Source organism: Hemiscyllium ocellatum (assembly GCF_020745735.1).
Source record: "Hemiscyllium ocellatum isolate sHemOce1 chromosome 27 unlocalized genomic scaffold, sHemOce1.pat.X.cur. SUPER_27_unloc_30, whole genome shotgun sequence".
NCBI lineage: Eukaryota > Metazoa > Chordata > Chondrichthyes > Orectolobiformes > Hemiscylliidae > Hemiscyllium > Hemiscyllium ocellatum.
The window spans coordinates 111,577-174,127 of NW_026867499.1; the positions used below are offsets into that span (position 1 = coordinate 111,577).

Genomic DNA, 62,551 nt, shown 5'->3' on the forward strand with positions numbered 1-62,551 from the left:
TGAAGAAGGCTTAAGCCTCACTGGCCTTCACCAGTCAGGGCATTGGGTATAGAAGTTGACAAGTTATGTTGCAGTTAATCAGGATATTGTTGAGGCCACACTTGGAGTATTGTGATTCGTTTTGATCACCTTGCGAAACAAAGATGTTATTAAACTTGAAAAGAGTGCAGAAGACATTTACAAGAAACCAGGACTCAAGGTCTGAGTAACAGGGAGAGGTTGGACAAGCTAAGACGTTTTTATTTCGAGCATAAGAGCCTCGGGGGGTTGGGGCGGGCTTATAGAGGTGAAGAGATCCTGAGAGGCATGGAGAGGGTGAATGCACTCAATCTTTTTTCCCAGGATTGGGGAATTTCGAATATCAACATGCATTGAGAATCCCCATGAATACACGCAGCCTGCGTGGGAGTGCTCAAGGGCTCTAATTGCAGAGAGAACTTTAATTCTTTCGCGAAATGTGGACTAGTGTTCTCGCTGTAGACGAGCCTTTCATTGGATTGTTGAATCTGGCGGGTAACAACGACCCCTGCCCCGTGGGAACTCTATGGAAGCAAATTGATTTCCTCAAACTGACTGGAGTGTCACCAGGATTGGGCAGAAGCCAATCGGTTGCCGAGTGCTGGAGAGGGGATTCCTTGCAGCACCAGGGACCTGGGTTTGAACCCACCCTCATGGTGACAGTGTGGACTTTGCCCTTTCCTACCCCTCCCCCACTCCCTGTCTCCGTGGGTTTCCTCTGGGCCCTTGGTTTTCCTCCCATGTTCCAAACATGTGCAGGCTAGAATGGATTGGGAGTTCGAAATTCAGGGATAAGCTGTGGGGGTTATCGGGTGGGTCTGGGGGGGGTGTATGTTCTTCCGAGGGCCAGTATGGACTTGGTGGGCCAAACGGCCTGTATCCACAGTGATTCCCCCAACGTGTCTCCAGCCTGGCTTCCAGCTCCATCTCTCTGTGCCGAAGGTCCTCCAGTGTGTGTTTTCCCTAGTTTCCAGCGCCCAGAACGTCCCACCTTCTGCAAATCGAAAGACAAGTCCCACCCTGCCCTCTCCCATGTGTGTTGTGTAACTGCTTAATCACTTTTAGTGGCCCAGCAAAGGCTAATAGCCCGTTTGGCAAACCAGGAGGATGGCCTCAACCGCGACCTTGGGTTCATGTCACATGACAGGTAACCCCACTTCACTGTTATGCTCTCTCTCTCTCTCTCTCTCTCTCTCACACACACACACACACACACACACACACACGTACACACTCACACGCTCGTGCAGAGCCTTTCCGGTAGACATGCTCTCTCTCAGACACACAATAATACGTCCCTACACTCACACCAATGCATACATCTTCGCACATGATTATACCCCATCACACACACACTTTACCCAGCATGCACACGCACTTACACACACACTCTCTCTCTCATGCACGTACTCACGCATTTGGAGTGAATTTGCATTTGCAGGATTATATATTTGGAAGTAGAACCATTCTGACTCAAGATTGGGATACAGACAGACTCTAACCTCACAGCTTTCATGCGTTGTATGACGTGAGGTGCTACCTCCTTTTATAAAACATTAAGTTTCCTGGAAAACGTGACTTAAAAGAAGTTCTGGAATGTACAGATTAATTAGCCGAAATCTGCAATCCATTTTAAAAGATGAATGATTTAACAGAAATCTAGGTTTCTTCAATTCATCACTTATGTTGCATGACACTATAATCTTTTTGCACTATATTCTGTGCCTTGTGATCCTACTCCACAGCTACCTGATGAAGGAGCAGCACTTCGAAACCCAGTGCCTCCAAATAAACCTGTTGGACTATACCCTGGTGTTTGTGAGATTTTAAAACTTTATTTCCAGTGAATACAGCCCACACCTCCAACTGTTGCCAGTAAACTTTGCAATGCCAATGAAACAATGAACCTGTAGTCCTGAAAAATATACAATTTCTAACAAGATTAGCTACTCATTCACTGATCCTTCTGAGACATGACATTAGTGCTGGAGGCTGAAAGAAATGAACAGCTTTAAAACAAAAACCTGTTGGACCTCGCAGAGTTTGAACCTGGCGGTATGTTCAGGTAACCTTTACTACGACCTTATTTTGTTACAGCTTCAGATTTCACCAGGAAAAGAGGCATACAATAAGTGCTTTTAAAAGAAAACACCTCCAGCTCAAAGTGCACCCAGTCCCCCCACCCCACTTTCTTTGTTGGTCAGCTGAGTTGTCCGTTTGTTACTGGATCCCTGGTCCAGCCAGGTAAAGCATGCAGCTGGGATGACTGAGTGGACCCTTTCCTGCAACGGCAGTTTCCTTCACTAAAAAGGGCCAGGAGTGAATCAGATGGTGTTTTTCTCCCCCACTGTGGCTCCTGGGAGTGGAAAGGAAACAATCACCAAAACCCAGTCTTAGCTTTGTGAATCTTCAGAAAATAAGCCAACGTTCATCCCTTCAGATTTTCCATCCTGAGCTTTGTCACTCTTTTGTAGGACATTACAAGTGGAGGTTTTGCAGAAAAGCACCACAATGCAATCTGATTAATCAGGACCTGGATGTTTTCGGTCTTTGAATGTAAGTATTGTGCTCCAGCACATTGGTGTTCACAGTTTATAATACTTACCTTCCCAGTCCCCTGTATCACTTGTCGAAAATGTTTAATTTGCGTTTTGTAATCCTTTCACTGTCTGCTAATGAGGGAAGTGTTTGCGTGTTTTACCTAAGTTATGTTGACCTTGCATACCACGAGCCTCAAGCTAATTTCACGAGAAACCTTCTCCAGTTCAAAAGCCAACTGTTAATAATGGCTCTGTTTCTTGTCACGTATCCAATTTCAGATCGATGTTGTTAATGTCCCTTTTATTCCTTCAGATCCAGGTTTCGCTCACAGGGCATGAGCAGAACTGTCTCTAAATACATTTACCAATCTACATTCATCCTATCGATTGTCCAGAGACAATCCAGACAACGTCCCCTTGTTGTAGAGGCCGGGAGGTTGACTCTGATGTTCTCGGGGTATAAACTGATCTGAGACATTGAAAGAATTGTCGTTCGTGCACATCAGGAATTCAAACCCCTTCTCTCCTCCGAGCCAATTAGAGAACTCGGGAACAGGCAAAACACTGAAAGGCTGGAAGGGCGACGGCCCCGGAGTAAAAAGTTAGTTCCTCGTGACATGGATGTGTCTGCAGACTGTCCCCGGTGTCTCCACAATGAATGTCCCAGGCTTTATGAAGGAAAAGCAAAACTGTTAGACGACAATTGTAATTCTCGGCGGGGCCGGCTGAATTATGAACTCACTAACAGCCTCCCCTAAGCGATGGTGCAGCACCGCGCACCCGCTTGCCACTGTGGCGCAATTGGTTAGCGCGTTCGCCTGTTAACCGAAAGGTTGGTGATTCGAGCCCACACAGGGGCGCTGCGCTACCCTGGCTCTGAAACCGTCAATTGTTCATGGGCTCAGGAAAATGTTCCCCAAACAGAAATCCTTTCCCCAAAGGGGTTTCTGGATTGAATTAATGCCTGACGTGAGGGAATGCGGATGCTGAGAAGCCGAGACAAAAAGAGAAACTCGACAGTACCTGTCGGAGAAAACGGAATTCTGAAACGCTGTCTCTGATTCTCATTCCACCGATGTAGCCTGACCTTCTCAGTTCCTCCTGCAGTCTCGTGCTTTGTTTTTGACTGAAAGTTCATTTCATCTTTTGCGATGAAACACCTAGACTCGCCGTGTGCAGATATTTAACCCTTTCGAATCACTGTGAAATGATTGGATTCAAACAGACTCTGCGATAATTCACTCTTTCTCTGCTCCACAGGCAGACAGACCTGGGAAGTGAAGCTGTCAGTGTGGTTCTGTATTCGTGGGCGGAGTGGTTAATGCGATGGACTTGAAATCCATTGCGCTTTCCCCACGCAGGTGTGAACCCTGCCGACTACAAAATGTGAAATGTCGTCGAAAAGAAAGGGAGCTTGCTCCCCGGCTTCTTCTTTAAGATTCAAATCAGTGGAGGGGGAAAAATATTTCACTCACATTGGGAGTGGTGGGAAACTGTAACCCACTGCCTGTTCGAGTGGAACAAGCAGATACACGCAGAGCTTCTTTTGAGGCTATGAGCCAAGTGTTTGGAAATGAGACTAGAACAGTGAGGGGCTGGAAATCGTGATCGAAATGAAGCAGGCACCTGAGGACAAGGGTGTTTCCTTTGCCAGTCAAAGATACTGCTTCACAAAGTTGGGACTGTGGAAGGGAATCAGTGACGCTGATTATCTTTGGTTGTTGATCTTGTGACTGTTCCCATTGCTGCGCATGTCCGTGTTAACGTCAGAACTCTGCAGCATGGTGGCGCAAGATACGCAAAAGGCCGGGGCGCAATGGATGACGCATCTGAGCCCACCTAATTGTTTGAAATGCAGCTCACAGCTTCTTCACACACCCCAATTAATCTTTCTCATTGTCCTGAAGCCGGCAAACGGTTTGAATTCCCGATCTGCGGGAATGAGAATCTTCTCATTGTCTCGCGTCAATAAATATCTCTGAGAACATCGGAGTCAAGTCACAGCGTTGTCAGATGAGAGGAAGCTGAAATAACCCCACACGCTGCTGACGGGCACGTTTTACTTTTCCCAACCCACCGCCCCAACCACTGCGGCTCCTGGGAGTGGAAAGGAAACAATCACCAAAAACCAGTCTTGGCTTTGTGAGTCTTCAGAAAATAAGCAAACGTTCATCCCTTCGGATTTTCTATCCTGGGCTGACAGGGATGGGTTTTGTCACTCTTTTGTAGGACATTACAAGTGGAAGTTTTGCAGAAAAGTACCACAATGCAATCTGATTAATCAGGACCTGGATGTTTTCGGTCTTTGAATGTAAGTATTGTGCTCCAGAACATTGGTGTTCACAGTTTATAATACTTATCTTCCCAGTCCCCTGTATCACTTGTCGAAAATGTTTAATTTGCGTCTTGTAATCCTTTCACTGTCTGCTAAAGAGGCAAGTGTTTGCGTGTTTTACCTAAGTTATGTTGACCTTGCATACCTCGAGCCTCAAGCTAATTTCACGAGAAACCTTCTCCAGTTCAAAAGCAAACTGTTAGTGATGGCTGTTTCGTGTGAGATGTGCAGATTTACGCTGAGAATGCGAGAGAATGAAACGAATAGAGACACACCTTGACTTAAGTGTAGAACCAGCAGAGCGAAGGTGGGCAGCATGGCCTCCGTCTGCACTGCGACACATGTTGTGATTCAGTGTGAAATCACAGTTCGACCAACAGAATGTGGGAATTTAGTAAAAACGTTTCTATTTACACAGTCTCCGTACGTCTGCGAAACAGCATATCACACGACAGCAGCGGAGGTCTTTGACATCAGTCTCGAACGTGCATGCCGCGTGCCAGATGAAAACCTGAAGTGCTCTGTGGGCAGCGGTCACACAAGCAGAGTGGCACAGCGGGAGCGTGGTCGTTGGATCGAAACCATCCTCTACTATTGTTCAATGCTACCTCGAGCTGCTTTCCTTTGGATCGGCGCTCTCTTCTGAATGGCATGTAGCATATCCGTGCACTCGCCAACTCCACTCTCCATTCAAGGGGCGTGGTTTTAGAGGTCTCAGTGGCATTCTGTTCTTCAGCGGTTTTCTCTGAACTGAATCGCAATACCACTTCTCTGCGATGCCAATCAGCTGGTCAAGTTGAAACAAATGTCTTGCGTTTTCGTCCATTCCCTGCAGTGATTCTCCACCCTGGTTCAGACGTGAATGACAAGCATGGCAAATACCTCATCACGACTCAGACACAGTTCCCCAACGATTCGGACGGATCCCACCGATTGTGAGTAACCTCAGAGAGAGAGAAAGACAGGCAGTCGCCGTGGACTCGGTGGGCTGAACGGCTTGTGTCTACTCGAGAATTGTGCTCCGTGTTTATGCCGTCCCACTGCCTGTCTCTGGGACAGAGAGGCTGAGGGAGCAAAACTGGTTCATTTTTAACCGTCCCTTCCGTGTTGGACTGCCTGCAGTCCCTCAGCTCAGGGCCGTGGGGAGGACTCTCAGTGAGTGAAGGTTTCACTCGGATTCTCTTCATCTGGGACACTTGGGGCTCTCAAAAAGCACCTTGATGAAACGAGGTTGGGCTGTCTGGAGTACGAACGAGGCCGAAAACACGGAAGTGAAATGGTTGGAGATAGTGTTGAACAGGTTGACGTGAGCAGTGCGGTGTTTGAGGAATGTCAGCAATGAAGGTAGTTTGCAAAATTGGGTCAGCTCTCCTCGGAGACCCGAAGTTTTCCAAGTCATGTGGGACCGAGAAAAAGGAAGATAAAATGACATTATAAAGGACGTTTTCGTGCAGAGAGTGGTTCGGGTCAGATTTCCACTGTTGCGCTGGCTCCCTTGTGGAGCTCTGAGTTGTTTCGTGCTCTTCTGTCGGTGTGTTCTGACCTCAAGTGAAACCTCTTCTCTCAGATGGTAATGAACTGGTGAAGTTGAAACACATGACTTGCTGTTTTTGTCCATTTCCTGCGTTAAAGAAACAGACGCCCGTGTAACAAAATACTTTCTGCAGGATTGCTGTGTCAAGGCAAATTCTGAACACCAAACAGGCTGCACAAGAAGGCACTCGTATCAATTTACCTGAGGGAAGACTCTCCGGTGTCCATTTCTGTCTGTCCCGATAGCACATCACCTTTCCATTTCTCCCATAACAGACCTTTGGAACAAGTTCAAAGTTGTCATTTGATGCATTCGTGTCAATGACGTCTCCTCCCCCATGCGATAGTGAGAGAGAGCAGAAGAGCGAATGGGCTCTGCCTTCCATCAGCACAGCTTGCAAGTAGAAACAAAATGGTTCAATTATCCGCTAGTGGAGAGAGCCCGGTCCCTGCGGACGGGACAAACAGCAGTGATCTGGGAGCAGGGAGACAGATTGAGAAGCAGATGTTCTTGAAACTCGTTGCTGCTTGAAATTCTGGGAGCAATGTACAATGTATTTCATACTGAGCAAGTCTCAGCTGCTTCTGGAGCTGGCTGCGCCCATGGCATGTGGCTCGTTGGTCTCAGGATATGAACAGGTTGACGTGAATGGTGCCGTGCCTGAGGAGTGTCAACAATGAAGGTAGATTGGAAAGTTGGGACAGATCTCCTTGGATCTGTGGTTCTGTGGAGGAGGATCATAAGACACAGAATATAGAATAAAAGATTATAGTGTCATGTAACATAAATGATATATTGAAGAAACCTAGATTGCTGTTGAGTCTTTCATCTTTTAAAACGGATTGTAGATTTCGGTTCATTAATCTGTAAATCCCAGAACTTTTTAAAAGTCACATTCTCCAGGTAACCGAAGGTTCTATAAAAGGTGGTCACACCTCAGGGCAGACAATGCATGAAAGCTGTGAGGGTAGAGTCTATCTGTATCCTAATCTTGAGTGAGACTGGTTCTATTTCCAAATATATAATCCTGCAAACGCAGATTCACCCCAAAGACTTCTACATGAGAGTACATGCATGAGAGAGAGTGGGTGAGTTTGCGTGTGCATGCTGGGTATGATGTGTGTGTGTGTGTGTGTGTGTGTGATGGAGTATAAGCATGTGAGATGGTGTGTGCGTGGGTTTGAGTGTGGGGTTATGTTACTGTGTGTCTGAGAGAGAGAGCGTGTCTATCAGTGAGGGTCTGCACAAGCGTGTGAGTGTGTAAGAGAGTGTGCTTGTGTGTGTGAGAGTGTATTGTGTAGGTGGGTCTCCTGTAGTGTGACATGATCCCAGGGTCTCGGCTGAGGCCAACCTCATGTGTTCTAAACTTGGCTATCAGCCTCTGCTCGGCCACTAGATCAAAGAGGGCTGAGGCACGAGAAAGGACCGGCGGGGGCACTGGTGGTGGTGGAGAAGGGAGAGAAATGGAGAGGGGACAGAGGTTGGGGAGTAGAGAATGACCGGGGTTCAGAGGGTTGGGGAGAGAATCGGGGTGCAGTGTGAAAAGGGGAGAAAGGGCAGGGGGCAGTGGGTGGGGAGAAAATGGACAAGGGGCAGAATGTGAAGCGAGAGACAGCACAAATCCCACCTTTCCCAGGGCTGGTGTCAGTGTCCCACGAACTGGAACCCACTCGTCCCATAGCAGATTTGGGGAAATCATTTCCCAATATAAGCATGGCTAAGGCATATCATCCCTACTGGCCATTCACACCGACCTTCCCAACAGCATCCCACCCAGACCCACTCGATTACGCTGCAGCCCTGCAGTTCCCCATGGCTATTTTCTGATGAAGAGTTTTGCCCAAAACGTCGATTCTCTTGCTCCTCAGATACTGCCTGACCTGCTGTGCTTTTCCAGCACACAGTCTCGACCCTAATCTCCAGCATCTGCAGTCCTCACTTGCGCCCTGTAAGGGGTGAATGTTATATTCCTAGTCTTTTAAATCTTTTAAAATCTTTTCCCCTCACCCTAAACCTATGCCCTGTAGTTTTGGAATATCTCTACCCTGGGGAAAAGACAGAAACATTGAGCAGCCAGACAAAATGCAAAAGGAATAACATGTCAAGGCACAGGGAAAAAACATTTCGGCAAAAAATTGCTTTGGTATTTTTCTCTCGTATTCGCAGTTGGACACTTAAAATTTGTCATGATGTGGACTTGCCCGTGATGGACTGGGGTGTACGAAGTTAAAAATCACACAACACCAGGTTACAGTCCAATCGGCTTGTTTGGAAGCACTAGCTTTCGGAGCGCCGCTCCTTCATCAGGCGGTGGTGGAGTATAAGATCATAAATTCTGTGTCTTACGATGTTATACTCCACAGTCACCCGGTGAAGGAGCAGCGCTCTGAAAGCTAGTGCTTCCAAATCAGTCTGTCGGACTATAACCAGGTGTTTTGTGATTTTTAACTTTAAAATTTATAACAAATTCCTGCATACTGAGCATGCTCCGCGGTGTCAGCAAGCACTGCGCATGACCGCCGGTGTCAGCAAAACGCTGCGCATATTCCTTGGTGCCTGCAGAAACTGCGCGTCAGCTCCTTTCCATGGACCAATGAAGAACCTTGGAGGACCGGAAAGAGACTGGTCCTCCTGCCAATCAGAGCCGGCCATTGTCGCAATGTGGAGGTTGGACCGTGAGCTCTGAAGCTGCTGCTGCTCCTTCCTCTGTGAACTTTACCCCAGACTGTAACTTCCTTCCTCTGTCTAACTTTTGTGAGTACAACAGTCTGTTTATCACCACTTTTTCCATTTTTTGTTTCATTCTGGGGTTCAATTGTTAACTTGCAGCAACTGAAAGGAAAGAGTGAATTGAGGTGGGCGGTGGGGCGACAAACTCTGGAAAAGTTGATCCAGGTCTGTGTCGCAAGTTCCAAACCCATGGCAAATGAAGTGACACAATCTATAGCCTTTGATGTTAAAAAAAACGCAGAGAAGAGGCGCATTGTTCAAATGGCGATATGTTGAGATGTGGCGAAAGTGAGATGATGGAGATCAGAGTTGAAAAGTGTGGCGCTGGAAAAGCACAGGAGGTCAGTCAGCAACTGAGGAGGAGGAGAGTCAATGTTTTGGGCACGAGCCTTTCATCAGGAATGATGTGTGGATGGACAGAGGGGCCTCAGCGTCCTTCTACACCAGTCACTGTCTGTTGTCAGACAGGAGCAGCAAGCAATCAGCAAGGCAAGTGATATATTAGCAAGAGAAGTTGGGTTCACAAGTGGCGATGTCTTCCTGCAGTTAGGACAGCCATTGAATGTATTCAACGCTGAGTTCACTTGACTTTGAAGAACAAAGAAGTGGATGGGTATTGGGGAAGGTAAGAAACTGGTTTTAAGACCAGTATAGAACAGTTACAGTCATACAGCACAGAAACAGACCATTAAGTCCAACTAGTCCATGCTGACTGTGTTCTGAAACTAAACTAGTCCCACCTGCCAGTGTTTGGCCCAGACTCTCTGAACCTTTCCTATTACAATTGCAACATTTAAGGGGCATTTGGATGGGTATATGAATAGGAAGGGTTTGGAGGGATATCTGCCGGGTGCTGGCAAGTGGGACTAGATTGTGTTGGGATATCTGGTTGGCAGGGACGGGTTGGACCGAAGGGTCTGTTTCAATGCTGTACATCTGTATGACTCTATGTACTTATCCAAATGTCTTTTAAACACTGTAACTGTACCTGCATCCACCACCTCCTCTGGACATTGGTACCACATGAGAACTATTCTCTGTCTTAAAATAAAAAGGTGCCCCTCATGTCTGTTTAAAACACCATCCCATACTCCCAATTTCTTCATCTCCGCCACATCTGCTCCCAGGAGAACCAGTTCCAATACAGTAAAACCCAAATGGCCTCCTTCTTCAAAGACCGCAATATCCCCCCAGATGTGATCGATGATGCCCTCCACACCATCTCCTCCACTTCCCACTCCTCCGCCCTTGAGCCCCACCCCTCCCATCGCCACCAGGACAGAACCCCACTGGTCCTCGCCTACCACCCCACCAACCTACACCCGGACTAACCAACCCAACCACCCCGTGGCTCAACACTTCAACTCCTCCTCCCACTCCACTAAGGACATGCAGGTCCTTGGACTCCTCCATCGCCAGACTATAGCAACACAACGGCTGGAGGAAGAGCACCTCATCTTCTGCCTAGGAACCCTCCAACCACAAGGAATGAACCTAGATTTCTCCAGTTTCCTCATTTCCCCTCCCCCACCTTGTCTCAGTCAAATCTCTCGAACTCAGCACCGCCTTCCTAACCTGCAATCTTCTTCCTGACATCTCCGTCCCCACCCCCTCTCCGGCCTATCACCCTCACCTTGACCTCCTTCCACCTATCGCATTTCCAATGCCCCTCCCCCAAGTCCCTCCTCCCTACCTTTTATATTAGCCTGCTGGACACACTTTCCTCATTCCTGGAGAAGGGCTCATGCCAGAAACGTCGATTCCCCTGCTCTTTGGATGCTGCCTGACCTGCTGCGCTTTTCCAGCAACACATTTTTAGTTCTGCAAGGAAGTGTACAAACAACTGAACAGGAACACGACAGGCAACTACCAGCTGATCTGACCAAAGAGCACAACCGTGAACTGACAGCATTCATCAAGACTTCTGATCCAATCCTTCCAGAAGCTCAGCATCCACAGACTATTTGAATCTGTGGACGTGTCAGTATTCTACACCAGCATTCCTCACGATGATGGCATCACAGTAACAGCCTCAGTACTCAATACCAACAACTGCCAATCTCTGAGCACTGTCCTACAACTCATCCGCTTCATTCTCAACCACAACATTTTCACCTTTAACAACCAGTTCTTCGTCCAGACACATGGAACGGCCATGGGGACCAAATTTGCACTCCAGTATGCCAACGCTTTCATGCACAGGTTCAAACAAGGCTTCTTTTCTGCACAGGACCTCCAACCAACACTATACACCAGATATATGAATGACATTTCTTCCTCTGGACTCAAGGTGAGGAGTCACTGAAACAACGATGCTATGATATTAACAAGTTTCATCCCACCATCACACTCGTCACACTATTTAGTATCTGTCTCATTTTTGAACACATGCAGCTCTATCAAGGATGGTTATCTCAGCACTTCTTTATACCGCAAACCCACGGATAACCTGACAGTGCTACACTTCTCTAGTGAAACATATTAAAACAGCCATCCCCTCTGGACAAGCCCTTCGCAGACACAGGATCTGTTCAGGTGAGGAGGAACGTGACAGACACTTGGAAGTACACAAGCGTGCTCTCATAAGAACGGGGTACAATGCTCAACTCATCAACTGCCAGTTCCAATGTGTCACAGCAAGAAACTGTAATGACTTCCTTTAGGAGACAGACACAAGCTGCAACCAAAATGGTACCCTTTGTTGTCCAGTACTTCTCAGGAGCCGAAACACTCCGCCACGTTCTTCACAGCCTGCAACACATTATTGATGAGGATGAGCACCTCGCCAAGACCTTCCCCACGCCTCCACTTCTCACCTTCAAACAACCACCAAACTTTAAACAGATAATTGTTCACAGAAACCACCTGGCTTTCAGGACAACACGATACAACTCTGTCACGGCAGATGATGAAAGACGTATCAGAGTGTTGACACGATTACCACCGTTACACATGGGGACACCACCCACCATGAGTGCAGCAGGTACTCATGTGACTCAGCCAGCATTGTTTATCTCATACGCTGCAGGCAACGATGCCCTGAGGAATGGTATATTGGTGAGACCAAACAGAGGCTACAGCAACAGATGAATGGACACTGCACAACAATCACCAGCCAGGAGTGTTCCCTCCCAGTGGGGAACACTACAGCAGTCCGGGACATTCAGCCTTGGACCTTCGGTGACCATCCTTCAATGTAGACTTCAGGATAGGCAAAAAAAGGAAAGTGGCTGAGCAGAGACTGATAGCCAAGTTCAATACCCATGGAGATGACCTTAACCAGGACGTTGTGTTCATGTCACACTACAGGTGACCCCATTACACTATACATTCTCTCTCTCTCTCTCTCTCGCTCTCTCTCACACTCTCTCTCTCTCTCACACACACACACACTCCTTCAAGCCAACATACACATGCACTCGCTCTCTCTCACACACACACACCCTCTCACAGACTTATACCCCATTATACTGTCTCACACACACATGATCACTCGGTTTCTCCTGCGCACACACACACACACACACACACACACACAAGTTTGTGGGTTGAATTTGTACTTGCAGAACCGCATTTTATTTTGCACAAAAACGCATACACATACGATTCTGTAATACCACGATAGAAATAGAATCCGTCTGACCTAACATTGGGACACAGACAGACTTTAACTTAACACCTTCAATGCATTATCTGATTGAGATGACACCTATTGTTAAAAGCTATCTTGAGAACGTAACTTCTGAAAAGTTCTGGGATTTACAGATGTAGGAATCAAAACTAACATGGTCATTCTAAAAGATGGTAGAGGTCAGCTGAAGTTGTTTAATATTACATCCCATGACACTGCAATTCTGTTGCTATAAAGTCTGTGTGTTATGATTCTGCTCCACAACCAACCGATGAAGAAGCAGCGCTTCGAAAACTAGTGATTCCAAATAAACCTGTTGGGCGACAACGTGGCATTGTGTGATTTTTAACTTTGAAAATCTGTCAGTAATGCCAACATCTCCGTACTGCGCATGCTACTCGGTGTCAGCAACGCAGTGCGCATGTTCCACGGTGTCAGCAAAACATTACGCATACTCAAGCAAAAAGCGGAAACACTCCGTGATCTTGTTTTGATGGACCAATGAGAAGCTCTGGAGGACCGGATAGAGACTGGACCTCCTGCCAATCACAACAAATCCATTGTCTGGATGCGGAAGTAGGACCATGAACTTCTGAAGTTGCTGCTGCTGCTGCTCCTCTCTCTGAATGAAGATTGAGCTTCACCCCAGACTGCAACTTCCTTCCTCTCTCCAACATCTGTGAGTACAGCACGCTCTTTTCTCAACCCCTTTTCCATTCCGGGGTTCTGCTGTTGACTTGCAGGAACTGAAGGGAAATGGAGTGAATCCAGGGAGGGGAGAGACTCTGGGAAAGTTAGTCCAGGTCTTTTTTCAATGGAAAATACAGGAGAATTGACATTTCAGGCTCGAGCCTTTCATTAGAAATGATGTGTGGATGTACAAAGGAGCCTCTGCGTCCTTCTAATCTAGTCAGTGCAAGTTGTCAGACAAGTGCTGCAAGTAGTGAGCAAGACAAGTGGTATATTAGCAAGAAGAATTGAGTTGAGAAGTGGGGACGCCTTCCTGCAGTTTGGGAGTAATTGAATATATCCAAGGCTGAGTTCATCTGATTTTTGAACAACAAAGAAGTGATGGTTATGGGGGAGGCAAGACCAGTACAAATCAGTTACAGAAACAGACCCTTCAGTCCAAGTAATCCATGCTGACTATGTTCTCAAACTAAACTGGACCCACCAGCCTGTGTTTAACCTATATCCCTCTGAATCTTTTATATTGGAGTCATAGAGATGTACAACACAGAAACAAACCCTTCAGTCCAATTTGTCCATGCTTACCAATTATCCTAATCTAGTTTATTTGCCAGCCCTGGGCCCATATCCTTCGAACCCCTTCTATTATAGACCAATCCAAATGCCTTTTAAATTCTGTAATTATACCAGTCTCCACCACTTCCTCTGGCTGGTCATTTCATATATGCACTACTCTGTGTGAAAAGGCTCCCCTGAGAGGTTCACCTACCTCCCATCTCCTTTACTCAGTGCTGTAACCGATAAAGGAAAGCATACCTTCAAGGAACTGTGAACCTGCACTCCAAGGTCTCTTTGTTCAGCAACACTCCCAGGACCTTACCATAAACTGTATAAGTACTGCTCTGATTTGCTTTTCCAAAATCCAGTGCTTCACATTTATTTAAAATCAACTTCATCATTCATGTGCTAATCCAAATGTCTTTTAAATGTTCTAACTGTATCTGCATCCACCCCTTTGTCTGGAAATTCATTCCACACACAAACCACTCTCTTGGGGGCGGAATAAATGGCGACCCTCATGTCCTTTTAAAATCTTTCTCCTCTCTTTCTTTCAAAATTTGCTCCGTAGTCTTGAACCCCCAGCCTAGAGAAAGGATTTTGGCCATTCACCTCATCTATACCCCTCACGATTTTATAATCCTCCTCTGCTCCAGTGGAAAAATTTCCAGCCTATTAACCTGAATGTAGGTATATTCATGGCTGGTCAGGCAGCATCTGAGGAGCTGCCTGACCTGCCGTGCTTTTCCAGCACCACTCTAATCTAGACTCTGGTTTCCAGCATGTGCAGTCCTTGTTTTTACCCTTTAGATCATATCTACTTATGATCTGTTCAATGCTGGTGCAAACCCGACAGGCTAAATGGCCTATTCCTGCTCCCAATTTGCACACTCCTAGTCCAGGACAGCAAGAGACCATAAAACACAGGAGCAGAAATTAGGCCTCTCAGCCCATCAGGGCTGCTCCACTATTAAGTTCTGGCTGATCAGTTTCTCAATCCCATTCTCCACTTTCTCCCTGTAACCCTCGACCCCCTTGATACTCAAGAACCATCTACCTCCATCTTAAATCTACTCCGTGACCTGGCCTCCATAGCCTTCTGTAGCAATGAATTCCACATATTCACCACTCACCAGCTGAAAATGTTTCACCTTATCTTTGTTCTAAAAGATATTCTTCTTCCTCTGATGCTGTGCCCTCAGGTCCTAGACTCTCCTACCAATAGGAACATCTTCCCCTGAACTCTGTCCAGGCCAGTCAGAATTCTGTCTGTTTCAATTAGATCTCCACCTCCCCCGAGTGTGGGCCTGTTAATCAGGATGAACCACACCCTTCAGGATGAGTTACATCAGGAATTAGGTTCAGCAAAGTCAGAATGGAGGAAGTGTGTGTGGGATGGAGATTCTCAGCTTTTAGGGGATGAGAGAGGAAACAAAGTTCAATACAAATTAGAATTGATCGGTGGGCTGATGGGCCAAGGAGTGGCAAAATGAGTTTAATTTAGGTAAATGTGAGGTGTTTCATTTTGTAAGGCAAATCAGGGCATGACTTACATAGTTAAAGGGGAGTGTTGCTAAACAAAGTGTCCTTGCAGGTTCATAATTCCTTGAAAGTGGAATTGCAGGGAGACAGGATAATGAAGAAGGCATTTGGTACACTTTCCTTTATTGGTCAGAGCATTGAGTACAGGGGTTGGGAGGTCATGTTAGGCCACTTTTGGAATACTGTGTGCAATTCCAGTTGCCGCCCTCTGGAAGAATGTTGTGAAACTTAAAAGGGTTCAGAAAAGCTTTACAAAGATGTAGGCAGAGTTGGAGGGTTTGAGCGATAGGAAGATGCTGAATACGCCAGAGATAATTTCCCTGGAGCATTGGAGGCTGATGGGTGGCCTTAAAGAAGTTTATAATGGGTATGGATAGGTTGGATAGCCAAAATCCTTTCCCCATGGTAGGCAACACCAAACCTAGAGGGCATAGGTTTCACGTGAAAGGGGAAAGATCTAAAACGGACCTGAGGGTCAACTTTTTCACAAAGGGAGTAGTGCATGTTTGGAATGAGCTGCCAGAGGAAGTGGTGGAGGCTGCTACAATTACAATGTTTAAAAGGCATCTGGATGGGTATGCGAATAAGAAGGATTTAGAGGGATACAGGCCAAATGCTGGCAAGTGGGATTAGATCAATTTAGGATATCTGGTCGGCATGGATGAGTTGGACCGAAGGCTGTGTTTCTGTGCTGTATGACTTTAATCATCCTGTGTGAAAGCAGGAGTGTTGTTGTGAAGACTGGACTTTCAGAGCAACTTTCAAAGATGTTTTGTCTTCACTGGGAGCAGAAGTTACAATGAAATATTTCATTGGTGAGACAGCAACTGAGTACATGAGTACATCTAGGATTTTGGTGGAACGTGGGAATTCATTGCACTGTGGGGGTGAAGAGCTTTAAAGCTGACCAGCAGTAAGGACAGTGTGCTGATTGGGGTGCCCAGTGAAGGGCTAGGTGGATTTTTGAGTTAAACTGCTCATTCCTGTCAGCCTTCGATGTTTTGTTTCCAATGCTGTCCATCAGGAGCGGTGAATGAGTAACTGGTATTGTTAGAAGCCTTACGGTTTTCAGTACTGCAGGAATTGCATTGTTTCATCAGCATTGTAAAGGTTACTGGCAGCAGCGGGAGGCATGGGCTGTATTCACTAGAAATGATTTAAGCGTATGTTTAGATAACATACATACAAGAGGGCGGGGGGGACTTGTCTTTTGATTTGCAGAAGGTGGGAGATTCTGGGAGCTGTGATCGGAGGCAAACACAACTGTGGTAAATCATAGAAGTCCTACAGTGTGGAAGCAGGCCAATCAGCCCATCAAGTTCATTCTGACCCCTCCAAAGAGCATCCTGCTCCCGCCCCCACCCCTCAGGGAATCAAGGGTAGTCGGGATAATGCAAGTAAGAAGAGCTGAGATGATGGATAGATCAGCCACGATTTTAATAAATGGTGAAGCAGGCTCAACAGGCCCAATGGCCTACTCCTGCTTCTATTACGACGAAACTATCACCCTGCATTTCCCATTGGCTAAGCCACCTAACCTGTACATCCCTGGGCACTATGGGCAATTTAGCAAAGCCAATCCAAATCAAGGTAGATAAGCAATGGAGTGATGTGGAAAATGGACATCAGAGAACAATAGAAAGGAACAAGGAGAATAAACGTACCAGCAATTAAAACTGGATTCAAAAGATTACAAATAATAAAACTAAAAGGTCAGTATTTGACTGTGTGCTTGTTATGAAGGGGTAGAGGTACTGTACCTTTAAGAGAGTAAAAAAATTGAGCAGAACAAAGTGTTCTAAACAAGATGAGAATGTAATATTTGGTCAACACAAATAGAGCAACTGGGTTGCCATGAGGCACAAACAAATCCAAATTTGGCCAATCGGTTTAAATTTTGCCCCAAAATACCAAAGTCCAATCAAGTTTGAATTAAGTATTTTGATAATATTAACACCAATAAAATGATCTGATGCTTGGACTATAAAACCGGGCATTTTTGTGAGTTTTAAAATTCTCTGTTGGACATAAAGAGTAAAGTTGTTAAATTTTTACTTTAAATATTTACCTTTGGGATAGTTCTTTGCCCCTCGAACTTTTACATATTACTGCATGGGTTGAATCATCTCTATATTGCTAGTTTAGTTTAGCAGAGGGGGTTACCCTTGTCGTAATAGTGCTGCAACGTAACAAAAGTGAATGAATTGACTGCTCACATTGAAGAGAATAATTATGATCTGAGACTCCTTACAGAGACATAGCTTCAGGATGACAAGGATTGGATCCTAAATATTGAGGGGAGATGTGGCATTCAAGTCGAAGGGGAAGCTAGGTAAAGGTAGAGGGTTGACAATGCTAATCAAAGCACTGACCACAGGGCAGTCTGGTGTCAGCTCAGATTTCAGGTCCTGGTTTTTTTGCCCTTGGTTGATCTTCCTGTTCCCACACAGTTGTTGTCTGTTCTCAGCTGTGCTTCATTTCTGCTGAAGCTTTAACCTCCTTTGACACCTTCTGGAACAATAAATCATTCACTCAATCAAAGTCCAACCTACAATCTCCCAGCTTGTAAACCATCCAGACACAGAAACATAATACCAGAAAATATAACAGAAAAAGCAAAAAATTAGAATTAAATAGGTGTTTGTGTTTGTTCATTGTCAAGTAAACTAGAAATAGGGGTCTGCCAGGATTCTTATAGTGCCCTAATTGAAGAATTCTCTCTCCCTTACATCTAAGTATTAGTACCCAGCTGTGATTTATAACAATATTTGCATCAACCGAAATAAAGCATCTGTTATGCAATACAGTCTGGAAGTAGACTTTTTCTCTCTCTCATGTGCGCCCCCCGCAACACCCCCCCCCCCCCCCACGCGCACACATGTCTATGGGGTGAATTTGTATTTGCAGACACATTGTGCATTTTTTGAGCAAAATGCAAATCTGCAGGCAGACAATACATGGAATATTTTATAAATTCCACTTTGGAAATAGAACCAGTCTGACTCAAAAACTGGGATACAGACAGACTCTGGCCTCACACCTTTAATGCATTGTCTGAGTTGAGTTGTCATCTTTTCTAATAAGACCTTAAGTTATCTCAAGTAAGTGTCTTATCAGAAGTTCTGGGATTTACATATTAATGACACGGCAACTCATTCTAAAAGATGAAAGACTTTACAATCCAGGGTTCTTCAATGTATCATTTCAGTGGCATGACTCTGTAATGTTTTGCTGTAAACTCAGTGTCTTATGATCTTATACTCCACAACCACCTGAAGAAGGAGCAGCGCTCCAAAAGCTAGTGCTTCCAAATATACCTGTTGGACTGGTGTCATGTGATTTTTATTTTTGCCCAGGTTAGGGTGGATTGGCCCTGCTAAATTACCCACAGTGTTCAGGGTTTTGCAGGTGTGGGAGAATTGTTAGAAGCGATTTGATTCCACCTTTTCGTGACTGTCTGTGTGAATTTTGGTATGTTCTCCCCCTTCTGTCTGCATGGGTTACCTCTGGGTGCTCCGGTTTCCTCCCACAGTCCAAACATCTGCAGTTTCAGATGGATTGGATTCTTATGGTACCTAACTTGAGGAATTCTCTCTCCCTTACATCTAACTATTAGTACCCAACTCTGATTTATAACAACATTTACAGAAATAAAGCATTTGTTATCAAAATAGACATAGAGACAAACAGCATAGACATCGACATTTGCTTTCTCTCATGCACGCACACATGCATACAAGTGTATAGGGTGAATTTGTATTTGCAGAATTATATTTAGAGATACATAGAACATTACAGCACAGTGCAGACCCTTTGGCCTTCAATATTGCATCGACCTGTGGGACCAATCTGAAGCTCATCTAACCGACACTATTCCATTCTCGTTCATATGCCTATCCAATGACTATTTAAATGCCCTTATAGTTGGCGAGTCTACTACTATTGCAGGCAGTACGTTCCACACCTCTACTACTCTGAGTAAAGAAACTACCTCTGATCATCTGTCCTATATCTATCACCCCTCAATTTAAAGTTATATCCCCTCGTGCTAGCCATTGCCACCCAAGGAAAAAGGCATTCACTGTCCAGCCTATCTAACTCTCTGATTATCTTCTGAGTCACTTAAGTCATCTTTCAACCTGCTCCCTAAAGAAAACAGCCGCACGCCCCTCAGCCTTTCCTCCTAAGACCTTCCCTCCATACCAGGTAACATCCTAGTAAAATCTCCTCTGAACCTTTCCCAAAGCTTCCACATCCTTTCTATAATGCGGTGACCAGAACTGTACGCAATACTCCAAATCTGGCTGCACCAGAGTTTTGGACAGCTGCAGCATGATCTCATGGTTTCTAAACTCAATCCCTCTACCAACAAAAGCTAACACACCGTATGCCTTCTTAACAGCCTATCAACCTGGGTAACTTTCAAGGATCTACGTACTTGGAAACAGAGATCTCTCTGCTCATCTACACTACCAAGAATCTGACCATTAGCCCAGTACTCTGCATTCCTGTTGCTCTTTCCAAAGTGAATCACCTCACACTTTTCCACATTAAACTCCAACTCTCAGCCCAGCTCTGCAGCTTATCTATGTCCCTCTGTAACTGGCAACATCGTTAGTCAGTATCCACAACTCTACCGACTTTAGTATCATCCGCGAATTTACGAACCCACCTTCTATGCCCTCATCCAGGTCATTTATAAAGTGATGAAGAGCAGTGGACCCAAAACAGATCCTTGTGGTACCTCACTAGTAACTGAACTCCAGGATGAATATTTCCCATCAACCACCACCCTCTGTCTTCTTTCAGCTAGCCAATTTCTGATCCAAAAATTTGATTTTGTTCAAAAAATGCGCAATCTGCTGGCAGTCAATGCAGGCAGTACATGCATATAATATTTTGTAAATTTCACTTTGGAAACAGAACCTGTCAGATTCAAAATTGGGATACAGACTGACTGTGACCTCATACCTTTAATGCATTGTCTGAGCTGAGATGTCACCTTTCGTTACAAACCTTAAGTTATCTCGAGAAGGTGATTTGTAAGAAGTTCTGAGATTTACATATTAATGATACTTACAACCCATTCTGAAAGATTAAAGACTGATGGTTTCCCATGTCTGTATGTTTAGTTTCTCTCTGGTGTTGGTGTCAATGCCTTGACCCCGTGCCTGGTCGTTTCTAAAGACGCTGTATTGCAGGTTTATCCTGAATTTATACAGTTTTTCTTTGCTTCCCAAAATCAGATCTGCTCACACTGAGCAGTATCCCAATGTTGTGAAAGATGTTAACTTTCAGGTAGAGTTATTCTAAAGAGATGTTTTTACTTTTTTGGCCCTGTAAGATCCTGAATTAGCACCCTTCAGGAGAATTAGAGTGGAGTGAGAATGGATGGGGGGGGGGGGGGGGGGGGGGGGAAGAGAGTGGGATGGTGCTTTCAATTTTGTGGAATAACAAAAGAAAAGATTTGTTCTGCAGAAAAAGAATTGCTTGTTGTGAATTTCTACCCTGGACTGATGTCAAAGTGAAGATTTGAGACCGCCCACGGAATCCCTTGTGGACTCAGATCTGTAAAGCCTCTCTCTTGGTTCGTCCCGGAAATCATACTGTTTGGAAGTCTGGAATAAAAACCTGTTATGGACAGTTTAGTATAATTTTAGTTATCCCCTTTATTCACTAATAGCATCACTGTGACAACATAACATTGATACCTATAAACTACACTAACTAGGTTCTAATAATCTAAGAGAGTAGGTTACCAGCTGTCCAGATGCCCAGCAGGCGACTCCAATGTATTGATACAAAGTGGCTTCCTTTCTACAAAAATTTGAAAAAGGAATTGCATGTTCTTAATTAGACAGATAACAGTGAAAGACAATAATTCATAAGGAAGAAAAGCTCATTGACAGATCTGTGAAGCTTGACTAATCACTCCTACAGGCCCGAAGCCATTCGTCAGGTGGGAAAAACAGCTGAGTTAGGCGCCTGCGAGCGAGATAAACTCCTCTCATGAAGAGGTACCAGTCTCAGCTAATTGGAGAGTTCACAAGGTAACCTCGCACAGCTCACATGTCAGATACAGTTGTTTTATAAAACAGCTTCTTAGTAAGGAGGGCAAATGTTCAATCATAAAATGGCTTCCCGACACATTGTGCAAGAATCTCTTCAATATTCAACCTAGAATAAATTTCTAAGCTGGGAGCAGACTCCTGCTTTTTAAGCCCTAAATCATTCTGTCCCTGAGGCTGAGATGTTACCGTGAGGTTTCATTTAAACTGATTCATTCGTCTTTGAATGAAACATGCCTTCTTTTCAAGTTTGTGATTGAAATTCAAGTAAGACATAAGATCTGATTAGTTAGAATTGACAGTGAGGCAGTCTGTAAGGTCTGGAAAAACAGCAAGTAAGTTAAAGCTTTATCAATATTTCCTTTTACAGAGTTTGCATTTCAGAACCAGAATTGGCTACTCAAAAGCACCAAAAAGTCTCGAAGCGCAATTAAATTCAATCCATAGCAGCTAAGCACTAAGAGTTAATTTTCTACTGGATTCAACAGCCTCAGCACAAAACTGGTGTCCTTTTGAACTCTCAGGTCAGGGTTTTGTAACAGCAAAGATTTATTTTCTCTGTGACTGCCCTGTTTGCAAGGGGTATAAGAATCCATTATAACTGACAGCAACTGACCGTTAATTACAAAGCTTTTGATAGTACCGAGTTTCGTTTCAGGGTCAGAATCAAACACTCTCATTAATTTCACAAGGGGACGGCTGTGAATGTTATCACTTGGTGTCCTGTTCATACAGATTCACCAATGCTAAGGCATGTCTTAATTGTCTTACAGCACTTGGTAAGTCCAGGTGTCCCTGTCTTTTGCATTCTTTAAGATTCCCCCTTTTCTGAGCCTTGCTGTCTGTCTATTTTCTAGTGCAATAAATGTGTTCTATAATTCAGCATTACATTTAGTCTAAATGTTTAAAGACAAGTTTTAAGGCTATAGACCGTCTCAGTGACAATGATGACTTTTGTAATCTCTTTTTACAGAGTATTTGATCTGAAAACTGAAGTTTAAAAATCAACAGATGAAGGGCTTATGCCCAAAACACCGACTCTCCTGCTCCTCAGATGCTGCCTGACCTGCTGTGCTTTTCCACGCTTTTTGACTCTGACTCTCCAGCGTCTGCTGTCCTCAATTTCACGTCAATGTCTGACAGTCGTTCAGTCCTTTGGGCCTGTAACGAGTTTTGACTAAGATTCTGTGAGAAGGAGCAAAGTTTTTTGGTCCCTGTTTCAGTACGTTTTCAGCATCGGTGGGACGGAATGAGAGATCCTACTGTTACAGCGCACTGAGTGTGGAACCTAAAACAGTTATCCAGCCTGGAAAGAGGAATTCACGGTGGGGAGGGACTGTACATGTGTTTGTGTACCGCTGAAGCTTCAGCCATGGAGAAACCCGAGGAATCCCGCCCCGTGGAGAAATCTTGGAAGTGTGGCGACTGTGGGAAAGGCTTCCATGTCCTGTCTGTCCTGGATGCTCATCGGCGCAGTCACACTGGGGTCAGGCCATTCTCCTGCCCTGAGTGTGGGAAGGGATTCAGCAGTTCCTACACCCTGCTGAGGCACCAACGGGTCCACACAGGGGAGAGGCCCTTCAGCTGCTCCGAGTGCGGGAAGGCCTTCAGCAATTCCTCTGACCTACTGAAGCACCAGCGTGTCCACACCGGGGAGAGACCGTTCGCCTGCCCAGAGTGTGGGAAGGGGTTCAGCAGTTCCTCCGCCTTGCTGACCCACCAGAGGGTCCACACAGGGGAGAAGCCCTTCAGCTGCCCCAAGTGTGGGAAGGCCTTCACCCAGGCCTTTTCCCTGCTGAGGCACCAGAGTGTCCACACAGGGGAGAGGCCATTCACTTGCCCAGAGTGCGGGAAGGGGTTCAGCGATTCCTCTGCCCTGCTGACCCACCGGCGGGTCCACACTGGGGAGAGGCCTTTCAGCTGCCCTGAGTGTGGGAAGGGATTCAGCAGTTCCTACACCCTGCTGAGGCACCAACGGGTCCACACAGGGGAGAGGCCTTTCAGCTGCCCTGAGTGTGGGAAGGCCTTCACCCATGCCTCCAACCTGCTGACCCACCGGTGGGTCCACACCAGGGAGAGGCCCTTCAGTTGCCCCGAGTGTGGTAAGGCCTTCAGCAATTTCTCCCACGTGGTGATCCACCGGCGGGTCCACTCCGGGGAGAGGCCATTCACTTGTCCTGAGTGCGCAAAGGCCTTCAGCAATTCCTCTGACTTACTGAAGCACCAGTGGGTTCACACCGGCGAGCGGCCCTTCAGCTGCCCTGTGTGTGGGAAGGCCTTCACCCAGTCCTGCAACTTGCAGAGGCACCAGCGGGGCCACCAGTGCTCCCAACAATCGGATTCTGCCAGTGAGGCTGCTGTGGGTCACCCCCAGGACTGAACCTCCTGCCCAGTCTGATAGTGGGAGAGTTGGTGGGCTTGTTTTGTTTTCTGCTGGACTGCACCCACTCCCACAGTGGCTCTGTGGTGAGTAGCATTGCCTTCCAGTGCCAGGGACTCAGCTTTGATTCCACTATTGGGGCAATTATCTGTGTGGAGTTTGCATATTCTCCTCCTGTGCCTGCGTGGGTTTCCTCCCACAGTCCAAAGGTGTGCAGGTAGGGTGGATTGGCGATGCTAAATTTTCCCAGTGTTCAGGGATGTGTAGGTGTGGTGTATTAGTCAGGGGAAATGTCAAGTAATAGGGTAGGGAAATGGGTTTGGGTGGGTTACTCTTCAGAGGGTCAGTTTGAACTTGTTGGGCTGAAGGGCCTGTGTCCACACTGTAGGGATTCTGTGATTCTATGAACGCTGCTGCTCGTTGAGCCCGGGACTGCACGTTCCCACTGAAACAATCTGCACAAACCTAAGCCTGCAAGGCCATTGGAGCAGAAGTTAGGCCATTCAGCCCATCGAGTCTGCTCTGCCGTTCGTTAGAGACAAATATAAACTGCAGATGCTGGAATCCAGAGTAGGCAAGCAGGAGGCTGGGAGAACACAGCAAGCCAGGCAGCACCAGCAGTGAAGTCAGTGTTTCAGGTATTAACCCAAATCATTGACTTCTCTACCAGAAATGATTTACGAGGATGTTGCCGAGAGGTTGAGTAGACTGGGGCTGTTTTCCCTGGAGTGTCAGAGGTTGAGGGGTGACCTTATATGGGCTTATAAAATCATGAGGGGTATGGATAGGGTAAATAATCTCCCTGGAGGTTGCACAGTCCAGAACCAGAGGGTTTATGGTGAGAGGGGAAAGAATTAAATGGGATCTAAAGGGCAACCTTTTCATACAGAGGGTGATGCATGTATGGAATGAGCTGCCAGAAGTGGTGGAGGCTGGTACAATGGCAGCTTTTAATTGGCATCTGGATGGGGACATGAATAGGAATGGTTGAGAGGGATATAGGCCAAGTGCTGGAAACTGACCCTTTGGTCCAACTCATTCATGCTGACCAGATATCCGAAATTAATCGCGTCCCGTTTGCCAGCACTTGGCTTGTACCCCTCTAAACCCTTCCTGTTCATACACCCATCCAGGTGCCTATTGATGAGATTCCCTACAGCGTGGAAACAGGCCCTTCGGCCCAACAAGTTCTCACCGACCCTCCGAAGAGTAACCCACCCTAACACTACAGGCAACTTAACATGGCCAATTTCTCCGAACCTGCACATCTTTGGACTGTCGGAGGAAACCCGTGCAGACATGGGAAGAATGTGCAAACTCCACACACAGTTGCCAGAGGCTGGAATCGAACGTGGGAACCCTAGTGCTGTGAGGCAGCAGTGCTAACCACTGAGCCACTATGCCGCCCAAGGGTTTTGCATATTGCCACTGTCCCAGCATCCACTACTTCTTTTGGCAGCTCACTACATCCATACACCACCCTCTGCATGAAAACACAAGCAAAAGAAAACAGAATTTAGAATAGCATCCATTTATAAACCCGACCGTCACAACCTCCCCGCAACTTAAAAAGGAGCATTCTCATAAACACACCCCTACAGCAAAAAAGAACGGTCAGTTCAAACACAGGTTCTTACAGGAGAGACATTAGTGAGAGAGCTGAAAATGTGTTGCTGGAAAAGCGCAGCAGGTCAGGCAGCATCCAAGGAACAGGAGATTCGACGTTTCGGGCATAAGCCCTTCTTCAGGAATTGTAAGTGAGAAACAGTCAGCCAGAAACATTTGTTGAATCAGGGAACCTTTCTTCCCCCAGTAGCTTCAGACAGACTGCTCGCTAAAACTCAAACCAAATCAGGGTTAACAAAAAGGAGACCCGTCCTTTCATTGTCCAAGCGTTTTATAAAAAAATGTTTCAAACCCTTTTCCCCGATTGTTGCCTCCCCCGCCCCCCCGCACCGCCGCCACCCTGGCTATCACCTGATTGCCTGCAGAATTTAACTGAGTTTCCATCGACAGTGCCCATCTCTGGAAGTGTCAAGGGGTTTGATGCAATTTTGTTCTTCCAATACTGCTGCTGCATCGTTCTGGAGCGAGAACGTAGAACAATACAGCACAGTTCAGACCCTTCAGCCCTCGCTGTTGTATCAGCCTTTTATCCAACTTGAAGATGAGAAGAGCCTGCACACCCCTCAATTTACTGCCGTCCATGTGCTTGTTCAGCAGTCGCTTAAATGTCCTTAAATGTATCTGACTCTCATTCCAACCCTGGAAGTGCATTCCATGCACTCATCATTCTGAGTAAAAAACCTACCTCTGGCATCTCCCCTAAACCTTCTTCCAATTAGCTTAAAATTATGCCCCGTCATGACAGACATTTCTGACCTGGGGAAAAAGTCTCTAGCTATTCATTCTATCTATGCCTCTCAACATCTTGTATACCTCTATAAAGTCACCTCTCATCCTTCTTTGTTCCAATGAGAAAGGCCCTAGCTCCCTCAACCTAAGACATACCCTCCACTCCAGGCAGCATCGAGGTAAATCTCCTCTGTGCCCTCTCTCAGCTTACACATCTTCCTGTTGTGGTTCTGTTCGCCGAGCTGGGAATTTGTGTTGCAGACGTTTCGTCCCCTGTCTAGGTGACATCCTCAGTGCTTGGGAGCCTCCCGTGAAGCGCTTCTGTGATATTTCCTCTGGAAATTTTCCCTACACATCTTCCCTAAAATTAGGTGACTAAAAGTGAACACAATATTCCAAGTGTGATCTAACCAGTACTCCATACAGCTGCAACATAACCTTGCAGCTCTTAAGCTCAATCTCCCTGCTAATGAAAGCCAACATACTGTACACCTCTGTAACAACCTTATCAACCTGGGTGGCAACTTTGAGCGATCTATGGACTTGGACTCCAAGATCCCTCTGTTCCACCACACTGTCAAGAATCCTGCCTTTAACCCCATAGGTTGAACAAACAAAGGAGTTTGGTGAAATGAGAATCATTAGATAAATGCTATTGAGCGAACTGATAGTGCTATGGGCTGGCAAATCTCTGGGTACAGGTGGACTTCATCATAGAATTTTAAAAGGTGGCTAATGAGTTCATATTTGCATTAATGTTAATCTTCCAAGATTTATTAGATCAGGCAAATTTTCCTCAGACTGGAGAGTAACATATTTAATACTTCTGTTCTAGAAGGGAAAGATACATCATGGAAAATGAATCCCTTGAGTCAATGGCAATTAAACGTTTGTTTTTGAATCAATTAAGGAGATTATAACCACCATGTCAAAAAACTCGTGGTAATTGAAAAGAATCAACATGCTAATATGAAAACAAAATGCTGTTTCACCAATTTATTCATAGAATTCCGAGAGTGCGGAAAGAGACCATTTGGCCGATCAAGTCCTGCACCAACCCTCAAGTGCATCCCACCCAGATCCAGACTGCCACCCTACTCCAGTAACCCTGCATTTAGCATGGCTAACTCACCTAGCTTGTACATCCAAGGACATTACACAATCCAGCATGGCTAATCCACCCAACCTACACATCTTTGGACTGTGGAGCCCCCAGTGGAAACTCACAAAGACATAGACACAACATACAAACTCCAAACAGATAGTCGACTCAAGGCTGAAATCAAACAGGTGTCTCTGGCCATGAGAGGGAGCCACTGTGCTACCATGCCGTCCTAAAGGAATTCTTTGGAAGAGTATGTAAATTGAAGCCTGTGGATATACTGAACTTGAATATCCTAAAGGTGTTTGACATGTTTTCACGAAAAGCAAATTGCACAGAGGAGCTCATGGTGTAAAGTATATTATAGAACATCAACTGACTGGCAGAAAACAGGATATGCAAGAATGGTTCTTTTGTCAAATTGGTTGTATATTTGAAAGTATGGTGGGGTTCCAACAGGCATCTCTGCTGGCTCCTCAACTTTTTACAATTATATAGATGACTTACAGGAGGGGATCAAAGGTATGTGGTTACATTTGCAGGAAACACAAAAATAGATTGAGAAGTACATTGTGGGGATGACATATCAAGGATGCAGATTGTTAGATTGGTTAAATAAATAAGCAAAACTCTTGCAAGTGGTGTACAATATGGTAAAATGCAATTTATTACCTATTTGGAGAACAACCGCATAATTCTGAGATGCAGAGGGATCCAGGGGCCTTGCAAATAAGTCACAAGTTAGAATGCAAGCGCAGCAAGTGATTAGAAAGGCCAATGACATAAATGTAAGGAGATTATGCCTCAGTTACAGAGCATTGGTGGGACTACATCTTGAACACGGTGCTCAGTTTTGATATCCTTACCTAAGGAAGAATGAAAATGCATAAAAGGCAATTCACAGAAGGTAAACTGGATTGACACCCACAATGAACAGACTGTCTTATGGGAAATCATTAGTCAGGCAGGTCTGACTTTCAACCAGAGTTTGGAATAGCAAGGGGTGATTTGATTGAAGTTTCTATGAGCCTGAATGGTCTTCAAAAGATGGATGTTGAAGGATGTTTACTTACTGTTGTGAACGAACAATTAGATCACCCATTTATAGAGTCACAGAGATGTACAACATAGAAACAGATCCTTCGGTCCAACCCGGCCATGCTGACCAGATAACCCAACCCAATCTAGTCCCACCTGCCAGCACTCGGCCCATATCCCTCCAAACCCTTCCTATTCATATACCCATCCAAATGCTGGGAGATTGAACATTACCAAGAATGACTATTGCAGTGGTCAGAGCTTGAACAGTTCATTTACAGAACAAGTCTAAACGGTCTTTACCCTGTAAAGGTGTTGTGTGCCAGTTTGATACCAGTTGTGCTGTGGGCAACCCTGGTAAGCCTTGCCCTATCCAAATAGGTCACACTGCAAAAGAGAAAATAGGGAAATGTTATCTTTCGGTTACAATTTGTTTCTTCAAAGACACAACAGAATATTTGGCAGGGATGAAGTGGTCTGTTATGTGCTGACTTCAGCAAAAGACTTTTTGACCCCTAATGGCACCAATGTCTTCCCAATTATGGGATTGGTGGAACTGTTCTGGGACAATAACCGCATCTCTTACCGAAAGACCCATCTATTGAACAGCCTCAAGGAAGTCACAAAGATAGGCATGCCTCTTATTTGCAAGGTCCCTCCCTTACCTACACTAAACTTGGTTATTATTTTGAATAAAGTAAGTACTCCTCGTGCTGTAACTGTAGGAACATAGTCCTCCCTGAGTTTTGCACAGAATGGAAGAATCCAAAAGCTCTACAAAACAGGAATAGCACACTTTGGAATATGCAGCTCTCAGTGACCTTTTTTTGTAGAAGGACTTTCAGGAGTTATTAGCCATCAAAACCGTAATTATATCATTTGTGGTCTCACCCTTTTGGGTAATGAGACAACTGCTGCTTTATTGAGATCAGGATTTAAAATTTGAATTTAGGCTGTTGTTAGGAGCAACAGGTGTATGTAGGTTTTTATTAACCACAAAATGGCATTTCAATTTTAAATAATATTTTAAAATAATATAACAAAATGGCTTCAGGTTATGATTTGACATTGAACTTGAATTGTTGCTTTGCTGAGTTGGTTGGATTTAGAAATAAAAGAGAACAATGGAGTTTGCATAATGTGAATCATAAGTAATTTGGTATTCGAACTATTCTTGAACTAGCAAACATGGGATGATTTTGCACGTAAAACAATCTGTTTCCCAGGAAATATCATTGGACTAACCTGCTGTCAATCATGTCACCTTATCACATTTTATTGGTCTTTTCTTGTCATTAAGGCTGTGCTGTCTCAAAAATAATGAGTAATTTTCAAATGTAATTGTGTAATTTTGCCACGGAACATAAAGTTTTTAACCTGTGTTGCTGGACAAATCTGTGCTAGGCTGCCTTATTTCATTCAGCTCCCAGTGATTCTTTTGACCGATCTCGGGGGTCCAGACCTTCACCCTAACCTGCAGAACCCCGAACACTATGGATACACTTACCTCGGCCAGTCCACTCTAACCTGCACATCTCTGGACACTGCGGGTAAATTAGCATGGTCAACATACACTAACCAGACCATCCTTGGGCATTATCAGTAATTTAGCATGGCTGAGCCCCCCTAACCTGCACATCACTACACTGTGTGGGGAATGAAGCTCGGCCAAGGCCGGGGCTGCCACGAGGTTGGAATTCTCTCCCGGAAATGACAGTTGATGGTGCCCTCACCAAGATGGCCGCCCGCGCTCCCCGCCCCAAGACAACATCGGCCTTACCCTCACAAAGATGGCGGCTGGTTGCCAGGCAACCCGAGAGTCCCTTCCCCGGTGAAGTAAACACTGGGCCTGTGGGGCTTTTATTCGCGGCCTGCGGCCTCCCCCTAGGAGTTTATAAACTCCCCAGTCTCCCTCCTCCCGCGGTTCCCAATCCTACCCTGTCTCACTGTCTCCTCTCCCCGGGGGCAGGAGCCAGGTCTTGGCGCTCGGACCTGGCGACCTCCCCGGGATGTTTCTGAAACCTGGTCCTGTTCTGAAGAAGGATCCCCGGACCCGAAACACGTCCTCACATTTCTCTCAACACGAGCTGCCGGACCTGCTCAGCTTTTCCAGCGGTTTCTGTTCTTGTTCCTTCAGCCGCCGGCGCCATTCCTCTCCCACACTCAGTCACACTGTCTTCGTCCGGCCGCGGGACCTACACTGCACATGCGCCAGCAAACAAGGGGCGGGGTCCATGTGTGACGTCATCGCGGGCTGAGGGGGCGTGGTTAGGGTGACCACCAAACAATCGGAGACAATGGGGGCGGGGCGATCATTTTGCCGGCCCCCAGCCGCCAGAAAGGTGTCATTTAAAAAAGTTTCAAAGTAGTTTTTTTTAACTTTTCCGCCAGTTGTGAAATGTTATTCTAGACCTCTGGAAGGGTCAAACATTAGGAAATTTTCAAACATAAACAAAGGGATTCTAAAAAATATAAATAAAAATAGGTAAGTTAACTTACAAAAGAAACCTCGCACTAAATATCAAAAAGGACAGCAAAAGCTTCTGTTGGTATGTTAATGGGAACAGAGTCGCTGAGCTAAGTGTGGTACCTTGGAAGATGAAAACTGTTAGTTCATTGGGGACACTGAAGTGGCAGAGATGATCTCAGTTTTTACGTTGGGAGACAACAGAACTATTCCTATTAGAATTGGCAAGTCAGAGGCTATAGAAAGGATAGAACTTAAACAATCAACATTGAGAGGGTAAAGGTACACAGCAAGCTATTTGGATTGAGGACAGACAAGTCGACTGGTGCTGATGGCCTACATCCTGGGTCCTGAAGGAAGTGGCAGTGGAGATAGTGAATTCATTAGTTACAAAATTCCAAAAATCTCTGAACATGGGAAAGATTCATTGCGTTTATTTAAGACTTGATATATATATGTTTTTGATTGTCAAGGGGATCAAAGGTTACAGGAAGAAAGCTGGAGAATGGAGTTGAGAAACATCTCAGCCATGATTGAATGGTGGAACAAACTTGATGGGCTGAAAGGCCTAATTTCTGCTCCTGTGTCGTATGATCTTATGGTTCCATTGGATTGGAAAAATGTTAATGTAACATCTGTATTCAAAATGGGAGCGAGGCCATATGTGGGAAATTGCAGACCAGTTCGTTGAACATTTGTTATAGAGTCATTAGATTAGATTACTTACAGTGTGGAAACAGGCCCTTCGGCCCAACAAGTCCACACCGACCCACCGAAGCGACAACCCACCCATACCCCTTACCTAACACTACGGGCAATTTAGCATGGCCAATTCACCTGACCCGCACATCTTTGGACTGTGGGAGGAAACCGGAGCACCCGGAGGAAACCCACGCAGACACGGGGAGAACGTGCAAACTCCACACAGTCAGTCGCCTGAGGCGGGAATTGAACCCAGGTCCCTGGCGCTGTGCGGCAGCAGTGCTAACCACTGTGCCACCGTGCCGCCTTACATGTAGTCATGTAGATGGAGGACTGGAAAATTTGTGGCTGTAAGAGCTGCTCCTTTTTTGAGGTATTTTCACTGTTGGAGGCGATTTCCTTGAATTCCAGGAACAGCTATTAATGTTTCATATGCTGATGCATTGTTTTGGAACTTTGGAGTAAAAAAAATAAGACAACAGCAATTTCAAAATGGAGAAAGACAGCCAAAGGCAGTGAGCACATGGTCTGTAAGGGAGAGAGAGAGAGAGAGAAAGAAACGTATATTACTAACGGACACAGCAGTGAATCTGCATAGTTACTGCCTCTGCTGTTTGAAATCATGTCTCTCTGAACATCTTGGAAAAATTTAAAAACAGCAAAATTCACAGCTGATCTTGGAGGAAAATGTGTAGGAGAGCTCACAGCACAGGAACAGATTAGTGCACACTTTTTAACGTGTAACCTTGCTGTAAGTCTGCAGTAGTGAATAGAGTGGGTTTTTTCTTGATTATATGGTTTGAGATTTTAGAAATTCACCAGCGAATCCACAACAGGGAATGGCCAATCACCTGCTCCAAGCACAGGAAGGGATTCATCAATTCCTCCAGCCTGCAGACACACTAGCGGGTCCACACCAGGCACAGCATGTTCACCTACTCTCAGTGTGGGAAGGGCATCACCCCCTCCTCCAACCTACGGAGGCACCAGTGAGTTCATGTGCCAGCAAAGGGTGATTGAAGGAACAAGGGCTGAGTGCCATTATCAACTGGACTATCAACCCAGTTCTGGGGACTCCTCGGGACTCCTGGGTTTGAATCCCGCCACAGCAGATGGCGGAACTGGAATTCAGTCAGAAATCAGGAGTTCAGAATCTAATGATGAAATCATTTTCTGGGGAAAGAAAACCATCTGATTCACTCATGTTAGAGTCTGTCTGCAACCCAATCTTGAGTCAGACTGGTTCTGTTTCCAAAGCAGGGATTTCAAAGTTTGTGAGAAGATTTGTAGCTCGGGTCACTACATTTGTAGTGACAACCAGAAGCGGCAGATACAAATCACTATAAATGCCGGAGGAAACATCACAGTAGCGTTTCACAGGAGGCTCCCAAGCACTGAGGATGTCACTTAGACAGGGGACGAAACGTCTGCAACACAAATTCCCAGCTCAGCAAACAGAACCACAACAATTAGGGATTTATAACATGTCACATGGATTGACTGCCTGAAGATTGTGTGCTTTTTGGGCAAAATATAATGTATCTGCAAATAAAATTCTGCAATTGCAATTTCACCCCAGAAACTGATTGGTGTGCATGTTAGTGTGTGTGTATGTGCAAAGAGCATGTGTTTGCATACGACCATGCTTGGTAACGTATGTGAGTAATGGGGTACAAGCCTGTGTGAGTGGGATCACTTGTGGTGTGACATGAAACCAAGGTCCCTGTTGAGGCCATCCTCATGGGTTCCGAACTTGGCTATCAGTTATACAACACACATTGGAGAGGGCAGGGTGGGGCTTGTCTTACAATTTGCAGAAGGTGGGATGCTCTCAATGCTGTGATCCAGGGCAAACACATCCTAGAGGACATTCGTTCAGAGAGATGGAGCTGGAAGCTAGGCTGCACACATGTTGAGGGTAAAGTGGGAAAGTTAACCAGGCACTTTATTCTGGGAGACGGTCATTCCCCTCTGGAGAGAGCCTTTTGTTTGCATCAGGGATAGGGTCAGGAGGGTGTAAGTGCAGGTCTGGCAGGTAAAGGGGATCTGATAGAGGGCTGCAGGTAGGAGGAGTTAACTGGTTGGGCAGTGGGAGTAAAAACAACATTGGGGAGGGGGAGGTGGTGGTAAGGGACAGAACAGTGACAGGGATGGTCTCCGTTCTCTGCAGTTGTCAGCAGGAGCACAGACGGCATTGGTGTCTGTTTGGTGCCAGGATTCAGGAACCGATGTGCTCAGGGCTGGAGAAGTGGGAAAGGGAGGTTGCAGTGGGTGTGGTCCAACAATGTCAGGAGGAGAGAGCCTCTGCTGAGGGCACATGAGAAGTTAGAAACTACTAGGACAAAGCAGAACATCAAAGCTCTGGGTGGCTCAGTGGTTCGTACGACTGCCTGACAATGTCAGGGACCTGGATTCGGTCCCACTCTTGAGCAGCTGTCTGTGTGAACTTTAACAAGTTCTCACTCTTCTGTCTGCGTGAGTTAGCTCTGGGTGCTCCAGTTTCTTCTCACAGTCTAAATATCTGCAGTTCAGGGTGGATCAGCTGTGCTGAAGTGTCCACATATGTGCAACTGAGGATCGGTTAACCATGGGGAACTGTAGGAAAAACGGGTGGGTCTGGATGGGATACTGTTTGGAAGGTCAGTCTGAATTTTATGGGCCAAATGGCCTGTCGGGATTATATGATTCTACTGCATTAGCCAAGCATCTATTGAGAAACGATTGCCTCAGGTCTGCTGTGGGTGGAGTGGGTTCCAATTCATGAGACACTGACACCAGTCCTGAGGAAGGTGGGATTTGTGCTGTCAGTCCCCCAACCTTTTGGTCCCCATCCACTCTCTCTCCTCACACTCTGCACTCACCAATTCTCTGTGCTCAGCCTTCTTCTCTCTCTTCCCCTCATTTTCTGCACCCCACCCTCTGTCCCCTGTAATTTTCTCTCTCTCTCTCTACCCCGCTCCCCTGTCCATTCTCTCCCCCTTCTACCATTCCCCCATGCTTTCTCATGCCCTCTTTGATTGCTGTATCTCTTTCTCAGGAATTGGAGAGAATCAATAGTGATGACTCTACCTGGAAGACAGGGGTGTGCAAGAAATGGCTGATCTTTAAAATTAAGAACAGCTAAAATATATTAATTTTTTTAAAGCTGCAGTCATGTTTCTGAAACTTGCATTGAAATAGACGCATAGAGTCATACAGCACAGAAACAGATCCTTTAGTCCAACTCGCCCATGCCCTCCAGATATCCTAAATTAATCTCGTGACCCATTTGACAGCATTTCGCCCATATCTCTCTCACACCTTCCTATTCAGATACCCATCCTGATGCCTTTCAAATGCTGTCATTGTACCAGCCTCCACCACTTCCTCTGGGCAGCTCATTCCATACACACACCACACTCTACATGAAAGTTACCCCTGAGGTCCCTTTTAAATCTTTCCCCTCTCACCCTAAACATATGCCGTCTAGTTTTGGACTTCCTCTATCCTGAGGAAAAGACATACAAAGCCGGACGAAATTCAAAAGGAATAAACTGTCGAGCCGCAGGGAAAAATAAAATTGTGGCTGCAGCTTTTTTTCTCCTATTCAAATCAGTCGGTAACGCCAGCACCTCCACAGAGCATACTGCGCATGTGCTGCAGTGTCAGCAAAAGCACTGCGCATGTGCTGCGGTGTCAACAAAAACACTGAGCATGCTCGTCGCTGTCCGCGGAAACGGCGCTTGACTTCCTTCTGAAGGACCAATGGTGAGAGCCGGAGGACCGGAAGGGGCCTGGTCCTCCTGCCAATCAGAACCGCCTCTTTGTCTGAATGCGGAAGTTGGGCCGTGAGTTTCTGAAGTTGCTGTTGTTCCTCTCTCTCTTTGAATGAAGATTGAGCTTCACCCCAGACTGCAACTCTGCCCAATATCTGTGGGTACCGCACTCTCTTTTCATCCACGTTTTCATTTCTCTTTCGTTCTGGGATTCAGTTGCTGACTTTACACAAACTGAAGGGAAAGGGAATGAATCCAGGGAGGGGACAGACTCTGGAAAAGTTGGTCCAGGTCTGTGTCTCCGTTGGCAAACGCACAGCAAATGCAGTATCACAATGTAAAGTTAAAGCCTATTGCTTAAAAAAAGGTAGAAAGGAGGTGCATGGTTTAAATGATAATATATTGGTCTGTGGAGAAAGTGAGGACTGGAGATCAGAGTCAAGTATGGCTGGAAAACACAGCAGGTCAGGCAGCATCCGAGGAGCAGGAGAGTCAATGTTTTGGGCACGAGTCCTTCATCAGGAATGATGTGTGGATGGACAAAGGGGCCTCAGCGTCCTTTTGCACCGGTCACTGCCAGTTGTCAGACAGGTGCAACAAGCAATCAGCAAGGCAAGTGGTATATTAGCAAGAGGAATTGAGTTCAAAAATGGGGATGACTTCCTGCAATTGTGGGGGTGGGGGGGTCGTGTTATTGAATATATTCAAGGCTGAGGTCATCTGACTTTTGAACAACAAAGAAGTGGATGGTTATAGGGGAAGGCAAGAAAATGGTTTTAAGACCATTACAGAATGATACAGCACAGAAATAAACCTTCAGTCCAACTACTCTATGCTATGTTTGCATACTAAACTAATGCCATCTGCCAGTGTTTGGCCCATATCCCTCTGTCACAAAGTTGGTCCTTTTTCTAAAAGCTGGTCCTTCTTCTCAAGGATGCTGTGTCCTTGGTTTTTTTCAGAGTGGTGGTAAAATGGCCCTGGGCTCCAAAATGGATGGGTCAGTACAGAAATGAAAAGGGTATTGGTTGGCTTTTTTGTTTGTACATCAACAGATGAGACTTTAGGCCCAAGCTTTAAGTTTTCGAAGTGACCTGCATAATGAAAGACGAGTGATCTGTCGTGAAAGCTGAGGCCTTGTTTGAGTGAGTTCAGCAGTGGACTATGTGGAGAAAAATTGTTAAACTCTCTCTCCTTCAGTCCTTCTAACTTTGACCTGTCAGCCTCTGTTTCAGTTTTACTGTATGTTGAAGGGGTTTGTTTATTGGGACTGTTATGTATATTTGGAACAGCATAATTAAGTCTAGTTTAGACAGACTGAGTTCTGTGGTTATTCTATATTCTGTTCTTTGTGTTTCATTCTGTATTCCTGTGAATACATTTATCTGCTTTAAATCCTGGTAGTCAACCTAGCTAACTTTGGGTAATTTTCACTGTGCACTTACTGAAACAAATAGCAAAGCTACGGTCTGTGCTGCTTGCTTAAGAATGTTTTGAGGGGTCTGGCCTAGTCCATAACATGTCGAAACCTTTCCATTCATGTCCTTATCCAAATGTCTTTTAAACTGTACCTGCATCCCCACTTTCTCTGGACATTCATTCCACATACGAACCATTCTCTATGGGAAAACAAAAGGTGTCCCTCCTGTCTTTTTAAAATCTTTCTCCACTCACCTTCAAAATTTGCTCCCTAACCTTGAAACCCCACTCCAAGGAAAGGACACCCATCATTCACCTCATCTATTCCCCTCATGATTTTATAAAGCTTGATAAGATCACCTCTCAACCTCCTATGCTCCAGTGAAAAAGGTCCCACACTATCCACCAAGATGTAGGTATATTCATATCCAGTTCAATGTTGGTGCAGATCTCTTCACTGTTGATACAGGCTTGAAAGACCAAATGGCCTACTCCTGCTCCCAGTTCTCTCTCACTATGTCCAGGACAGCAAGAGACCATAAGACCGAGGAGAAGAAATTAGGTCATTCAGAAAGTCAGGTCTGCTCCACCATTCAATTATGGCTGACAAGTTTCTCAAGCCCATTCTCTTGCTTTCTCCCTGCAACCCTCAATCTCCTTGATACACAAGAACCTATTTATCTCTGTCTTGAATATACTCAGTGACTTGCCCAACACAGCCTCTGTGGCAATGAATTCCATAGGTTTCACACTCTCTGGCTACAAAGGTTTCTCCTTTCTCTGCATTCTAAAAGGTCTTCCCTTTACTCTAAGGCTGTCCCCTTGGGACCTAGTCTCTCCTACCAATGGAAACATCTTCCCAACATCCACCCTGTCCAGGGCAATCAGTATTCTGTATGTTTCAATTAGATCCCCCAAGCATGGGCTGTAAATCAGCGTAAACCAGACCCTTCAGGATACAGCACGGATTAGGTTCAGCAAAGTTAGAATGGAGGGAGAATGTGTGGGATGGAGTTTTCAGCGTTTAGGAAATAAGAGTTCTGGTCTCCTTCCTATCGGAAAGATGTCATGAAACTTGAAAGGCTTCAGAAAAGATTTACAAGGATGTTGCCAGGGTTGGAGGATTTGAGCTATAGGGAGAGGTTGAATAAGCTGGTGCTGTTTTCCGTGGACGTTGGAGGCTGAGGGGTGACCATATAGAGGTTTATAAAATCATAAGCGGCATGGATAGGATGAACAGACAAAGTCTTTTCCCTGGGGTGGGGGAGTCCAGAACCAGAGGGCAAAGGTTTAGGGTGAGAGGGGACAGATGTAAAAGAAACCTAAGAGGCAACTTTTTCACTCTAGTTTGTGTATGGAATGATCTGCCAGAGGATGTGGTGGAGGCTGGTACAATTGCAACATTTAAAAGGCATCTGGATGGGTATATGAATAGGAAGGGTTTGGAGGGATATGGGCCGGGTGCTGGCAGGTGGGACTAGATTGGGTTGGGATATCTGGTCGGGTTGGACCGAAGGGTCTGTTTCCATGCTGTACATCTGTATGACTCTATGATGTTTCATTTTCATATCCTTATTCAGTTTCATTTCCAAGTCATTGTAACCAATGAAGTTTTCCTCAATACACGCTTAAGGCTCTCTGGCTGCCTGATGTGTCCTGGATAATATGTGATCAGCAGGCATCCGGCAATCTACAGGAGTTGTCATATTTTTTTTTAGATTATTTACAGTGTGGAAACAGGCCCTTCGGCCCAACAAATTCACACCGACCCACCAAAGCGCAACCCACCCAGACCTATTCTCCCACACTTACCCCTGCACCCAACACTACGGGCAATTTAGCATGGCCAGTTCACCTAACCTGCACATTTTTGGACTGTGGGAGGAAACCAGAACACCTGGAGGAAACCCACGCAGACATGGGGAGAATGACTGTGTGGAGTTTGCACAGTCGCCTAAGGCGGGAATCGAACCCGGGTCTCTGGCACTGTGAGGTAGCAGTGCTAACCACCGTGCTGCCCACATTATATTTATTTGACTGTACTGACCGCGATCACTTATTTTGTGAATTTTGTTGCAGGAAGACATGGGGAAAGAAATCTGAAACCAAATATCACATCAACCTCTGATGGAGCCACTTGATTCATTGGGAAAGGAATCAAGGAAATCATACCAAACATCATCTTCACTATCCTATCTACCTGCAACTCTGAAGGAATTATGAATCTGTACTCCAAGGTCTCTTTGTTCAGCAAAACTCCCCAGGACCTTACCAATAAGTCCTGCTCTGATTGGTTTTTCAAAAATGCAGCACCTCGCATTTATCTGAATTAAACTCCATCTGCCACTCCTCAGCCCATTGGCCCATCTGATCAAGATCCTGTTTTAATCAAAAGTAAACTTCTTCACTGTCCACTATACTTCCAATTTTGGTGTCCTCTGCAAACTTACTCTACTTATGTTCACAGCCAAACCACTTATAAAATGATTAAAAGTCATGGACCCAGCACCAATCCTCGTAGCACACACTGGTCACAGGCCTCCTGTCTGAAAAGCACCCCTCCACCACCACTCCCTGTCTTCTACCTTTGAGCTAGAACTTTGAAAAAAATAATTGAGGTTAAAATGCCTCCCCTCGTTGTGGTTCTGTTCGCCAAGCTGGGAATTTGTGTTGCAGACGTTTCGTCCCCTGTCTAGGTGACATCCTCAGTGCTTGGGAGCCTCCTGTGAAGTGCATCTGTGATCTTTCCTCCGGCATTTATAGTGATTTGTATCTGCCGCTTCCAGTTGTCAGTTCCAGCTGTCCGCTGCAGTGGACAGATACAAATCACTTTAAATGCCGGAGGAAACATCACAGAAGCGCTTCACAGGAGGCTTCCAAGCATTGAGGATGTCACCTAGACAGGGGATGAAACATCTGCAACACAAATTCCCAGCTCGGCGAACAGAACCACAACAACGAACACCCGAGCTACAAATCTTCTCCCAAACTTTGAATGCCTCTCCTCCTCTTCTCCTGCTCACAGTACGCTGGCTGTAGCCAGCCAGCTGAGAGTCAGTCCTCAACGGAGGAGATTCCAATCTCCTGGGTTTTTTTTTTAAACTGAGGTGGCTAAATCTCTTGGTTAAACTTTTTTTTAAATCCCCTCACTAACGCTACTGCGATAGTGCTTATTTTTTCCCCAGCACCCATGTTGTGTGTGGGGAGGTGAGAGATAGCAGACACATTCAATTTTGCTCAAAGCACACAATCTGCAGGCAGTCAATCCATTAATATTTTATACATTCCAACTTTGGAAGTAGAACCAGTCTGACTCAACATTAGGAGACAGGCAGGCTCTAACCTCACACCTTTAATACATTCTCTGAGCTGAAATATCACTTTCAAATTACATTGAGAACGTTCCTTATAAGTAGTTCTGGGATTTACATATTAATGAACTGAAACCTGCAACCCATTCTAAAGGATGAAAGACTTGATAACAATCTAGATTTGTTCAATTCAGTTGTATGACACTGTAATTTTTTAGTTCAAATCCTATGTCATGATCCTGCTCCACAACTACCTGATGAAGGAACAGCACTCCGAAAGCTAGTCCTTCCAAATAATATCAGATTATATTCCAATACCTTTGTCTGATTTTTGCCTTTGTTTCTCATGAACACAGCCCACACTTTCTCCTGCAGGCAGTAACCTTTACAATGCTGATGAAATGAGATGATGATGAGATGAAAAACTTCAGTTTTAATTTTAATTCTGTGTCTTATGATCCTGCTCCACAGCTACCCGATGAAGGAGCGGTGCTCCAAAAGCTAATACTTCCAAATAAACCCGTTGGACTATAACCTGGTGTTGTGAGACTTTTAATCTTTGTTTCGAGCCCACACCTCCCACTGCTGCCAGTAAACCTTACAATGCTGATGAAACAATAAACCCGCACTCCTGAAAAATTTACAATTTCTCACAATTCTGCCACTCATTCACTTCTGATCCAGGACATTGGAAACTTAGTGCTGGAGGGTGAAAGAAATTAGCAGCTTTAAAGCAAAAACTTGTTGAATCTCTCAGCTTTCAATGAGAGTCTGAGTCAGACGGTGAATTCCGGTAACGTTTATTGCAACCCTGCTTCATTACAGTTTCAATTTTTCCCAGAAAAAAAGGTGCACGAAAAGTAGCGTTTTTTAAATAAAAAGCTCAAGGTCAAAGTGCACACACTCCCCATCCCCCACTTTCTTTACTATTGGTCAGCACCAAATTATCCCTTTGGAACTGGATCCCTGGTACAGCCTTCACCTGGAGGAAGTATTGCCTCACTCAGCAGTTTCAGCCTACACCCTGTATACAAGTTAGTTTCTCCAGCTCATATACAGGAGGGGGATGCAATCAAGAGTCAACCACACTGCTGTGGCTCTGGAGTCAGGGGTAGGCCAGACCAGGTAAAGGATGCAGCTGGAATAACTGAGTGATTCCTTTCCTGCAAAGGTAGCTTCATTCTCTAAAAAAGGACATGAGTGAATAAGGTGGGGTTTTTCTTCCCCTGAAAATGGTTTCATCATTTGATTCTGAACTCCAGATTTCAATTGCGCCATCTACCACGGTGGGATTCAAACCTGGGAGACCCCAGAACGGGGTTGATAGTCTAGTCAAAAATGGTACTTATCTGTCACTCCTTCAATTTCCCTGTGATGGCACGTGAACTCGTTGATGTCTCTGGAGGTCGGAGGAGCAGGTGAAGCCCTTCCTGCACTTGGAGCAGGTGAATGGCCTCTCCCCAGTGTGGATCCGCTGGTGGGTCAGCAGGTGGGAAGAGTTGGTAAATCCCTTCCCACACTCGGGGCAGGTGAATGGCCTCTCCCCAGTGTGGACCCGCTTATGCTGCCGAAAATTGCTCATATGATTGAATCCTTTCCCGCACACAGAGCAGGTGAATGGCCTTTCCCCTGTGTGGATCTGCTGGTGGTTCAGCAAGCTGGAAGAATCAATGAATCCCTTCCCACACTCGGGGCAGGGGAACGGCCTCTCCCCCGTGTGGACCCGCTCGTGCTTCCTCAAGTTGCTCACACGACGGAAAGCCTTCCCGCACTCTGAGCAACCGAACGGCCTCTCCCCAGTGTGGACCCGCTGGTGGGTCAGCAGTGCAGATGAATGCGTGAACCCCTTCCTGCACACCAAGCAGGTGAAGGGCTTCTCTCCCGTGTGGACCCACTGGTGCGCCCGCAGGTTGGAAGAATTTGTGAATCCCTTCCCACACACTGAGCAGATGAACGGCTTCTCCCCGCTGTGAACACGTCTGTGAATTTCCAGCACTGAGGGGGAAGGGAATCCTTTCCCACAGTCCCCACATTTCCACGGTTTCCCCATGGGGAGAGTATTCCTTGTGTCACCTGGGTTTGAAATTACAAACAGAACTGGTACACAGTCTGTCCCCACCGTGAGGGGTGTGATTTTGATTCCCCCAAGCTGAGGAAATGGTTTGAAGCACTTTTTCCACAGTCAGCCCACTGAATCTCCCTCACTCGGGTGTCTTAGTATTCTTCCTGCCACACTAGTGTCCTGCAAAAATAAACTCACAAAATAAGTGATCACGGCCAGTACAGTTAAATAAAGATACATTGATGGCGATTCCTGTAGATTTCCAGGTGCCTGCTGATCACACATTATCCAGGTCACAGAAACCTGAAAACCCTCATGCAGCCAGATAGCCTTAAGTGTGTATGGAGGAAAACTTCATTCAGGGGACAATGACCTAGAACAAGCTGCCGACAAAGGTGCTGGATCAAGATATGAAAATAAAATGTCAAGACTGCTTGCAGAAAGAAAGCCAGTGAAGTTGCTGAATGAGTAAGGTGGGGGATGGGTCCCAGGAAAACAGTGAGGAAAGAGACTAACCCGAGAATCGTACAGTTGGGAAAGGGAGTGAATCAAACAGTCAGGGCAGGAAGGAATAATGCAGAGAACAATGTAGGACTGAAGTTATACTGCATTTACGTCAAAGCAAGAGACCTAACAGGGAAGGCAGGTGAAATCAGGGTTTATGGTCAGAAACATGGGACTGGGACATCATAGCAACTACAGAAATGTGGCTCAGGGATGGACAGCTCAATGTTCCAGGATACAAATGCCACAGGAAAGATACAGGGGTGGCAAGAGAGGTGGGGAGTGGTGTTTTGATAAGGGATAGTATTGAGGGAGGATATTCCTGGGAATACATCCAGGGGAGTTATTTGGGTGGAACTGAGAAATAAGAAAGGGATGATCACCTTATGGGACTGTAATATAAACCTCTAATAATCAGCAGGAAATTGAGAAACAGTTATCTGTAAGAATACTAGGATGGTTATGGTCGGGGATTTTAACTTTCCAAACATTGACTAGGACTGCCAGCGTTCAGGGTTTAGATCAAGAGGAATTTGTTAAGCATGGACAAGACAATTTTCTGAGGCAGTACGTGGATGTTCCTACTAGAGAAGGTGCAAAACCTGACCTAAGGCAGGGCAGGTGACTGAGGTGTCAGTGCTGGACCACTTTGGGAAAAGGACAGACCGGATCTCAAAGTAAATTGGAGGGAGGCTAATTTTGATGGTATTGGGCAAAAACTTTCAAAAGTTGATTGGGAGGCAGATGTTCACAGGTAAAGGGAAGGCTGGAAAATGGGAAGCCTTCAAATATGAGATAATAAGAGTCCAGAGACAGTATGTTCCTGTTAGGGTGAAAGAAAAGGCTGGTAGGTGTAGGGAATGCTGGATGACTAGAGAAATTGAGGAGTTGGCTAACAACAAGAAGGAAGCATATGACAAGTATGGACAGGACAAATCGAATGAATCCTTAGAACAGTATAAAGGCGGTAGGGGTATGCTTAAGAGGGAAATCAGGAGGGCAAAAAGGGGACATGAGATAGCTTTGGCAAATAGGGTTAAGGAGAATTAGAAGGGTTTTTATAAATTAAGGACAAAAGGGTAATTGGGAGAGAATACAGCCCCTCAAAGATCAACAAGGGCAGCCTATGTGTGGAGCCGGAGTAGATGAGGAAAATACTAAATGAGTATCAGTGTTTACTGTGAAGGAGGACATGGAAGATATAGAATGTGGGGACATTAATGTGGACATTTTTCAAGACGTCACCATCTTAGAGGTAGAACTGGATGTCTTGAAACACAAAAAGTAGATAAATCCCCAGAAGCTAGGCAAGTGACTCTTGGGCCCCTTGCTGAGATATTTCTATCATCCTTAGTCACAGGTGAGGTGTCGGAAGACTGGAGTGGCTAACGTGGTGCCACTATTTAAGAACGGTGGTAAGGAAAAGCCAGGGAACTATAGACCAACGAGCCGACATCAGTGATAGGCAAGTTGTTGGAGGGAATCCCGAGAAACAGGATTTGCGTGTATTTGGAAAGGCAAGGACTAATTAGGGATAGTCAGCATGGCTTTGTGCTTAGGAAATCAATCAAACAAAGTTCCTCATGGAAGATTCGTTAGCAAGGTAAGATCTTATGAAATACAGGGAGACCTAGTCAACCGGATACTGAACTGGCTTGAAGGTAAAAGAAAGAGGGTGGTGGTGGAGAGTTCCTTTTCAGACTGGAGCCTGTGACCAGTGGTGCCACAAGGATCGGTGCTGAATCCACTACTTTGTCATTTATAAAAATGATTTGGATGTGAACATAGTAGGTATAGTTAATAAGTTTGCAGATGACACCAAAATTGGAGATTCAGTGGACAGCGAAGAAGGTTGCCTCTGATTAAAATAGGATCTTGGGCTGAGGAGTGGCAGATGGAGTTTAATTCAGATAAATGCTAGGTGCTGCATTTTGGAAAATGCAAATCAGATCAGGACTTATTCAACCTCAATGTCATGGAGATGTACAGCATGGAAACAGACCCTTCGGTCCAACTTGCCCATGCTGACCAGATATCCAGAATTAATCTAGCTGCATTTACCAGCCCCTCTCTCTCTCGACCTTTCCTATTCAAACACCCATCCAGAGGCATTGTAAATGTTATCATTGTACCAGCCTCCATAACTTCCTCTGGCAGCTCAATCAATACACGCACCACCCTCTGCATGGAACTTTACATCATTCCCCTCTCATTCTCAACCTCTGCCCTCTACTTCTGGACTCCCCGACCCCAGGAAAGAGACCTTGTCTATTTACCCTATCCATGCCCCTCATGAATTTACAGTAAGATCACCCCTCAGCCTCCAACACTCCAGCGAAAACAGCCCAATCTATTCAGCCCCTTCCTGTAGCTCAAACCCTCCAACCCTGGAAACATCCTTGTAAAGCTTTTCTGAACCTTTCCATCCTTGCTATTCAAACACTAATTTTACACAGAGGGTGGTTCATGTGTGGAATGAACTTCCTGAGGCAGTGGTGGATGCCGGTAGAATTTAAAGACATTTATTTCAGTACATGAATAAGAAAGGTTTTGAGGGATACAGTCCAAGAGGAGGCAGGAGAGACTGGTTTAATGTGGGATTATGGTTGGCATGGACTGGTTGGACTGAAGGTCTGTTTCCATGCTGTATGACTCTATGACAGGCTTTGAGTTCTTGAAAGTGGAGTCACAGGTAGACAGGACAGTGAAGGTGGTGTTTGGTACACTTCACAGGATATTGGTTAGGCCACTTTTGTAGTATTGCATGCAATTCTGTTACCAGTGATCCCACCCTGACACGCCATGCACCAGAGATAATGACTAAAATTGACTGGGACACAATAAAATCATAAGACCCCTACAGTGCACAAAAAGGCTATTTGGTCCATTGAATGCATTGGGTATAGGAATTGGGAGGTCATGATGCAGCTGTACAGGACATTGGTTAGGCTACTTTTGGAATATTGCATTCGATTCCAGTCTCCTTGTTATTGGGTAGGAAGGATGTTGTGAAACTTGAAAGGGTGCAGGACAGATTGATAAGGACGTCACCAGTGTTGGAGGGTTTGTGGTATAAAGAGAGAGGCTGAATAGTATGGGGCTGTTTCCCTGGAGCATCAGAGGCAGAGGGATAACCTTGTCAAGGTTTATAAAATCATGTGGGGCATGAATGGAATAAATAGGGAAGCACATTTCCCCAGGGTGGGGGTCTCCAAAACCAGAGGGCATAGGTTTAGGGTGGGAGGGGAAAGATTTAAAAGTGACCCAAGGGTCAATGTTTTCACAGAGGGTGGTGCGTTTATGCACTGAGCTGCCAGAGGAAGTGGTCAGTACAATTACATTTAAAAGGCATCTAGATGGGTATGTGAATAGGAAGGGTTTGGAGGGATAAAGGCCAAATGCTGGCAACTGGACCTAAATTTACATAGGATATCTTGTCAGCATGGATGTGTTGGATCACAAAGTCTATTTCCGTGCTGTATGTTTCCATGTCTATTTGATAACACGTGCTTTATTTCTGTTGATGCAAATATTTTTTATCAACCATGCCTGGGTGGTAATACTTAGTCATAGAGATGTACAACATGGAAACAGACCCTTCGGTCCAACCTGTCCATGCCGACCAGACATCCCAACACAAGCTAGTCCCACCTGCCAGCACCTGGCATAGATGTAAAGGAGCGAGAATTCCTCAATTAGGGCACTATAAGAACCCTGGGAGACACCAATTTCTGGTTTACGTCCTAATGAACAAACATTAAGTACAAGCACCTATTTATACTCAATTTTGTTTCATTTTTCTTGTTTTATTCCCTGCTACGATGATTCTCTCTGTCTGGATGGTTGACAGGCTGGGAGATTGTGGGTTGGGCCTTGATTGACTGAATTTTTTTTGTTCTGGAAGGTGTAAAAGGTTTCAGCAGAAACCCTGCAGAGCTGAGAACAGACCGACATTTTACTCTGTGGAAACAGGGAGATCAACAGACGACAAAGAAATCAGGACCTGAAATCCGAGCTGACACCAGACTACCATGTTATCAGTGCTTTGATTGGCAGTGCATCTACCTTTACCTAGCTTCTCATTTGACTAGAATATCACACACCCCTTCAATATTCAGGATCCAATCCTTGGCACCCTGAAGCCATGTCTCTGTAAGGAGTCTCAGATTATAATTATTCTGTTGGATGTGTGCAGTTTATTCATTCACTTTTGTTATGATGCAGCACACCTTCAGACACACAGTCTTCAGCTTCAGTGATCTTTAGAATCCAGCTTTGATTGCTGGTACATTTACTCTCCTTGTCCCTTTCTATCATTCTCTGATGTTCATTTTCACATCACAACATTGTTCACCTGCCTTGATTTGGATTGGCCATGCTAAATTGCCCAGGGATGTGCAGGTTAGCTGGGTTAGCCATGGGAAATGCAGGGTTATAGTTTCATAGTAACTAAAGCAGGAGTAGGCCATTTGGCCTGTCAAGCCTGCTCTGTCATTCATTAAGATCACGGCTGATCTATCCATCATCTCAGCTCCTCCTACCTGCATTATCCCAACTACCCTTAAATCCCCACCATGCAAATACCTACTCACCTGTGTCTTGAATATTCTTAGGGAAGCTGTCTCTCCCGGTTCCATAGGCAGAGAATTTCATGGAGTCACTACTTTCCGGGAAAAGCAGTTCCTCCTCATCTGTGTCTTAAACCGACTCCCTCTAACCTCGAGGCCATGACCTCCAGTCCTAATCTCACCCACCAGCAGAAATTACTGGATTAGTTGGTGGTTGGTTGCGGGGGGGGGGGGGGGGGGGGGGGCGCGGCGGCCGGGTGACGGGGCAGCTTTTCGGAGGGGCCAACGTGGACTTGAGGGGCTGAACAGTCTACTTCCACACTGTAGGACTTCTATGATTTACCACACTTATTTTTGTCCCGGATCTCAACTCCCAGAACCTCCCATCTTCTGCAAATTAAAAGTCCCACTCTGCTCTCTCATGTGTGTTATCTAACTGCTTTATCATTTCTAGTGAATATAGCCCACACCTCACTGCTGCCAGTAATGATTAGATTGGATTACTTACAATGTGGAAACAGGCCCTTCGGCCCAACAAGTCCATACCGACCCTCCAAAGAGCAACACAATGCTGATGAAACAATGCAATACCTGCAGTACTGAAACCCGTGAGGCTTCTAACGATACCAGTTACTAACTCACTGTTCCTTCTGATGCACGGCATTGGAAATACAATGTTGAAGGCTGAATAAAATGAGCAGTTTAACTCAAATCCACCTAACCCTTCACTAGGCTCCCCGCTCAGCACACTTTACTTACTGCTGGTAAACCTTAAACCACTTCATTTCCACAGTGCAATGATTTCCCACTTTCCACCAGAATCCTGGACGCACTCAGTTGCTGTCTCACAATTGAAAGATTTCATTGTAACTTCTGCTTCCAGTAAAGGCAAAACATCTTTGAAAGCTGCTCTCAAAGTTCGGTCTTCACAATCACACTTCTGCTTTCACGGAAGATGATTAGAGTCATACAGCACAGAAACTGAGCCCTCAGTCCATCTCATCCGTGCCGGCCAGATATCCTAAATTAATCTAATCCCATTTGCCAGCATTTGGCCTGTATCCCTCTAAACCCTTCTTATTCACATACAATTACAACATTTAAATGTTGTAATTGTAGCAGCCTCCATCACTTCCTCTGGCAGCTCATTCCAAACATGCACTACCCTCTGTGTGAAAAAGTTGCCCCTCAGGTCCGTTTTAAATCTTTCCCCTCTCAACCTATGCCTTCCAGTTTTGGATTCGCCTGCCATGGGGAAAAGATTTTGGCTATTCACCCTATCCATACCCCTTATAAAATTCTGTAAGGTCACCCCTCAGCCTCTGATGCTGCAGGGAAATTATCCCTGGCCTATTCAGCATCTCCTTATCGCTCTAACCCTCCAACTCTGCCAACATCCTTGTAAATTTTTTCTGAACTCTTTCAAGTTTCACAACATTGTTCCATAGGAGGGGACCCAGAATTGCGCACACTATTCCAAAAGTGGCCTAACCAATGTCCTGTGCGGCCATGACAATGACCTCCCACCTCCTATACTCAATGCTCTGACCAGTAAAGGAAAACGTACCAAATGCCTTCTTCACTATCATGTCTCCCTGCAATTCCACTTTCAAGGAACTAGAACCTGCAAGGTCTCTTTGTTCAGCAACACTCCCCATTAACTGTGTAAGTCATGCCCTGATTTGCCTTACAAAATGCAACACCTCATATTTATCTAAATTAAACTCATTCTGCCACTCCTTGGCCCATCAGCCCATCCTATCAATTCTAATTTATATTGAACTTTCTTTCACTCTCACCCCAAAAAGCTGAAAAATCTCCATCCAACACACACTCCCTCCATTCTGACTTTGCTGAACCTAATCCCTGCTGTACCTCATCCTGAAGGGTCTGGTTCATGCTGATCAACAGGCCCACACTCGGGAGGGGGTGGGTGGAATCTAGTTGAAACAGACAGAATACTGAATGGCCTGGACAGAGTGCACATGGGGAAGATGTTTCCATTGGTAGGAGAGACTAGCACCTGAGGGCACAGCATTAGAATAAAAGGAAGACCTTTTAGAACAAAGATAAAGAGAAATCGTTTCAGCCAGAGAGTGGTGAACATGTGGAAGTCACTGCTACAGAAGGCTGTGGACGCTCGTCACTGAGTATATTTAAGATGGAGGTAGATAGGTTCTTGAGTATTAAGGGGGATATCGAGGTTACAGGGAGAAAGTGGGAGAATGGGATTGAGAAACTTACCAGCCATGATTTAATGGCAGAGCAGCCCCGATGGGCTGAGACATCTAATTTATTCTCCTGTGTTTTATGGTCTCTTGCTTTCCTGGACACAGAGAAAGAATTGGAAGCAGGAACAGGCTGTTTAGCCTGTCGAGTCTGCACCAACATAAGTGGATATGAAGATACCTACACCGAGGTGGATAAGCTGGAAATATTTCCACTGGAGCAGAGGAGGTTGAGAGGTGACCTTATCGAGGATTATAAAATCATGAGGGGTATAGATAAGGTGAATGGCAGATATCTTTTCCCTTGGTGGGGGTTCAAGATTAGGCAGAAAATTTGAAGGAGAGAGGAGAAAGATTTGAAAAAAGCATAATGGGTACTTTATTTAAAGTGGTTTGTGTGTAGGATAGTGAAGGCAGTATTTGGTATGCTGTCCTTTCTTGGTTAGAGCATTGAGTAAAGGTGTTGGGAGGTGATGTTGCATCTGTACAGGACATTGGTGAGGCCACATTTGAAATATTGCGTGCAACTCTGGTCTTCTTACCATCAGAAGGATGTTGTGAAACTTGAAAGGGTTCAGAAAAGATTCACCAGGATGTTACCAGGTTTGAAAGATTTGAGCTCTTGGGTGAGGCTAAATAGGCTGGGGCTGTTTTCCTTGGAGTGTCAGAGGCTGAGGGGTGACCTTACAGAGGGGCATGGAGAGGGCAAATAGACAAAGTCTTCTGTGAGGTGGGGAGTCCAGAACTAAAAGTTTAGGGTGAGAGGGGAAAGACATAATAGGGAGCAAAGGGGAGCTTTTTCACAAGAGTGACCAGCTAGAGGAAGTGGTGGAGGCTGGTATAATTACAGCATTTAAAAGGCATCTGGATTGGTCTATAAATAGGAAGGGTTTAAAGGGGTATGGACCAAGTGCTGGCAAATAGGACTAGATTAGGATAATTGATCAGCATGGACTAGTTGGACTGAAGGGTCTGTTTCTGTAACCAATCTATACTGGTCTTAAAACCATTTTTTTTGCCTTCCCCATAACCATCCACTTCTTTGTTGTTCAAAAATCAGATGAACTCAGTCTTGGACACATTCAATGACGCCCTAACTGCAGGAAGGCGTCCCCACCTCTCAGCTCAATTCCTCTTGCTAATACACCACTTGCCTTGCTGATTGCTTGCTGCATCTGTCTGACAACTGGCACTGACTGGTGCAGAATGACATCTACATATCATTTCTGATTAAAGGTTCCTGCATTTGCCCTGTGTTTTTCAATTGAGACACAGAACTGAATTCCCTGGATTCACTCCATTTCGCTTCCGTTTCTGCAAGTCAACAGCTGAACCCGGAATGGAAAATGGGGTGAGAAAAGAGAGCACAATACTCACAGATGTTGGACAGAGGAAGAAGGTTGCAGTCTGGGCTGAAGCTCAATCGTAACACAGAGACAGAGAGAGAGAGAGAGACTCAGAAGCACATGATCCTTCTTCCGCATCCAGTCTATGGGTTTTCTGTGATTGGCAGGAGGACCAGTCCCCATCCGGTCCTCCAGAGCGTCCCATTGGTTCACCAAAACAAGACCGTGGGGCGTTTCCCCGTGTCGCATGAGCAACGCGAGCAGTATGGAGATGCTGGTTATTACTGACAGATTTTCAGAGTTAAAAATCACCCAATGCCAAGTTATAGTCCAACCGTTTATTTACTTATTTCCGATTTATTTGGAATCACTAGCTTTCGAAGCGCTGCTTCTTCATCGGGTGGTTGTGGAGCAGAATCATAATACACAGACTCTTGAGCAACAGGATTGCAGAGTCATGGGATGTAATATTAAACAAATGTAGCTTACTTCTATCATCTTTTAGAATGACCATGTTCGTTTTGATTCCTTCGTATGTAAATCCCAAAACTTTTTAAAAGTTCTCAAGATAGGTTTTCACAATAGGTGTCATCTCAATCAGATAATGCATTGAAGGTGTTAAGTTAAAGTCTGTCTGTGTCCCAATGTTACGTCAGACTGATTTATATGTGTGTGTGGGGGGTACAGCGTTTTTGAGCAAAATAAAATGTAATGGGGTATAATTCTGTGAGAGGGTGTGTGTGTGTGTACCGGGGAAACCAAGTGACTGTGTCTGTGTGTGTGTGTGAGTGTAATGGGGTATAAGGCTGTGAGAGGGTGTGTGTGTGTGAGCATTTGAGAGAGTGGATGTGTATGAGAGAGGGTCTGCATGAGTGTGTTGGTGTGGAGGAGCATGTGTTTGTGTGAATGCGTGCGTGTGTGCGTGTATGTGTGGGAGAGTGTTTAGTGTAGTGGGGTCACCTGTAGTGTGACATGAACCCAAAGTCCTGGTTGAGGCCATCCCCATAGGTACCAAACTTGGCTATCAGCCTCTGCCCAGCCACTTTCCATTGTTGCCTGTCCTGAAGTCTGCCTTGGAGGATGGTCACCTGAAGGTCCGAGGCTGAATGTCCTGGACTGCTGTAGTGTTCCCCGACTGGGAGGGAACATTCCTGGCTGGTGATTGTACAGTGTCTATTCATCCGTTACTGCAGCCTCCACTCGGTCTCGCCAAGATACCATGCCTCAGGGCATCATTGCCTGCAGAGTATGAGATAAACAATGCTGGCTGAGTCACGTGAGTACCTGCCTTACTCATGGTGGGTGGTGTCCCCACGTGTCATGATGGTAACGTATCGTCACTCTAACACGTCTTGCATCGTCTGCCATGGCAGGGTTGTATCATGTTGCCCTGAAGGCCAGGCAGTTTGCTGTGAACAATGATCTGTTTAAGGTTTGGCAGTTGTTTGAAGTCGAGAAGTGGAGGTATGGGGAAGGACTTGGCGAGGTGCTCATCCGCATCAGTACTATGTTGCAGGCTGCAAAGAACATGACATAGTGTTTCGGCTCCCAAGTAGGACTGGACAACAAAGAGAACCATATTGGTTGCAGCTCATGTCTGTCTCCGAAGATCATTACAGTTTCTCGCTGTGGCAGTTGATGAGTTGAGCATTGTACCCCGTTCTTATGAGAGCATGCTTGTGTACTTCCAAGTGTCTGTCACGTTCCTCCTCACCTGAACAGATCCTGTGTATGTGAAGGGCTTGTCCATAGAGGATGGTTATTTAATATGTTTCACTAGAGAAGTGTAGCACTGTCAGGTTATCCGTGGGTTTGTGGTACAGAGAAGTGCTGAGATACCCATCCTTGATAGAGACGCATGTGTCCAAAAATGAGACAGATATGAAAGAGTAGTCCATGGTGAGTGTGATGGTGGGATGAAACATGTTAATATCAGTGTCGTTAGTTCAGTGACTCCTCACCATGGGTCCAGAGGAAGAAAGATCATCAATATATCTGGTGTATAGTGTTGGTTGGAGGTCCTGTGCAGCAAAGAAACACATAAGACTATGGGGTAAATTTGCATTTGCAGAATTATATTTGTAGATACATTCTATTTTGTTCAAAAAGTGCACAATCTGCAGGCAATTACTCCATGTAATATTTTATCAATTCCTACTTTGGAAATAGAACCAGTCTGACTCAAGACAGGCTCAAACCTCACACCTTTCATGCATTGTCTGAGCTGAGATGTCACCTCTTTTTATAAAACCTTCAGTTATCTCGAGAGTGTGACTTAAAAGAAGTTCTGGGATTTATATATTAATGAACTGAAATCTGAAACCCATTCTAAAGATGAAACACTTCAAAGCAATCTAGGTTTGTTCAATATAACATTCAATGAACTTTTGCTACAAATACTCTGTCTTATGATCCTGCTCCACAGCTACCCAATGAAGGAGCAGCGCTCCAAAAGCTAGTGCTTCCAAATAAACCTGTTGGACTATAACTTGGTGTTGTGTGATTTTTAACTTTGTTTCTAATGAAAACAGCCCACACCTCCCACTGGTGTCAGTAAACTTTACAATGCTGAGGAAATGATGAACCTGCAGTCCTGAAAAATGAACAATTTCGAATAATACGAGCTACACATTGACTGCTCCTTCAATTAGAAACCTCACACTGGAGATTGAAAGAAACGAGCAGCTTTCAAAGAAAAACCTGCTGGATCTCATAGCCTTCCATGTCTGAGTCCTTCGGTAAGTTCAGGTAACCTTTATCGTGGCAAAAGTGAGGATTGCAGATGCTAGAGATCAGAGTTTAGATTAGAGTGGTGCTAGAAAAGCACAGCAGGTCAGGCAGCATCAGAGGAGCATGAAAATCGACATTTCGGGCAAAAGCCCTTCATCAGGAATCAGCTTTTGCCTGGAATGTCGATTTTCCTGCTCCTCAGATGCTGCCTAACTTTTATTGTGACCCACTTTGTTACAGCTTCAGATCTCCCAGCAAAAAGGCACAGAAAAAGTAGCTTATTTGCATTTTTAACAGCTCAAGGTCAAAGCGTACACATTCCCCTGCACCCCACTTCCTTCACTGTTGGTCAGCTGAGTTGTCCCTTTGTAATTGGATCCTTGGTACAGCCGTAACCCGGAGGAAGTATTGCTTCACTCAGCAATTGCAACCCATACCTTGTCTCCAAGTAAGATTCTCCCCGCTCATTTGCCGAGGGGCTGTCGAGAGTCAACCAGACTGCTGTGGGTCTGGAGTCACGTGTAGACCAGACCAGGTAAAGCCTGCAGCTGAGTGATTCCTTTCCCACAACAGCAGTTTCCTTCCCTAAAACATGAGTGAATCAGATAGGGATGTTTTTCTCATCATGAGGTTCTGAACTCCAGGTTTCTGACTGACTTCCAACTCCACCGTCTGCTATTCAAACCCAGGAGTCCCCAGAACTGAGTTATTAATGCAGTCGATAATGGCATTCGGCTGAAGCTCCTTCAATGGCAGGTGAACTCACTGGTGTCTCTGCAGGTGGGAGGAGCGGGTGAAGCCCTTCCAGCACGGTGAGCAAGTGAATGGCCTCTCTCCGGTGTGGACCCGCTGGTGGGCCAGCAGTGTAGATGACCGAGTGAACTCCCTCCCGCACATGGAGCACTTCTACGGCATCTCTTCCACATGGACCCGCTGGTGCGTCTGCAGATGGCCCGTCTCACTAAATCCCTGTCTGCACACGGAACGGGTGAACAGCCTCTCCCCTCTTCCCCATGTGAACGCGTCTGTGGGGTTCCAACATCGATAGGAAAGGGCATCTTCTCCCACAGTACCAACATTTCCACATGGGGGGAAGCTTTCCTTGTGTCACTCTGTGTTTCAAATTACAAACGGAAAGGGTACACAGTCTCTCCCCACCGTGAGGGGTGAGATTTTGATCCTCCAAGCTGAGTAAATGGTATGAAGCACTTTTCACAGTTAGCGCATTGAATCTCCCTCACTCGGGTGTCTCAGTATTCTTCCTGCCACACCAGTGTCCAAAATCTTTCAAGCAAACAAAAGCAAACATGTCTTCTCGATGTGAATGGCTGCTGATATTAAAGTCCCAGTGAATCAAGTGGCTCTGCCAGAAGTTGATGTGTCTTTTGGTTTCAGATTTCTTCCCCATGTCTTCCTGCAAATAAAATCACAAAATAATTGATCACAGTCAGTCCAGTCAAATGAACATAACATCGGTGACAATTCCTGTAGATTGCCAGATACCTGCTGATCATATATTATCCATGACACAAAAACCCGAAAACCCTCACGCAGCCAGGTAGCGTGAAGTATATATTAAGAGGAAAACTTCATTTAGGTGACAATGACCTGGAACAACCTTCCTACCAAGGGGCTGGAAATGGAGCCGAGTCAAGGTTTTGAAAATGACATGTCAAGGGTGCTTCAGAAAAGAAAGCCAGTAAAGTTGCTGAATGACTTCCTGCTGACCTATTAAATAAAAATTATTACAAGAAATACAGGATGTAATTCCATTACAACATTAGAAGGTGAACATTCATAGCCATGCAGCCTGTACAACAGTGAATATCAGATATACACTATATGAAGCAATCATAAAATCCCTGCAGTGCAGAAAAAGGCCATTTGGCCCATTGAATCCATTGGGTGTAGGAGTTGGGAGGTCACAGTGCAGCTGTCTAGGACACTGGTTAGGCCGCTTTTGAAATATTGCATTCGATTCTGGTTTCCCTGCTATAGGACATGAAGGATGTTGTAAAACTTGAAAGGGTGAAGGACAGATTGATAAGGATGTCGCCAGTGTTGGTTAATTTGTGGTATAAGGAGAGGCTGAATAGGATGGGGCTGTTGCCCCTGGAGTGTCGGGGCTGAGGGTGACCGGGTAGAGGTTCATACAATCCTGAAGGGTGGGTAGAGTAAATAGGCCAGAGTGGTGGTGGAGGCTGGTACAATTACAGCATTTAAAAGGCACCTGGATGGGTGTGTGAATAGGAAGGGTTTGGAGGGATATGGGCTAAATGCTGGCAAATGGGTCACTAGACTTATATAGGATAGCATGGATGTGTTGGATCAAAAAGTCTATTTCCGTGTTGTATATTTCTATGTCTATTAGATAACAGACGTTTTATTTCTGTTGATGAAAGTATTGTTATAAGTCATAGCTGGGTACTAATACTTAGATGTAAGGGAGTGGGAATTCCACAAGTAGGGCATGATAAGAATCCTGGGAGACTCCAATTCTGGTTTACTATCTAATGAACAACCTTTAAGCATGAGCACCAAATGTGCATTTATGTCTAATTTTCTTTCATTTTTCTTGTTTTATCCCCTGCTATTGTTAAAGTACAGATTTGACATGGCCTAGGGAAGCCCTTATGGACTCAAACCCGTAAGCCTCTCTTTCTTGGTTCGTCCCAAAGATCATACTCTTTGGAGGTCTGGAATAAAAACCTCTTACAGACAGTTTAGTTTAATCTTAGTCATCCCCTTTATTCACTCGTAGCATCACTGTTACAATGTAACACTGATACCCAAACGCTGAACTAACTAGGTTCTAATAACCTAGCAGTGTAGGGTAGCAGCTCTTCAAGTGCCCCAGCAGGCTACTCCAATGTACTGATACAAAGTGGCTTCCTTTATACAAAAGTTTACAAAAACATTGCATGTTCTTAATTAGACAGATAACAGTGAAAGACAATAATTCATAAGGAAGAGAAGTTAATTGACAGATCTGTGTGTGCTTGACTGATCACTCCTACAGGCCTTGAGCTGTCCATCAGGTGGGAGAAACCTACCCAGCTGAGTTAGGTGTCTGGTGCCGAGATAAGTTCCTATAAAGAAGTGCCAGTCTAAACTAAGTGGGAGATGTCATAAGGTAACCTTGCACAGCTCGCATGTCTGATACAATAATTTTTTATTTCAAAAATATATTCATAAAATAATTTGATGGTTTGTACAGTTGGTCATGCCATACATATGTAAACATTTACATACAAAGATCAGAATTTATCATTTTTATATACAGGTCTGTACATTTTTCAATCATATGCCCATATATTGAGCTGAGGTGTCAGCAGAGTCCAAATGACTGCATGGGCCCCCTGTTCTTCATTAGGCAGGCAGACGTTACACAGTGGTCTTTCCCCACCGTGCCTTAGTGGCAGTTGCCCCAAGCTTCAGCGCGTCCCTCAACACGTAGTCCTGGACCTTGGAATGTGCCAGTCTGCAACACTCAGTCTGGGTCAACTCCTTCAGCTGGAAGATCAACAGGTTTCAGACCACCCAGAGAGCGTCCTTCACCAAGTTGATGATCCTCCAGGCACAGTTGATATTTGTCTCGGTGTGCGTCCCGGGGAACAGGCCGTAGAGCACGGAGTCCCGCGTCACGGCGCTGCTCGGAACGAACCTCGACAAACACCACTTGCATTCCTCTCCAGACTTCATCTGCGTAGGCACATTCCAGAAGGAGGTGTGTGACAGTCTCGTTCCCCCCCCTGCAGCCGCTTCGAGGGCAGCGTGCGGTGCGGCAGAGAGTCCGGGCGTGCATACAGGATCTCACAGGTAGAACCCTTCTCACCACCAGCCAAGCCATGTCTTGGTGCTTGTTGGAAAGTTCTGGCGATGAGGCATTCTGCCAAATGGCTTTGACAGTCTGCTCAGGGAACCACTCGATAGGATCCGCCCTCTCCTTTTCCAAAGGGTCTCAGGGACACTACGTGCTGACACTTCCTGATGGACTTGTGGTCAAAGGTGTTTTTCTTCATAAACTTCTCCACGAAGGACAGGTGATACGGAACGGTCCAACTACTCGGAGCGTTCCGCGGCAGCGAGGCCAGGCCCATCCTTCGCAACACCGGGGACAGGTAGAACCTCAGTACGTAGTGACACTTGGTGTTTGCGTACCAGGGATCCACACACAGCTTGATGCAGCCACACACAAAGGTGGCCATCAGGGTGAGGGTGGCATTGGGTGTATTTTTTCCCCCGTTGCCCAGATCTTTGTACAGCGAGTCCCTTCAGACCCAGTCCATCATTGATCTCCATATAAACTGGAAGATGGCCCGGGTGACTGCAGCTGCACAGATTCTGGGAATAGGCCAGATCTGTGCCATGTATAATAGCAATGACAGTGCCTCACACCTGATGACCAGGTTTTTTTCCGTGATGGAGAGCGACCGTAGCTTCCATCTGCCCAGTTTCTGCCTCACTTTGCTGATACGCTCCTCCCAAGACTTGGCACGCGCCCCAGCCCCCCCGAAACAAATACCCAGCACCTTCAGGTGGTCGGTCCTGACGGTGAAGGGGATCGAGCATTGGTCGGCCCAGTTCCTGAAGAGCATGGCCTCGCTCTTGCCTCGGTTTACCTTGGCCCTCGAGGCCCATTCGAACTGGTCACAAATGGACATGAGTCTGCGCACGGACAGCGGATCTGAGCAGAAAATGGCAACGTCATCCATGTACAGGGAGGCCTTAACCTGCAGGCCCCCGCTACTAGGAATAGTCAACCCTCTCAGGCTTGCATCCTTCCTGATAGACTTGGCAAATGGCTCTATGCAGCACACAAACAAGGCAGGAGAGAGAGGGCAGCCCTGCCTGACTCCAGATCGGACTGGGAAGCTATCTGATTCCCACCCATTGATTGAGACTGCACTGATGATGTTGGTGTAGAGCAGTCTGATCCAATTGCAGATTCCCTCCCCAAAGCCCATTTTGGAGAGAACATCTTTCATATACCTGTGTGATATCCTGTCAAAGGCTTTCTCCTGGTCCAGGCTGATCAGGCAAGTGTCCAACCCTCTGTCCTGCTTGTAGGCGATCGTATTCCTGAGGAGTGCGATACTCTCAGTGATCTTCCTGCCTGGCACAGCACAGGTTTGGTCAGGGTGAATCACCGACCCAGAGCAGACCTGACCCGGTTGGCGATTACCTTTGACAGGATTTTGTAATCCGCATTCAACAGTGAATTGGTCTCCAATTTTTGAGTTCCTCCCTCTCCCCCTTCCGCTTGTAGATGAAGGTGATGATGCCTTTCCTCATGGATTCACTCATGGTACCTGCTCGAAGCATACTGACATACACCTCCGCAGGTCCTGGCCAATCAAGTCCCACAGAGCGGAATAGAGCTCGACCGGTAAGCCGTAGCTTCCGGGAGTTTTATTCTTTTCGAAGGACTCAAGGGCCTTGGTCAGCTCGTCCAGAGAGTTCAGGTTACCTTCATTGCAACCCAACTTTGTTACAGCTCCAGATCACCTCAGCAAAAAGGTGTTGAAAAAGTAGCTGCTTTTTAAACAGCTCAAGATCAAAGCCCAACCCCCCACTTTCTTTACTATTGGTCACCACTGACTTGTCCCTTTGTAATTGGATCTTTGTTACAGCCTTAACCTGGAGGAAGTATTGCCTCACTCAGCGATTTCAACCCATACCCTGTCTCCAAGTAAGTTTCTCCCTGCCCATCTGCCGGGAGGGAAAGAAGTGGGTGGGAGCAGGTGGAGTCAACTACACTGCTGTAGGTCTGCAGTCACGTGTAGGCCAGACCAGGTAAAGGATGCAGCTGGGACGACTGAGAGAACAACAACAGCAGTTTCCTTCCCTAAAAAGGACGTGACTGAATCAGAATGGGGCTTCCCCCGACCCCGCCCAATGGTTTCATTGTTCGATTCTGACCTCCAGATTTCTGACCGAATTCCAAATCTGCGATCTGCTGCGGTGGGATTCAAACCTGGGAGTTCCAGAACTGGGTTGATAGCCCAGTCCATAATGGCACTCGGCAGTCGCTCCTTCAATCCCCCTGTGATGGCACATGAACTCCTTGGTGCCTCCGCAGGGTGGCTGCCCGGGTAAAGCCCTTCCCACACTCGGGGCAGCTGAAGGACCTCTCCCCCGTGTGGACCCGCCGGTGCTTCACCAGGGCGGAGGAATCGCTGAAGGCCTTCCCACATTCGGGACAGCTGAAGGGCTTCTCCCCCGTGTGGACACGCTGGTGCTTCAGCAGGTCGGAGGAATTGCTAAAGGCCTTCCCACACTCGGGGCAGGGGAATGGCCTCTTCCCCGTGTGGACCCGTTGGTGCTTCAGTAGGGTGGAGGAATCGCTGAAGGCATTTCCGCACTTGGGGCAGCTGAAGGGCCTTCCCCGGTGTGGACCCGCTGGTGCGTGCGCAAGTTGCCCTTCTGAGTGAATCCCTTCCCACACTCAGGGCAGCAGAAAGGCTTCTCACCGATGTGGATCCGCTGGTGGATCAGCAGGACGGACATCTGGGTAAAGCCCTTCCCACACTCGGGGCAGCTGAAGGGCCTCTCCCCTGTGTGGACCCGCTGGTGCTTCAGCAGGGTGGAGGAATTGCTGAAGAGCTTGCCGCACTCTGTGCAGGGGAACGGCCTCTCCTGTATGTGGACCCACTTGTGGGTCTGAAGGGAAGAGGAATCGTTGAAGGCCTTCCCACACTCGGGGCAGCTGAAAGGCTTCTTCCCAGTGTGGACCCGCTGGTGCATCCGCAACTTGCCCTCCTGAGTGAATCCCTTCCTGCACTCGGAACAAGTGAATGGCCTCTCCCCAGTGTGGACCCGCCAGTGGGTCAGGAGGGTGGAGGAGGTGCTGAAGGCCTTCCCACACACAGTGCAGGAGAACGGCCTCTCCCCCGTGTGGACCCGTCGATGGGTCTGCAGGTCAGAAGAATAACTGAAGTCCTTCCCACAATCGGGCAGCTGAAGGGCCTCTCCCCTGTGTGGACCCACCGGTGCCTCATAAGGGCAGAGGAATTGCTGAAGGCCTTCCCACACTTGGGGCAGATGAATGGCCTCTCTCCGGTGTGACTGCGCCGATGAATCTCCAGGGCAGATGGAGCACGGAAGCCTTTCCCGCAGTCACCACACTTCCACGATTCCTCCACGGGGTGGGATTCCTCAGGTTTCTCCATGGCCGCAGCTTCAGCTGTACACAAATGCGTGTAGAGCCCCTCCTCACCGTGAATTCCTCTTTCCAGGCTGTAGAGCTGTTTCTGGCTTCACACTCAAGTGCACTGCAACAGTAGGGTCTCTCATCCAGTCCCACTGATGCTGAAAACGTACTTAAACAGGAACCAAAAAACTTTGCTCCTTCTCACAGAATCACAGTAAAAAATTATTACAGTCTCGATGGATTGAATGACTGTCAGACATTGACGACAAAGTGAGGATTGTAGTTACTGGACTGTCGGTGCTGAAACGTGCGGTGCTGGAAAAGCACAGCTGGTCAGGCAGCATCCGAAGAGCAGGAAAGTTGACGTTTCAGGCATAAGCCCTTCTTCAGTTAATTTTGAAACTTTTGTCCTCAGATCGTCAAATACTCTGTAAAAAGAGATTACAAAAGTCATCAGCGTCAGTCCAGGATAGAAATTCAGAACAAGCAACTCTACTTTTGGGGGAACATTCGTTTCCTTCGTTATTCCGCAAAATTGAAAGCACCATCTCACTCTCTCCCTCCCGCTCCCCCTCTGTTCTCACATTAACGTCCCTGGGAAGTGGGGGGGGGGGGGGAAGCATTAACACCGACACCAGAGAGAAACTGAACATACAGACGTGGCAAATGTTAGTAGTAGAAAGCCAGAGTCATAGAGATAAACAGCACAGAAACAGACCCTTCGGTCAATCTCTTCCATGCCAACCAGATACTCAAAATCAATCTAGTCCCATTTGTCAGCACTTGGTCCATATCCCTCTGAACCCTTCCTATTCAAACACCCATCCCGATGCCTTTAAAATGCCGTAATTGTACCAGCATCCACCATTTCCTCTGGCAGCTCATTCCTTACACGCATCATACTCTGCATGAAAAAGTTGCCCCTTAGATCCCTTTTAAGTCTTCCCCCAACCCCGCCTTAAACCTATTACCCCCTAGTCCTGTACTTCCCATACCCCAGGAAAAGACCTTGTCTATTTGACCCTATCCATGCCCCTCATGCTTTTATAAAAAGTCTGTAATGTTACCCTTCAGACTCTGGCGCGATGGGGAAAACAGCCCCATCCCATCCCTCCGTCCCTCCTCACCCGGGTAATTCAGACACATACCTGAGTTTGCAGAGTCTGCCCCCTCCTGGAATCACTCCAGTTGCTTCAAGTGAACAGATGTTACCCCCACTCCCTCCCGGGATGAAGAGTTGCCCAGAGGGAGGGAGTTTCACTCTGAAACTGACAGGGCCACTTCCGCGTTGTGACGTCATAGATGAAGCGAGGGGGCGGGGAAAGGCCGACAACAGCTCCGCGCACTGCGCCTGCGCAGCCCTGCAGTTTGCAACAGGGTAATCCCTTCCTTTCAGAGAATTCCCAGAGTGTGGAAGCAGGCCACTCGGCCCAAGGAGTCCATACCGACCCTCCGAAGGGTAACCCACCTACACCCATCCCCTACCACCCTGAATAATGCACCTAACGTGCACATCCCTGGGCACTACGGGTAATTTAGCTTGGCCAATCCAACCTAACCTGGACAAAGTTAAAAATCAAACACCCAACAGGTTTATTTGGAAGGACTGGTGTTAACAGCGCGGCTCCTTCATCAGGTGATTGTGGAGAATAAGATCATAAGGCACAGAATTCATGGAAAAAACATTACAGCATCCTGCCATTGAAATTACATATTAAACAGACCGGGATTAAGTCTTTCATCGTTTCGAATGGGTTGCAGGTATCAATAATATGTAAATCCTAG

General features: G+C 46.1%; 2 protein-coding genes and 1 long non-coding RNA gene across 5 annotated transcripts; 1 reads left to right on the forward strand and 2 right to left on the reverse strand.

Moving 5' to 3' along the window:
* Positions 1-13,414: 13,414 nt before the first annotated feature.
* LOC132808081 (gastrula zinc finger protein XlCGF17.1-like) lies at positions 13,415-26,760 on the forward strand. The gene is made up of 3 exons (XM_060821990.1): positions 13,415-13,467; positions 22,620-23,886; positions 26,753-26,760. Exons 2-3 carry the CDS (start codon positions 22,989-22,991, stop codon positions 26,758-26,760), a joined length of 906 nt encoding a protein of 301 aa, XP_060677973.1. The 5' UTR covers positions 13,415-13,467; positions 22,620-22,988.
* A 1,367-nt stretch (positions 26,761-28,127) lies between these two features.
* On the reverse strand, positions 28,128-30,718 carry LOC132808078 (uncharacterized). The gene is made up of 3 exons (XR_009642025.1): positions 30,592-30,718; positions 28,825-28,908; positions 28,128-28,349 (listed from the first exon to the last, which is right to left on the reverse strand). It is a non-coding gene; the product is annotated as an uncharacterized LOC132808078 (long non-coding RNA).
* Positions 30,719-41,005: 10,287 nt separating this feature from the next.
* Positions 41,006-54,084, reverse strand: LOC132808077 (zinc finger protein 239-like). Of its 3 annotated transcripts, none has more exons than XM_060821985.1 (2): positions 54,051-54,084; positions 41,006-42,417 (listed from the first exon to the last, which is right to left on the reverse strand). In XM_060821985.1, the coding sequence occupies exon 2, from the start codon at positions 42,223-42,225 to the stop codon at positions 41,536-41,538; it is 690 nt and encodes a 229-aa protein (XP_060677968.1). In that variant the 5' UTR covers positions 42,226-42,417; positions 54,051-54,084; the 3' UTR covers positions 41,006-41,535. The 3 variants fall into 3 exon arrangements, with proteins under 3 accessions (XP_060677968.1, XP_060677967.1, XP_060677969.1); XM_060821984.1 differs by lacking the exon at positions 54,051-54,084 and adding an exon at positions 50,915-50,947; XM_060821986.1 differs by lacking the exon at positions 54,051-54,084 and adding an exon at positions 47,334-47,367.
* Between the last annotated feature and the right edge of the window lie 8,467 nt (positions 54,085-62,551).

Excerpts from the sequence above, each read along its gene's own strand:
- LOC132808081 (XM_060821990.1), top strand. The coding sequence starts at position 22,989 with ATGTGTTTGTGTACCGCTGAAGCTTCAGCCATGGAGAAACCCGAGGAA.
- LOC132808077 (XM_060821985.1), bottom strand. The coding sequence starts at position 42,225 with ATGGGGAAACCGTGGAAATGTGGGGACTGTGGGAAAGGATTCCCTTCC.